We start from the raw sequence: 70,954 nt of genomic DNA, 5'->3' as shown, positions 1-70,954 counted from the left end.
CTCTCTGCACTGTTCTCCTCTTGTTCTCTCCAGGAAACCAACCTGTGTCCGTGCTACGTGGTCTTACGGAAAGACGTGGAAGAGGCCCGTTTGGCAGTTAAAAGGGCACTGGTTATCGCCGGCAGAAATGGGGTTGCCAGGTAAGATACAGCATGCTCCCTTAAATGTGCATTTCAGACAAACAACCACAACCACAACAAAAAAAAATTTTTTTAGTATAAGTATAGCCCAGGCAATATTTTGGGATATACTTACACTAAGAATGTGTTTTTTTTTTTTTTTTTCCATTGCATATCTGAAATTCATATTTGACTGAGTGTCCTGAATTCTCATTTGCTAAATCTGGCAACCCTACACAGGGAGGGTGAGCGTGAAGCAGACAGAGCACTCCTGGACAAAAGACTGTCACTTTGTCCTTTGTCTCAATCACCTTGTTGGAGGCCCCGAGGGCTCTGTGCATCGTGTTACACAGCCCCTTACTTTCTGATGATCTTTTCCCCACTACACGGTGAGTCTCCTGAGGGTAGAGAGCAGGCCTATTTCCCTTCAAATCCTCAGGCCCTGACATCCGTGACATCTGGAGGCGGCCAATACATATTTATTGAACGAACGGATGAACGGAGGCACGTTTGACTCCGACAATGGTGACGTTATCTCTCGAAGCATTCGGGGAACGCTTTTTAATGCAGTGGTGAACCCAGTTCGCGGAGTGAGCCCCTCATACTAGCTACGAGCCCTTCAGTTGCCAGATTACGGGAACATCTGGGGGGGGGGGTCTTGAGTGGCCCTCAGGGACACGAACAGCTGACTGCCGCCAGCTGGCGTGGAAACATTTCGATATTTTAGCTGTAAGCACGGCTGCGTCGTTGTAGATAGCAGCTGAGTGTCGTGGCATGCCTGTTCTGGAAACAGGTAGAGTTATCTTCACTCCCCTCTGACAGGTGAGCAAACAGAGAGGCTAAGGAGTTTGCCACGTGTGAGCCCAGGCAGCCTGGCTGCTGGCTCTGTGCCGTTATTTCCTTTCCCAGGGCTGGCTACCCTTTATTAAGTTCCTAGGGTTCCTCCGCGGCCAGGCGTTGTTCTAAGCACTTTCTTCTACGTGCACAGTCTGTCTGAGTCGCCCTGGGCTGCGGTAACAAAGTACCGCTGACTTAAAGCACAGAAATGTAGTTCTCACCCGTCTGAAGGCTGGAAGTCCAAGATTAAGGTGCCGGCTGATTTAGTTCCTGGGGAGAGCTCTCTTCCTCGCTTGCAGAATGACTTCTTGCTGTGTCCTCATGTGGCAGGGAGAGAGAGGGAGAGAGAGAGAGAGAAACAGAGAGGAGGGGAGAGAGACAGAGAGGGAGAGGAAAAGACAGAGAGACAAGTCTCTCCTTGTAAGACGGACACCCATCTCATCACGCGGTTCAGCCCTGTGATCGCATCTAAACCCGATTGTCCCCTAAGGGCTCTGCCTCCAGACACCCACGTTGGGGGTTAGGGCTTCAACCCAAGAACCTGGGAAGGACACACCCCCTCCATCCCCGATGCCGCTCCCACCAGGACCCTGTGAGGCCGGCTCTTGTTTCCACTTTGTAGATAAGAAAGGGAGGCAACCTGAGGTTAAGTTACTTGCCCAACTAGCGAGGAGAGGGGTTCGGATTGACCCCTGAAAAGTCTGTGCCATTGCCCACACTCCTGTGGGGCCTCCGAATGGGGGTCGGGACCCTCTGTCGCGGTTTTCCACAGGATTTCTATTTGAGGCTTGCAGGGCCCGGGCCCTTGTTCATTCCCCACTGGCAGGTGCTTCGAAAGCACTTGTGCCTTGCAAGGCACTGACCACAGTAGGCACCACGAAGGACACAGAGGGGCATGGACCGCCGTTCCCACCCGCGAGTAACCGAGCACAGGAAGTGCATCCACTGCCGTGCTCTGGCCTTCTTCTACTTCTGGGATGCTGTCTCCAGCTCTCCGGTGATGGCTTTCAAAGGTGCACAACTCCGTGTGCCCGGCCGGCCTCTGCCTACGGCACAGAGCACGGATCCAGAGGTCGCGATGGAACTCCAGGGTCACGGCCAGCGGCCTGCAGGTGCGAGGCGGCACCCCACAGCCTGGCGTCAAGGAAGGCCTTCCGTGGTTGGGTTTTAAACTGCGGGTTCCCTTGATTTAGCCGGCAAGGTCCTATGTCCCAGCCCGAACGAGCTGCTTCCTGCCCCCTGTACTAGCTGACGGTTTCTGACCCGGGGGCCTGGCCTTGTATTTCCCAAGAGCCTAGCTCTCCTACTGGACTCTCAGTGGGGCCTGGGTTCACTATGGCGGACCCTCCCAACTTCGGAGAGACAGAACGGAAGAGGCCTGCTGGGAGGCAAAGGTCCAGGGAGAAAGGGGGAAGCCAGGGACACGAGCAGTGGCTTTGGGGTGGCAGGAGGGGACACCGTCTCGGCAGAGAGACCGAAACGGGGACGTGAGGAATGGCGGAGGAAGTCCCAAGACAGGGCGGTAGGTGGGGTTGGTGGTGCTGTAAAATGAGCTAAAAACCCTCAAAATCCTCTAGAGGAGGGGCGATCTGAGTTATTGGCAAGAACTCAACTCACCCACCGGTGGCTGACATTGGGAATAAGAAGGATTCGCTTTCAGCCCCTCCCAGATCACTTTGGCCAACGCCCAGGGGATGTGCCTGGGTGTCTCTGTTGTCGGCAGACTGCGAGGGACCCTCAAGAAACATTCCCCGGCCAGGAATTCTTTCCGTCCCACTCGGCGGCTGGAGGTGGGGAGTGTGCAAGGAAGGGCCGACTGAGCAGGGACACTGGAGGGCTACCGGGAAGCGGGGGGTGGAGGGGTTGCCCAGGCCCCAAAGATGGACAGAACGCAGAGCAGGCCTGGGAGGGCAGCAGGGGAAGCATAAGGGCGCTCTGGGACTCACCCCAGCCCCTGGGCAGGAGGGAGGATTCTGGCCTTTCTGCTGCACCCACATGATTCACCCTTAGGCCTGAACCAGACTGGCCTTGCAGGGTGGGGCCCTGCGCCTGTCCCTGAGAGGAAGGCGGGCAGAGCAGGGGCGAGGACGGGCTGACCCTGCGGCGTGCCCGGCCCTGTGTGCACACGGGCACGGGGTCGCCCGGAATCCTCGCTCCAGCCTGCCAGGTGGGCATTATTGTCTAGATGGACGAAGCTGACCATCGATGAGCGAAGGGGCCCTTCAGGTCAGGAGAAGAACTCTGGGAGCCTGGTTTTGACTCCGGGCTCCCTGATTCTTCAGCTTCGGCTCTCCGTTTACCACCCCCTCCCCGCATCTGCCCACCGCGCTGTGCTCCCACCTTACAGGAGTGTTTTCAACCCCCCGACACCACGGCCTCCGTGGTGGTGAATTTTATGTGCCAAGTCGATGGGCTAAGGGGTGTGTCTGTGAAGGCGTCTCTGGAAGAGATTCGCAATCGAATCGGCCAACAGTCTCCTCGCTGGCCTCCTCCATGCGGTGGGTGATGGCCTCCTGGGTAGCATCCAACCCCCTGAGGGCCCCTGAAAATGGGGAGGGAGGGCAGATTTACTCTTAGGCCTTCGGACTTCCGCACTCGGACTAAATTCCGCCATTAGCTTTCCTGGTTTCCTTCCTATGTATCCATCCATCCATCCTGTTGGCTCTGTTTCTTTGGACAACCCTGACTGATACCCGCTCTCTGGCCTCCAAGCAGTTGCCCATTCACCTCTCTGGTCTTCTCCACTCAGACGTCAGTTCCAGGACCCAGACTGACAGCTAGCTGCCCCCTCCTCCCGTGCTCCTGCATGACTAGAACTGCTTGGTGACTTGTTGCTTCCCCGCCCCCCCCCCCCCCCCAACTGGATTTCAAGGTCTTCCCCCCTGCCGGGTCCCCAGATACCGTTCCTGGCACACAGTAGGTGTCCTGTCTGTGTCTCTCCAAGGGATGTGTCCAAAACGCAGGCCCCTCCTCTCTGTATGTTGAGGCCCCAGACAGCCTGGCAGACCAGTGAGGAGGAGCCTGCGGGCAGGGACGCAGGCCACCTCCGTGTAAAGTCTTTCCAGGGGAAGAATGGCTCTGTTATCTGTGACTTGGCCTGAGGCTAGGATGCCGGGAGGCCCAGGACCGTACATCTGGGCATGTGGAAACGTAAAAGAGTGCTTTATTGCTGTTTTAGGAGTCTTTGGACAATTCCTTCTGGAAATAATTTTGGACTGCCGCAAGAGCCCGGGGTTGTCCAGAACTCGGCAGGGGACCAAGCGGGCCGCAGGCGTGGCCTCTGTGACTAGGTGCTCCACCCAAGCGGCGGGCCAGAAGGGCGTTTACTGGGGCTTTGGCTCCCCATCCTGGAGACCCGCTCATAACTGTCCCTACCTTTGCGCCTCGGGCAGAGCCCTGTTCCTCCTGGGCAGGCCACGGAGGGAGGGACGAAGACGGCACATTCCTCCTAAACCTAGCCCGGGTGCGTGTGCTTGAAGGGATGGGGGGCCGCCGGCAGAGAGATCACTGACGTCCGCAAGCAGCCTGGGTTCGAGGCCCACATCCGCCACTTTCTCGTCCGGCACTTGTGAGCGAGCACGCGGCCACTCTTCCAGTCTTAGTTCTCTCATCTACGGAATGGGAGGCGTAGCACCAGAAGCCCACGGTGCAGATTGCTGAGAGAACCCCAATTTGGAAGTGCCCGGATACCTCAAACTTACTGCCAAGAGAGTTATTGGCACTCTGTTTGGGGAGGGGGGGGTCTCGGTAAACCCAGACTTCCTCAGCCGCTTCGCGTGAAGAGTATACAGGACTGTGGACTCCAGTCCCGCCTTGGGAGGGAGCGGCCCTAACACGGCTTCACCATCCCAGGAGCTTCCGGCGTGATGTGCGACGCTGAGTGTGCAGAGAGAGGAGGGGTGGGGGTGGGGCAGCTGGGACAGGGCAGGCCCAGGGCTCCCTGATGGAGGGGAGTGGGGACCCAGGGCATTGAGAGGCAGGGTGGGGGAAGCAGAGGGCTGAGGACTGAATCCGGGAGGGGGAACCGGGCAGTGGGGTTCTCTAGAATTTGGGTTTCCTAGAATTTGGCAGGGGGTGGGGGAGGGGGGCTGGAAGCCAAGCTGGGGCCCCCCAGGTCTCCACGGGCCCTGGGAGGCGAGCCGTGGGGTGGAAGCCTGTTCAGGCAGCCCCGAAGCCTGGTTCTCCACGTCTGTCAACCCCTGCCTCCGTGCCCAGAAATCTCCCTTTCTCTGGAGTGATCTCCACGAGCCCGCTCGGGGCCATCTTACGCGTCTCTGTCAACACCCCCCTGTTTTCCGTCCATGAGAACAAGTGAATGTTGGGGAGGGCAGCGCCCACCACTCCTCTCCAAGACCTTCTCGTCAGCTGGCTTAATGTCCACCAATACGTCCAGATCCAGATCCATTTACTTGTGTACTCTTCCCACGAGAGGGGAGGCCTGCCCGCTCTTTTGCTTTTGGAGTTGATGCTTCCATCCAGAAAAAGAAGGTAGAGTGGGCCTCTCTTGTCCCCACCCTCCACCTGTGCCAAAGGCCGCGTGGCTGCGTCCTGTGGGGACAGACGCGCCATGCCCGGGGCAGAGCCACGTGGCGGGTACCTTGTGCACGTGGCCACAAGCCCTGGGGCTGGATCCCTCCACTCCTGGGTTAGAGAGAGCGGACGCGTCCCAGAGATCGTGGGGCTTGTGTGCGGAGAGGGGCAGGGCGTGCCTTGGTCTCTCTCCTTCTCCCTCAATTCCTGCTCCTCGACTTCCCCCTCGCCTCCCCCAAGCCCCTCAGGGGGTGTCCACGGCAGCGGCGGCCGGCTTTGCCCCGTGTGCTGGCCGGTGAGAAGGCGCCAGGCGCCAGGTTCAAGGGGTCGCTGGCCGCGGGGCTGGCTGCCCTTTGAAATTCCTCAGCTGGAGAATGTCCCCCACGAAACCAGACTGGGATCGTAGCGCAGACCTTAAGTAACACTTAGCTCATGAGTGGAACCAGACAGAGCGTAACACTACGGGTTCCACGTGGGGAATCTGGTTTTTCAATCAATCTGAAGTTCCCTTTGGTGGATTTCTTCTGGGTGGGAATTTGGGCCCCACCCCTGAGACAGTGAGGTCAGGTTGGCCGGCAAGGGCTGCGGGGGCCGGTTATGACAGAGCTGGGGAGCTACCGTAAGGACGGAAAAAGCTCGCGGGAGCTCATCTCAAGGCGGGAAAATAAATCGATAATGGGATCCAGCTTGGGCGATGGTATTACAGGGCTGAGCCAAACCGACTTGGGCTCGAGTCCCAGCAGAAACACCGAAAGGCAAGTTACTTACTGCCTCTGCGCTCAGCTTCCCGAGGGAGGGCGAACGAGAAAAAAAAACAAACAAAATACCAACCATGCACCCTTCTCTGACATCACATGCTCTTTTTATTTTATTTTTTTAAGTTTATTTATTGATTTTCTGTGTGTGTGCGTGCGTGTGTGTGCGTGCGCGTGTGTGCATGAGCAGGGGAGGGGCAGAGAGAGAGAATCCCAGGCAGGCTCTGCACTGTCAGCGCAGAACCCGACGCAGGGCTCCAGCTCACGCACCGCGAGATGGTGACCTGAGCCGAAATCAAGGCTTGGACGCTCAACTGACTGAGCCACCCAGGTGCCCCCACGTGTTCTTTTTCAAGTTGCATCGTTAATTCCCGGCGGGGCGTGGAAATGTGTGTGTGTGTGTGAGTGTGCTGGGGTCTTCCACTGTTCACGTGTACCCCATCTACTTACGAAGCTTCGCGTTAGTTAAATAGCCATTATCTCGACACCCCAGCATGAGCCTCTTCGCCTGCTGGGCTTCTGGGTCACCATCTGTCAAACGCCGGTAATAAAAACGGTTGCTTTCCCTCCGGGGCTCCCATGGCGGGGAGGGAGGGGGCAGGGGTGTTGGAACCTTTAGCCACAGATCAAATCTAGTGCTGACTCAAACGAGCCGTGTGAGCTGTTAGCCCCCGTCGTTCAGCAAATCCTCGTCTTCCTTTCTGGGTCTCAGTGTTCTCACAGGTAGAATGGGTCGAAACTGGATGTCTACCCTGAGGCTGGGGGACTGCCTGGGCCGCTGTCAGTGAAGGTGCACAGAGCAGTGGCTTCCCTCGGGGGGCGGGGAGACAACCCCAGACGTGCTCAGAGCACTGCTAACGGGGGTCTGGGTGGAGTGCCTTTTCAGGAAGAAGAGAACCGGCTGTCTATCTCTCTCAAATATAAATAAACATTTAAAAAAAAAAAAAAAAAGAACGACGTCTAGAGCCCCACTCTGCCTCCGTGAGCACTCTGGGTAAGTCTCCAGATCGCTCCGGGCCTCAGTTTCCCCATCAGCAGGGTGGAACCGATGTTCAGAATGGGGCCAGGTGTGGAAGTCACTACCGTCCCTATTCGACCAGGCTGTGCCATCTCTCTGAATCACGTGTCACCAGAAATACGGAGTCTCAACATAAGAGGCTAAAAGCCTGGGTCTCCTGCTTACTTTTTATCTTGTCTCTCGGCACCGCTTAGAGAACACGGCAAAATTGTAAATGAAGTTTGGCTAAAGGCAGGGTGAGTAACTGCTCACGCAGGTCCTTCTTTCTTTCCTCCTCGAAAGCCACGCACATCTAGCCAAATAGATTAAATTATCATTATGTCGCATTGACATCCAACGCGGTGCCCATTAAATGCATTCATTAGCGAGTAAAAGTTCAATAAAGCCCCTTTGATAGCTACTCACTTCTCGCCCCCTGCCTTGAGTTCCCTATCAAAAGATGCCCCCAAGTTTCATCAAAGACCTCCCCAAGATCCCCCCCCAAACCATTACTTACGAGGCTGGAGCTTCTGCGGAGCGGGGAAAATGCCTTTAGAAGGATATAAATAGGGCCAATTTAGAGATCTTTATTGCCGTGTCTCCACCGAGGACCGAGGGACAAAATAAAGAGATTCCTGAGACTTTCTTTAAATGTGACTCCAACTCTTAGCTTCCTCCTCTGTGAGAGCAAATGGATTTCAATTATGCCAAGCCCGTGAGCAGCAAACATGGAATTTATGCCCGAAATTTCCCCCCATTCACCAGTGATTCGGGTTTGTTTGTGCTGCTAACGAATCTTTGTGCTGGCGATATCAACGTGCAGTGAGCCGTGGTTTGATTTCACATAGAAAAGCTCCCCTTTCAGCACGACTTTCCAGGTGTGCTAGAGTACAAAGGCCTTGATGTTCTGGTGATTTCTCATTGAAAGCTGGAGTCAATCACATGGCTTTTGAGGTCCTTCCCGCCTCGCCTGCGGTGTTCGGGCCCTACCCCACCTGAATGGCACATCGCTGCTGGGGAAGTGCGTGGAGGTCAACACCAGAACTCTTCTGGCCCTTGGCTAGGTGGGGTGGCCTTGGGTGAGGTGCCTCACCTGCCCGCAGGGTTGCTCTGGGCATGAAACGGAGGGCAGAATCGTCCTAGGAACTGTACAATTCCACACGAAGGGAAGGTGTCATCTGATGTCCCTGCTTTGTGCGTTCCTGTCCCCCTGCTTCTCTGATGTTTCAGTCTGGATCACAGCTAATGTTTGTGCCGGGCAAGAACTGAGGAGCTTCTAGAATGTTCTTTGTGTCCAAAGGATGGCGCATTCGTTTGTGTTACCTACGGGTTTTCCCAGAGGGTTTGCTTGTGCTTCCTTTGCTTCAGGGGAACCCCGGAGAGCTAAAGAAACTTCTGGCAAGGCTGGCAGCCGCTAGGGTCCCCGGCCGAAGCCCCTCCATCTTCTGGGAAATGTGGAGAGACTCCCAAGCTGGCTTGAAGGCTATTACCCCGACGAAGAATTGGGCTGGTCGTATCAAACCTTAGAATTCTGCTGGTCTTTAGGAAGGGGTAAGCCTATGTCTGGTTTCTGTCACTGGAGCACTGATACCATCTGGTGAGCCCCTGGTAATGAGAGCTCTGCATTTCCTGATGAGACTCGGACAGCGAGGGTGGAAAGCAAGCTTCACGTCCTTCTGGCATAAATGACCAGGACGTGGAGAAAACCCTGACCCTCTGAAGATGCGAAGCTGGCAGCCTCACGAGCCTGGTGAGCTGGTGTGTTGACAAGCTTTCGAGAACCTTTCTGGAGTGAGAATGAGGGTAGCGGGAGGAAAAAAGCCCCCTGATGTTCAACATAACAAATGCGAAGGCATCTCGAATACGCGCGTCTTTTAATTTTCATATACGCCCTGTGAAATAATCACATCTGCCCACACGGTGCCCGAGCGTGGAGGCCAGAGCAGTGAAATGATTTTCTCTGGGTCACGTCGACCAGGACAGAAAGGATCCAGACCCGGAGCCCTCGCCAGGATTCCACACTGGTCATCTGATCCCTCTGGTGCCTCTGTGGCCGGCACGGCTGCCTTTTGGGCATCAAGGGACGGCCGAGAAGGCGGGCTGTGGTGTGGGATGTCACGGGAAGCCAGGGGAGAACTTGGCAGGGCCCCCTCGGGCCCTCCCACCAGCAGGCCTTGTTGCACCAGTGCTCTCGGCCCACCTTGCCCAGGGACAGACACGGAGGGGTGCGTGGATCGGGCCAGTCTCCCAGAGGAAAAGGCCGGAGCCTCTGGGAATGCACGCTCTTTAATCAAGGGCTTGAGGAGGAGGGTCAGGCTGGGAGGCCAAGAAACAGTTAGCTCTCCTTGCGTGCCCCTGATGCTAAGGTGGTTCATGAATGCGCTAATCTGGGTTTGCTGCTACCCTGACGTGCACCAACGGTCCATCCTGGGCCCTAGGTCTGAGTCCCCTGGGAGGGAGACAGAAAGCGGGGGAAATGGGGTTGGCTCAGTAGGCCCGAGACCACACCGAGCATCTCAGGGGAACCGTAGGCTCACGCTTCCAGCGAGGTGGGGATGAGCAAATACCTCTTCCTCTCGAAAACCGTCAACCGTTTTCCGTCGTCGGAAGTCCGCACAGCTTAACAGCTTTTGAGGTGGACCCGATCCTCCCCTTATTCTACCTTTCTGTTCGCAGCTGTAGAAACTGGGGTCCGGAAAGCGAGGTACCAGGAGATTGGCAAAGGGGGCGCCGGGCTGGGTCTCCAGCCTCCCGCACAGAGGATTTATGCGTTGCGTTACTCCTTCCTGGGCAGTACACTTCCTCCTTCGGGGACAGGGATCGCGACTTGGAGTTCCCTAGCCCAAATGTGACAGCTCGGGCTCCATAAATGCTCCCGGGATGAGTCGGATTTGGGAGAGATTTCTCTTGCTTCGCGAGCCCGCCCCCCTTTAACACACAGTTCAGGTCCCCTCTCAGAAACGTGTCTGGGAGGCAGCTTCTGGGTGAGCTGGGGCTGACGGTCCCTGAGGACTTGTGCGGGGAGGGGTGGTTAACGGAGTGGCAGGACAGTGAAACATATTTGCAGGGCATCGACTCTATTTTCCGACTTAGATTAGAAGCTCTTTTTTTTTAAATTTTTTTTTTTAACGTTTATTTTTGAGACAGAGAGAGACAGAGCATGAGCAGGGGAGGGGCAGAGAGAGGGAGACACAGAATCAGAAGCAGGCTCCAGGCTCCGAGCTGTCAGCACAGAGCCCGAAGCGGGGCTCGAACTCGTGAACCACGAGAACATGACCTGAGCCGAAGTCGGACACTTAATCGACTGAGCCACCCAGGCGCCCCAGATTAGAAGCTCTTTGAGGGCAGGGCTGGGGCCTCCTCACGCGCTCCTCAGACACAGGTTCGAACCCTGGAGAAGCTTCACAGGACCTGGATGGGGAGCTGACTTCCAGAACACCCGTTTCCAGAGAGCCTGGGATCATTCCCCGGTGGTCGCGGAGGAAAGCAGTGGTGCTCCGTTTGAGTCAGATGGACCCAGATTTAAATCCCACTTGCGATGTTTTCTAGGTTTCTGGCCTGGGACACTCACTTGGCTTTCCGAGCTTCAGTTTCCCCATATGTCAGATGAGACTGCCACGGTCGCCCTGCAGGGCCCTGTGCATTTTCCAGCCCAGACCCTGGCGTGACCAGGTATCTTGTGTGAGCAGAGCCTGGGGCCCCTGTTTGTTGCCTCCAGCCCGGGCTCCATCGGGCCCTGGACTGGCCCCCCGCACTGTTGCCTTTACTGTGAACAAAACCCTTCACTGACCAGTGAAGGCTTTCCTGGGAATTGTCCCTTGCAGGAAGTGAAAGAGCAGTTCCCAAGTCCCTGATACTTGGGACCACGCTGTGGGCCTGAGGGAGTCCCCTAGGTCCCGCCCTCGGGGAACAAGAGATGGGCTCATTCACACACACACACATCCTGCGAAGGGTGACGAGTGTGACAGAGATTCTGGGTGGTGCTAGAGTTTTCTGGAATGCATCACGAGGCCCTGGAACGAAAATGGGAACTGGTGTCAATGTCCCGAAATTTGGGTTCAAGTCTCCTGCGTCTGTCCAGCTCTGTCACCTTTGAAGAAGTCACTTACAACTCCTCTGCACTCAGTTCTCCAGTCCGTAAATGGTGGGGTTCAATCAGAACGCTTGTTTTCGAAGGTGGGGTATGTTCAGTAAGCAGATGCTTTGGAAGCCATCAGGGGCAGAAGCGTCTACCAACTGATGCCACCGCTGTTCTGGCCGGAGCAGGGTCACAATGTTCTCCGAAAGGCTCCTCTTGGGGACCCTGCCTGCAAACCTGTAGGGTGGAGGCTCTTCGAGGGCCTGGCCAGCTCCCCAACATCCTGCGTTCCTGAATCTTCTAGTAGGGATGGTCCAAGCGGTAGTCCCAGAAGCGCTAACCAAGCTTGCACTGGGCGGTTATGTTTCCTTTGCCTTCGGTATTAGGTTAAGGATCTTCGGGTGTGATTAATGGAACTCACTCTTGGTGGCTTAAGACAAGAGGAGGAATTGGGGGGGGGGGGAGGACCCCGCGGCATCTACAGAATCGGAGGATGACGCAGGATCCCTGGGTCCCAGGAGGTCTGGAGACCGCAGAAGAGGGAGTTCGTGGAACATCTCTCTGGAGCACTGCCCCCAGCGTACCTTGACTCCAAACAGCCACCACCCCTGTGGCCCTCCTTTGGTTTCAGATTCACAGAAGAGAGAATGTGATTGGCCCAGCTCGGGTCAGGTGTCTATCCTCGGTCCAGTCAGCATTAGTCAGGGCTGCAGGACACCCCACTTGGGTATCTTGGGAGGCCACCAGAGAAGGGAAGCATCAGCATGGAGGCAGCCTAACTGGAGTCTAGGACATCTTGCCTCCCCAACCATATCATCCATTCCTGAGAGATTAAAGCAGCGGCTGGTATCTTATACTTCTATGTATTTATTTTGAAGGTTTATTTATTTTTTTGAGAAGAGAGCGAGCATGAGCAGGGGAGGGGCAGAGCGAGAGGGAGACACAGAATCCGAAGCAGGCTGCCAGCACAGAGCCCGACGCGGGGCTCGAACTCCCAAACTGCGAGATCATGAGAAGCAGGCTCCAGGCTCTGAGCTGTCAGCACAGAGCCCGAGGCGGGGCTCGAACTCCCAACCCGCGAGATCATGACCTGAGCCAAAGTCAGACGCTAAACCGACCGAGCCACCCAGGCGCCTCTTGACATCGTATACTTTTAAATGCTTCTTTTGGGGCAAAGCAAATTGCTCAACCCCCCAAATACAGGCTCAGGGGTTCGAGAGAGATGTGGTTAGGGGATACGAGGACATCGCTTTCTCTGTTGCTACAACGGCAAAAGCCCACAACTTTAAAGTACGATTTGGGCAAAGCGATTCCATCCATTTTACCGACAGGCCAGTCAAAACATCTCACTGGGCCGGGGAGTGTGAAAAATCCGAGTGCGCCTTTGACTGAGGAGTAAATGGTGTGCGTGTGACGTCTGCAGAACCCCAAAATCACACCAGACAGGCACCAACAAAGGGACTCACACTTACTGTTTGAAAGTATGCCACTTTAAATGTTTATTAATAATAATAATAAATAAATGGCTCCGAGAGTTCTAATTTAGCATATTTTTTCCCCTCTTCCTAAATTGCTACCTTTTTGGTAATGTGTATATAATTACCAAACGCTCCTTCATTCCACCCAAACTCACTCTTTGTTAGGCTGCCTGACTTCGCCTGCACGCTGTCAGATGCCGGTGAGATCTTCAAAAAAAAACACTGTTATGATTGATGTAATTAAGCCGAGACAAGCCTTGCAGTTTGCCTCTTCTCCTGTTTTCTTTTCTTCCTCCGTCCCCCATCGCAGCCGAGTCGAGAGAGACAGGGAGAGAGTATTAGTTATCTTTGATTTGCTGGAACTGCTTTACCAGGATGCACACAGTATCTGCGTTTTGCTCAAAGAACTTCATAAAACACCCAGAGCAAACTTCAGGCTGAATTGTTCTCGTCAATTACTGGTGCGGCCTCGGGTTTCTCCTCGTTAATTGCTGTGAGCAGGGAAGCTTTACTCAGTGCGTAGTGTACCCAGGCATGCATGGAGTTTAATGAATCATACTAACTCTGCACTCCAAGCAATTAGGTAAATCTAGCTGTTAGTTAGTGAGGCATAAAATAAATTTAATCTCTCTTCTAAAAAATCAATTATAGTGCTGTAATGTATAATTCAATTTGGGTCATGCTACATAAATTTTCTGTTTTTAGTATGTTTTTAAACTGGTTGTTATTAGATTTTGCAAGCTGCGTGCGTGTGTGTGTGTGTGTGTGTGTGGACTGGAGGATGAGAGAAAGGGACACTTAGAGACTGGACTTACTAAGGAAAGAGTGTCTCAGCGGGTCTCTGTCCGTTCGATCCCCATGCCTTCCTCGAGCGCCGACTGCGTGGCCTTGTCTCGTGGCAGACAGACAGAAGGTACAATGAATGCCTGCCCTCAAGGAGCTTGTGGTCTAATCGGTAGGGCAAGACGAAACCAAGTAGAAAATTAGAACATAGGAAGTGAGACTGTAGACACACCCGAGGAAGGGGTATTGGAGAAAAGAATTGGCTATTTCAAATCTGGGTATTTGGGCTCCCTTTTGAACTCTGCTGCTGACTAGCTGTGTAGGCTAAGGTAAGCGACAACCTATCCAAGCCTCGGTTTGCTCATCTGTAAAATGGGCACGGTAGCCCCTTTCTCCCAAGGTTTTTGAGACGGATCCCTGTAATACATGTTGTAGTATCTCGAGTCCGCTGCCGTGCCAGAGAGGAGCGGATGAAAGTGTCTGGTCTCCTCACCTCCCTGTAAGCACCTGGAGGGCAGGGGCCACGTCCTGATCTCTCTGGCACTGCCCTTGACACGCAGTCCTGGCCCCACATGCAAAGGATAGTCCAGGTGTAGGAACCGGTGCGTGAGAGGCGATGATACAGACCTGGGTGGGCGGGACGTGGACTCGTGACATCTGGGGAGTCACCAACACCGGGCCTTCATCCGGGGCCACTTTGCCTCAGGTGCCGTGTTCATCACCACTGCCCCTGAGAATAACACTGCATGGTTATTCCAGGCCACGGCCAAGGAAGCTGATGCTCAGAGCGGTGAAGCCACCAGCCTAAGGCCACACAGTGCCACAGTGGCAGGGCGGAGATTGGAACCCTGTCGCCCTGTTCTCCACGTGGATGACAGGAAGGGGTAGGGAAGATGGGAGAAGGCCCGAGAGAACTTTGAATTCACACCCCAGAGCTTTTGCTGAGTTCCTGAGCCTAGAAGCTCCCTCCCCAGGAAGCCCCCAGAAAGCTCTCCAACCCTTCCCCCCCCACCACTCCCACCTCCGTGTGCCCATTGGATTTTGTTAATGGAATTCTTAGGAAAAATTACACACCGTTACATTTCCCTGCTAATCTCCCAGCAACAGCCATGGTGCCAAACATTATTAAAATAGTTAAGACTCCATCCCAGCTGTCTCTTTCCAATTTTCTTGCTTCCAGGGGGTGCTCAGCAAAGCAGTGAGCGGGCTTACCTTGCGAGCCCTCCTTCATCGTGCAGCAAGCCCAGCGATCGAATCCAGAGCTCCCGAGACAGCCAGGGGCACGTGGGCATGTGCGGCGTGGGGGCGAAGGGAGAGCAGACGGAGCTTTGGGGACTGGCAAGAGATGGGGTTCCCGAACTGGGTTCTGCCAGTCGGCTGGGATGCCCCGGGCGGATCCCTCCCCTCGTCTCGGCCTCAGTTATCTCAAAAGGCTGCTGCGTTCCCCTTGGTTCTCTGTGGCCGTGTGTGTGTGTGTGTGTGTGTGCGTGTTTTTGCAACTCTGCGAACGCACTGACCACGGGCTGCATTCGCGAATGGGGGCTCTGGAGTGCACGCCGTGTTACTGTCTAATAAGCCGTGAGCTGCTCAGCGCCATCAGTTGACTCACTTTGCAGAGCCTATGGGTCATTAAAAAGAAATCTAAACTAGTGTGTGTGAAGTGGCTTCCACAAAATGTTTCCCATCACAAAATAAGCCTTTAATTAGCAGAACATCTCAGCCAGCTGAAGCACAACTTTTCACAGACGTATACCCAGGGATGTTAATTATGAGATGAATTTGCACATGCATGATTTATGGGTCTTTGACTTTAAAGAGAAAAAAAAAATCGGCGGCCTACTTTATTTATGCTTTCTGCCCTCTGAGAGAATTCACGGGAGAGGGATACCATGGAAGGTTCCAGTGTTTCTTGGAAGCTTAACGTCCCCTTCAGTGACTTTTATGCTTTGCTTACATCAATCAGCTAAATATGTATTGAATTCTCAATTGCCCAGCACAGAGCCGGAGGCTTGGAGGGGCAGGGGCGGGGCGGGGCGGGGGGGGGGGTGGGGGGGTGCGGATTCAGGATGTCACTGTTCTGGTGCTATGTTTAGCTGAATTACGTACCCTGGAGGGAACTTGCAGACACAGGGTGTACCTTCCTAATTTTGCAGACTAGGAAGCTGGCCAGAAAGGGGAGAAAGGGGACTAGTTCCCCCCGAATCGCACTGTGAGTCAGGATCGGCGCCCCAGCCCCGGCCTGGCCTCCAGCAGTCTGCTGGGCATTGGGGCGGTTAGGAAGTAGGGCACCCCCAGTTTAGAGGGGTAACTAAGATGTGTCTGCACGCATGCACGTGAGCACACACACGCACACACACATTCAGACCCCTCGGGGGACCATAAAATAACAAGGTAAATGGACCACAAAATGGCACCTGTTGGGGACCCCAGGATTCTAGGGGCTCTGAAGAGGGGTCCTCAGAGCCATCAGGAGGACCTGGGGGAGGCAGCCCTTGGTCTGGCCGCGGGGGAGCGGGACAGGCAGAGAGTGGCTAGACTTTGGCTCTCTATCACCGCCCCCCCCACCTTCACCAATCTTAAATCAACCCCCCGGGCAGGGGCAGTGGGGAGGGCCGGGAAAACCCTGGAATGATGGAGAAGACTCAGGCCCGGCCGGGAAATATTTCTGCCAAAGTAGATTCTAAATTGATTTAAGGATATTGATTTCAGGGAAATCAGGTTGAGATACAACGCACCGAAATCTATGGCCTAAAAGCTCCGTCCCCAGGTTGGCCAGGGGCGGGGTGCGGGGGGGAGTGAGCTGGAGAAATGGCAGGGAGCCGACCGCAGATGATCGCCCTGCTGCGGGGTCTCAAGAGGCCCCAGCTAGAAAGATACAGAGCCCCGGACACTCCAGCGGACCAAGCACCTGGCTTCTTGCACTCTGCCATGCACCGGCTGTGTGACCTTGGGCAAGTGGCTCAACTTCTCTGTGCCTTGTGTTCCCATTTTAAAATAAAGAGGGTGGCTTTATAATCTCTAAGCCATGGGTTCTCAAGCTTCAGAGTGCCTGATACTCATGGGGGAATTTGGCTAACATGTAGGTTCGGGGACAAACCCTCAGAGATTTAGCCACCAGGGTCTGGAGTTCCCTGGAGAACCGCTGTTCCCAGGACCTGTCATGATGCCCATTGCATCAAAGGCTCCGGTGGTCCCTGAGATCCTGCCCCCTGCACGCTGCTGCCCTACCCCTGCCGGATTTCCTCCATGCCCCCGAGTGTCTTCCCTTTTCTGTTCCACGCCTCTGCTGGGAATGTCTTCCAAATCGTAAAACTGTAAGCTTTGGGACATCCTTTCTGGTCCCGAATCTTCCTCCTTGGGGGGACCTTCCCCCGTCCCCTTCTGCCTCCTTCTGTGAAGCCAGCTCTCCTCCCCTCCTCTGTGAGCGCCCTGGAGAAGTTCCAAGGGGTCTGCCCTGGAGAAGTTCCAAGGGGTCTGCCCTGAGGGACTTGAGAGCCTCCGAGATGCCCGCACCGCCCGTCCCCTGCTGTATCTAAACTCGCCTGTCCCCGCAGCCTTCACCACGCTCTTCCTCCCCTAAGAGTCCTTTCTCCTGCTCTCTGGCTTCACAGATCCTACCCTCTTTTATTTTTTTAATTCTTGATGGATTCACTTATTAACCATATTTTCCTTCTGCTTACAAATCTAAAAGAGGGCAAGGTAAAAATTTGCAAACACAGGAAGCCGAGCACTCGTTATGCCAATGACCCTCCTCTAAAATAACAAACGTCGGTGACCCGCTGTGCTTAAGTTCGGATGTTTGAATTCAGCCTATCAATACATCTAAAAATGTAAAATTATTAAATTTAAAAATGAATATAAAATTGAAGAATTAAAATTATTTTGCTTTGAAACAAAATATAGTTGTTCCGTACATATTCTTTCGTGTCACCTCCCCACCCCACGTGCTGGGAACGGTTTTATGCCCTAGTGCATACGCCACTGTATGGAGATGTAACATATTCTTTTTCGTTACTATATGTTACTGCGTTGGATTCATTTGATGGACTGGCCATTGATCGGGACTCAGGTATTGTCTAGTTTTTCACAGTTACTCACATCATTGCAGTTATCATCTTTGCCTAGACATCTCCGTGCGTTTGAACGGTTGGGGGACACATCCTAAAAGCAGGGCTGCTCCATACAAGGGTGTGAGTATTTTGCATTTTGCCCGTATTGCCCATGTGACCCTCAAAATGGATCACACATGTACTCTGCCGCCAAGATCTTGTGAGTGGCTGTTTCTCTCTACACCCCCTCTCCTGCTTCCCCCCACCCCAAACCCTGGGTGTTACCTTTTAACTCTTTGCCAAACGGATGAAAGCATCCTTTATGGTATTTCCTTTTCCTTAACGATCAGTGAAATCGATCAGGTTGCGACTGTTCTTCGAAGCGCCGCATCGTGACCTTTGCCCGTTCTTCCTTTTTCCTGTATTAAGGACTTTTACAAACCCCACGGAAGCAAGGCATTAGCGTGGCTTGAAGATGTAGCAGTGCAGGAGGGTGTGATATGAGCACGAGAGCCCCTGCACCCCCAGGTTAGAACACACTCGCACCGCACCCAGACCCTGGTCTTGAGCCCTTGCAGACCGTGAGCAGAGAGCTTCCTCGGGGCCGGTCCCGCCCACCGCACAGAGAGCGGGGTCCTGGGACGCTGTCCTCCCGGTGGGCACACCGCTCCCAGGGTGCAACTGTGGCCAGAGCTGTGTTAAGGGGCGACAATGGTGGGGCCCGCCGGGACCCCACCCGTCCCTGTGGGGAACACACAGCCAGGGCCCACGGGCGGCCACTTAAGCCGCAGATAGGCAGCTGGGGGTCGAGTGGCCAAGTCCCAACGTCACAGCTAACTGTCCTTGAGACTCCGGGTAAGTAGCTGTGGCTCTTGCTTTGACACAGTTGTAAAAGGAAAGAATGACGTCAACTTCATGGGTCTCTTGTGAGGCTCAAACGAGACCGTGTACAAGTAAAACGAGCCTCCCATAAACGGTGAGCCCTGAATGTCGATGCCTGAAATTCCACCGATGGGTGATATCCCTCGTGACGTGTATGCAGCTCACGCAGACTCCCGCGTGCATGCGGGCCGTGTTCTTGTGAGTTGTTCCATATGCAGCATGGTGGTTAAGAGCATGGGCCCCGGGACTGAAAAGAGCCGGGTTCGCTGTGCTTACTGACTGTGTGACGACTCTAGGCAGGTACTATAAGCCCTCTGAGCCACGGTGCCCCTCTAGATAAGGTGGCCGTCGCTACTCCTCGGTTTATGGCGAGGCGTTAACGAGCTGTATTAAAAGGTTGATGCGGGGTTAGAGGTCAATCAGTGTCGACTGTGTTATCATCCTTAATAAATCATTAGCGGCACTGATCTTAACCACAATGGCATCCTCTGTCTCCTCCTTCCCACCCGGGGCCCGTTGATGGCCGGCTCACCCAGACCTGGTACCCACCAGCCCTCTCCTTCTCTTTCCCTTCCCTTTCCTCTCACCCTGTCTGGGTTGAACGGAGCCAGTGTCTCCTGCACCACCAGCCCCCTAGTCCTACAAGTGTCCATCCTGCGTCCTTTGCTCTCACCCCAGAACCTGTGAGAAGGATGACGTCCTTTCCCGGCACGATTTGGAGAGTTCTATTGTCTTTTCACCTGTGTCCGCGGTGGGGACAGGAATCCCACGTCCGTGGGAAGCCTTATGCTGGGGTTGACATTTGTTTTTGGCGTTAGGAACTGCTTCGGGACATTCGGCTAGGAAATACGGCACGTCGTGACCCCCTCTGCCTTCTCACCAGAAGACCTTGGGCCAAGTATCCAAGTGGCTCTGTGTCTCAGCATCCTTATCCAGGAAATGGGACATAATGGTACTGACCACACAGAGGTCAGGGTCAATGAGATAAAGGAGCTGGCACAGCCTGGCAACAGCGAGTACTCCCTCCGTGCCAGCGATGATGAGTTTTGCCTCCCGGGGGGGCAGTGTCTGCCTCTCCCGTAGATGCTCTTTCCATGGAAATTCTTCCATTTGACTTCTGATGCCTCAGAGCCACTCCGCACCCGACCTTTTGAGTGGATCAGGCAGCTTTAAAATTTTAGTGCAGGAGTGGGGGAAAGGAAGGTGGAGGGGGGTGCTCATGTTGGAGCCTCAGGAACCCCCTTGGAGGGAGAGGAGAAGAGAAGAGGCGAGGGGAGGGGAGGGAGGGGAGGGGAGAGGGGAGGGGAGGGGAGGGGAGGGGAGGGGAGGGGAGGGGAGGGGAGGAGAGGAGAGGAGAGGAGAGGAGAGGAGAGGGGAGGAGAGGAGAGGAGAGGCGGCTGGAAAATTGCGGTCACAGAATCACAGGATGGTTTTTCACCCGCTTTCCCAACAGAGAGCTACAGGCCATTGGGTGCCCTCAAATGAGGGCACTGGGACCCTCGTGCAGGATTGCGGCCGAAGAGCGAGACGCTCCTATGGGCAAGCAGGCTACTCCTTGCACACCAGCCCCACCGGCTCCTGGCTGCTCCTGGTATGAGCCAGGTGCCCTCCCGACTCAGGGGCTTTGCACTGGCTGTTCCCTCTACCTGGAACTCCCTTCTTCCAGACAGGTGCATTCATCGCCTCCTTGGGTCTTTGCTCGTATGTCATCCTCTCCGCGAGTGCTTCCCTGGGCACACGGACACTGCCTTACACATCCTCCATTCTCCGTAGCATTTTCCTCCACTGCGTATGTTTGCCGTCTGTCCGTCTGTCTTCCCCTGCTTCCCCTATTGCTAGAGGACACACTTTCTAGAAGTTTTAACAGTTTAATACAAGAAACCTTTCATTATTTTTTTGTGAGTGTGGGGCATTCAGGAGAGGCCTCTTGGTTCATTTACTGATAAATGAAAAGACCACTGCCCGGTGGTCTTCAGCTGGTGGGCAGGGATCGGACATCCAAGCTGGCGTGGTTTGCCTCTCTGTTGCCTTACCAAGGAAAGTGGGCAGGCTGGGCCCAGTTGGACTGGAGCTCCTTGAGGGTAGGTAGGGTCTTTAGAATGTTTTGCTCCCTGTTCTATTCCAAGTGCCTGGCACATAATAGGTGCTCAGTAAATATGTATTGACTGCACGAGCGAATGAATAGATGTAATCTTTATAGTCTGTGCCAAGCCCACCTCTGCCAGGAAGCCCTCTGCACCTACCCCAGGCTATGGAATCCTCTCCTACTTTGGCCTCCACCTGCCACCTGCCCTTCCCTCCCTCTGGGCTTTGGGCTCCTTCCTCCTCGGTAGATGACCCTAGAAACCAGGCCTGGAGCTCCCTGAGGGCAAGCGTGGGCTCTGTCAGGCAGGGAGGATTCAGTTAGGCTTTTCTAACCATACGCAGGATACAGTCACATTTTATATATGTATTGGCTGATGAATCAGAACCACTGCCGAGGTGAACGTTGCTACCCCATCTTACAGATGAGAACACCGAGGCCCAGAAAAGTTGAATCATTTTCCAGCCTGTCCAGCCTGAGTCTAGCTCGGTGTCTCCACGGAGGCAGGTGCTCAGTGTCTCCGAGGACCGATTATTCCAACTGTCTGCCCCGTACGTGGAAAAGGAGGCACCCAAGGCTTCCCCTTGATGTTCCAGGGCCCCCTAAAGGTGGCGTTCAAGGCCCCCGCTTTTCTCTCCCCTGGAGGCCACGGTTTGCCACGGCTGAGATGCACTGGCAAGGGAGCTGGGTTTAATATTCATGAACCAGCCAGGCATGAGTGATTAGCCCACTGTGTGTTGGAGGAGGAGGAGGAGGAGGAATAATTGAATAAGGTATTTACATAACAAGTTAATGCTGTGCCTGCGGGGCTCCTTTGCGGGACCTCCCCACCCCCAACTCTGTTCTCGCCCACTTCGTGCTTTCCCTTGCCTTGGCCGTCAGAGGGGCAATGCCGGGGCTCCGCCCCCCTCAGCAATCGGGGCTGACATCGAAATGACCAATAATGTTACTGAAAGAAGAGAATTAGAGGGTCTGGAAGGGGCCAGCCATAGGCTGGCTGGTGGCCGGCGCAGGGGCCTGGACCCCCAAGCGAGCAAGCGAGCAAGCGAGCGAGCAAACAGACCCTCTGCGGAATCTGAGAGCCCACGAGGTAGGGCTGAGAGGTCCACAGGTGGATGGCAGGGTTCCACCCAGTGCTGCCCGCCACCAACCCTCGGGAGACCCTGGGCGCCTCCCACCCCGTTTCAGGGCACGTCTCCTTTTCTGTAACATGCAAGTCCCCAGCATGACCCTCTGTGGTCCAGACCTGTGTTCCAGCCGCCCAGCGATGACAGCAGGCAAAGAGAGGAGCCAGGCCTTTCTGCCATTAAAAAGAGAATTCCTCTTTTGTGGCTGCAAGGGGTGAGGTAAGCCACCGCTCCCACGCCTACCTGAGAGCTGCCTTCGGGATTACCCCTGGTCAGTGCTCACTTGGGGTTCTGGAACCAAAGGTTATTAGCTCATAATCACCTTGTTCACGGCTGGCTGGGAGGCGCGCAGCGCGTCTGACCCCGGGCGAGAGGAACACAGCCAAGTACTCTGGCTGCAGTTAAAAGGGTTCACCACCCTCTCCCTGAAGGTGAACAGCAAAGACAGGCTGGGGAGTTTAAAGGGGAGTAGGAGGCATTAACCACTGGCCAACCCTGCCGCCCACTGCAAATGCAATTAACCAGCGTTATCCGAGTCTCTGGAACGGTGGATGGTGCCCCGCGAGGGCCAGAACAGTGCGGTTCTCCTTGCCCTGAGTGCGGAGGGCAGACCTGGGCAAGTTGCCCGTTCTGTTGGTCGTGTGAACGCGGGCAATTTACGTGACTTGTCTGAGGCTCAGGTCCCTCATCTGTGGAGCCGGGAGGATGACGGTGCTCCCGTCACAGGGCTCAGATGAGGACAGACTCGCTGCATGAACCATTCCTGGGTTTCTTCTAGAAAGATCATGGGGTACGATGCTAAGACTGAATTCTAGCCTCTTCTCGATGACGGAACGAGGTATTTTCACAGTTCTGAGTCTTTGTTTTCTCAGCCGCAAGGCTGAGAAAATTTCCTGAGCCCTGTATGATGAGCTGGCTGAGAAGATTAAGTGGCACACACACCGTGTAGAAGATGCCCGGACTCGCTGCCTGGTACACAGTAGGTGCTCAGTGAGCATCCAAGGAGGCAACACCAGGTCTGCCAGGACCTGCCTGGAGGCTGGCGCCACAGACCCCAGAGAGAAGACCCTGCGGGAGAGAGGGTGGGCTTTTGTGCAGTTCAGGAGGCAGAGCTGGGTCCATCAGCTGAACACTGCAACCAGAGTATTTTAACCCAAAGCCAAGAGGAGCCCAAATCGCCTGAAAATCAGGCAGCATCAGTGGGTGCGAGTGCCCATCACAGGGTGTATCCAAGCTAAGACTAGTTGGGATGTCATGGAGGGGCTCCGGGGACTAGGGGAAAGGAGGCTTGCTGGCTGATTTCTATGGTTCCATCTGTCATCCACGGTTGCGAGCTAGGAGGGAGCCCCCTCCTCGGAACCCTGTCTGGAGAGTGTGCAGTGGGGGCCTGGGATGCTGGGGGGCTGGTGGCAGCCAGGGGACATGTTGGCTCTGGGCAGGTTGGCCGCAAGGCAGACTTGCGGGAGCCTCCCCTCATCCGGATGCCGGACTCCGTGGACAGGAAAGGAAGCGGGAGTCCGAGACTGTGCTGGGGGACAGGGTGCCATTGATGAGGCAGTGAGGACTCCAGGTCAGAGGTGGGTGGGCAGTGCGGGTAGGGCCGAAACCGACAAGCAGCCCCTGCCCTGCCCTGCTCTGCTCCATTCACACTGCCTTCCGGACTGAACACCCGCCACCTCGGTTAGTCCTCCACAACTCGCCCGTCCCCATTGTGCATATGAGGAAACTGAGGCTCAGAGAGGAGCAGCCGCTGGGGCGCCTTTTCCGGGCGGTGTTCTTTCCAAGCTCACATGCTACCTGAGAACTCGGGCCCCTCCGCAGATCCAAAACTGTCACTTTCCCCCTTTTTCCCTCCCCTCTTCACTTTCCCGAAGTGAATATCATTATTAATATTATTTGCCTAATTAACACGTTGGCTGAATGACAGAAAACATGCAAACAGGTTTCGCCAAGGAAACTCTGTCTGATTAAAACTGCAGCCTGTCTAATTAGATGGAGATTTCTTCATTAGTTTCCCCATTTTAGATGAGCCGTCTCCCTCCCCTGGCCCCCTTCCCTTTGCTGTCACCTACCTTCTTCCAACGGCTCTGCCGCTCCCACCCCCACCTGCACCCCCCTTCCCTCTGCAGCCAGTCAGAGGACACTGTCTGTGGGACGGGCACTGGCTGGCCCACCACACAGCCTTGGAGCTGATGTTGAGAGCCCTCATGGGCTCTGTGGTCAGGGGTGCCTGAGGTCTGGGTTGGGACTGGGGCTTCCTGGGCCTTCTAAAGTGTCTTTATTAAAAAAAAAAAAAAAGCAGGGGGATGCCTGGGTGGCTCAGTCGGTTGAGTGTCTGACTTTTGACAATTTCAGCTCAGGTCATGACCCCAGGGGCGTGGGATCGAGCCCCGCATCGGGCGCCACGCTGAGCATGAAGCCCCCTTGAGATTCTTTCTCTGTCCCTCTCCCCTGCTTGCATGCACTCTCTCTCTCTCTCAAAATAAAAAATAATAAAATAAAATAAAAATAAAATAAAAATAAAATAAAATAAAATGCTGTAGTCTTATTTAAAAAAAAAACAACCCTCCTTTGTTTGTAAACAAAGCAAAGTAAAGCAAAACAAAGACCCCAGGTCCCCTCAGTTGTCGTGAGCAGCAAAAAGCTTGTGCAAAAATACAAGTGACGATAGATAGCGGAGGTTGACTATTCACTCGCTATGTATCAGACACTTGCACGCGTCATCGCATTTTATCTCCAGAGCAATCGTACATATAAAGAGATGGCCCCGCTTTCCAGATGAGAAAGCTGAGGCTCAGGGGCAGCTGGCAAGTGGCAGAGCAGGATTCAACCCCAGCCCAGTCCGGTCCACACCCTGGCTTCTCTCTCTTGGGGGCTCCCTGGACTTGATGTCCACAGAACCCACAATTTTCCTCATTTTCTCTTTCTTGCTTTATCCCCGTGATACCTCTCTAGGTGACCGGGAGGGCGGGGGGGTGTGGACCGGGCGGCCCGCGGCGGTCCAGCAGGTGTCCTGTGTCGTGGTCCGGCTGAGCCTGGGACTGGCCCAGGACGAGAGGGGCCGAGACATGGAGGGGCACCGGGCCCCATGACAAGTGATATCAATCGTCAATAGGGGTGTGTGGCCCGGGAGAAGACAAGCAGGCGTGGGATTATGGGTTACCTGAAGGGGGTAGGTTCGAGCCATCACGTTTTTAGCCTATCCCATGCCGGGAGGTTGTGAGTACCCGCGTCTGCTTCCTACAGCGAGGTGACATCATCGTCAACGTTTTATAGAGGAGGACACCGGGGCTCAGGGAGGTTTAGAAATGCCGGCAGGATCACACAGCGAGGAAGGGGCTGCATTGTCTCCTGTGAGTACGGTTGCTCTGGTGACTCTGAGAGCACAGGGGCACAGAGGGCGGAGGCGAGATGGGTGGGGTTCAGCTCAGGCTGGGAAGAGAGGTTGTCACCATTGTGGACGGGCTGCCGCAGGCTGGAGTGAGCTCTGGGTCACTGGAGGGCTACAAGTGGAAGTGGACTTGAACGTTGCTGGAGGGCGGGCGCTGGCGTCTGAGGCTGCTTTCCTCTCACGTGCCATTCATTCTGCCATATTGACTGAGTGCCCGTGGGCAGGCACGGTCCCTCTTGGAGCTGGCCGGCTAAGCCCGCGAGGCTCCTGTCTCCCTATCCGCTTTGGGTGGGTCTTTCCTCCCCTGTCTCAAGAGTGCCCGGCGGCCCAGCTGCCCCGTATCCAGCTCTTAGGCCCTTCCACTGGTCTCTTGGGACCCAGGACTCCTGACCCTGCCTGCAAGGGCCTGACCAAACCCCCCTCAACTTGTGATTCGTGTACTGAGGGCAGGAGAGGGAAGGTGCAGGTGAGATTAGCTGTCTCTTCTTACCTCCTCCCCAGATCCCATCAGCCCTCCAAGGATTAGCTGGAGCGCTTAAGCCCCTAGAAAACTCTGGAAAGCTACTTCCTGGCCATGTGGGAGAGCAGGTGGCCTGGTGGCCCCGGGGAGAGACACGTGGGCACAGCTGGTTAATTAGTAAAGAAGCCTGACTTGGTGACCCAGATCCCTGCGAATGAAGCTTGTTTGTGACTTGGGGTGTGAGCCCTGCGTCTGAGAACGTGTGAGGAGAACCCAGCCCCGCCATTCGGGAAACTCTAGCCCACCGGGGAAAATAGCTCTGCGCCTTTGGCCCCTGATTCCACCATCCTATGAGAAGGACCCTGGCCTTGGGTTTGAATCCCAGCTCTGCCACTTGTTAGCTCAGTGCCCTTGGGTGCATTTCTTCACCTCTGTGAACCTCTGTTTCTTTGTCAGTGGAGTGTGGAAACAATAATGCCCCACAAGATGGTTGCACAGATTAAATAACTTCATGGGAACAAGGGCACCTGGTATAACGCCCGGACACGTAGGACAGCTCCTTTCCAACACTCCTCCAGTGGGCGAGTCCAAGTTCACGGACACAGTAGTAACATTCTGGGCTCAAGGGCGAAGGGTTCATCACCGTGGGTGAGAGGACGCTGACTCTGGCCCAGGAGGGCTGAACCCCTTCCCAGAATCCCAGCTTCCAGCCGGTTCTGGCGCTCTCTGCGTCTCCCACCCATGGGTCTTCAGGCGCTCCGAGAGTCAGACTCTCCCAGGGGCCCGACAACCCTGATGGCTTCCCTGTGCCTCGATGGGCTCTTCCCACAAATGGGCACAGGCCCAGCCCTTCCTCCGGTGGTTTGAGGCCTGTGGGCCAATTGTAGGAGGAAGCCGGAGCCCCCGCAGGGAGCACGATCAGAGGCGGGGAGGACTCGCCTCATTAGACAGCTCCCGCGCCTCGGGGCCTGTCACCATGGCAGCCGGCCCTCCGCAGACCAGGTGGTTTTTATTACTGAACTTGGAAAACTTTACTGCGGCGCCAACAATGAATCTTTATTCTGTTGTTAATAGCGTGTCTCTTATTAGCATGTATCTTTTCCCCTTCTTAATAACCTTTGCATTTCCAAGCCGCATTTATAATTAAGTCATTAATCCCTTACTGGAATTTCTTGTTTTTCAGAAGCTGCAAACCCGAGGCCCCGTCTGGCTCTGGCGTGAATGGAAGGGCAAACGCTCCACCAAATTGCTCTGGGAATGTCATTCTAATTACTGGATCCTGACCCAGCAGCAGCGTGCTGATAAGCTCTGGGTTGGAGAAGCCCTATCTCTGAGGAGCTCAAAGCCTGCTCAAGGCCGCTTCGCTCCCCCTGTGGCATCCCTGCCAAGCAATTAGCCTCGTGGCTGCCTGAGCGCCCGCTCTGGGAGGAGCAGGTCCCCGCAAGGGCTGCGGTGGGGAGGGCCGAGGGGTCAGGGATGTCCTCTGACTCTGTTCCCACGAGAGGCAGCCCCGGCTCCTCTGGGTTTCCCTTCTCCGCCTCCCCTGCAATGCAAGCGCTGTGTTCTAGTCTGCACAGCGGGAGCCTGGGGGACTGCGCGTGGTGATCCCGGGCTCTGGGGACGGGCCGACTTGGATCCCCCACCCCCAGATTTCCATGTTCCAGTCCTAACCCCCAGGACCTCAGAATGTGACCATATTTGAAGATGGGGTCTTTAAAGAGGTAACTAAGCTAGGGGGCGCCTGGGTGGCTCAGTCGGTTGAGCGGCCGACTCTTGATTTGGGCTCAGGTCACCATCTCGCGGTTTGTGAGTTCGAGCCCCGCGTCGGGCTCTGTGCTGACAGCTCAGAGCCTGGAGCCTGCTTCAGGTTCTCTGTCTTCCTCTCTCTCCGCCCCTCCCCCACTCTTGCTCTGTCTGTCTCTCTCTCTCTCTCTCTTTCAAAAATGAACAAACATAAAAAATTTTTTTTAAAAAAGAGGAAGAGGTGATTAGGACACGGACACACACAGAGGGGAGGCCGCATGAAGACACAGGAGGAAGACGGCCACCTCCGGGCAAAAAGAGAGGCCTCAGAAGAAACCAGCCTGCCCGCATTTGGATCTCAGCTGGCTGTTCTCCAGAGCTGAGAGGAAATGAATTTCTGCTCTTTAAGCCACCCGGTCTGTACTTTGGTTGGCCCGCCGACTGTAGCATGTGCTGGCTCTCCCACTGACGGTCCCTCACCTCTTCCCAGGGTCTCAGTGAGAGAAAGCCAGGCCTCCCAGCACCTTGCTCTCATCCCGGCACAAGGGTGAAGGGCAGAGAGGTTTCTCTTCTGCAATTTCCACTAGCTCCTGGCCTCCAAGGAGGCTGGCTTCCAGAGGCAGGGACTTGGCCAGGGTGTCCACCCAAGACCTTGACAGTGAGTCTAGGTCAGGACCCTGTGGGCAGAGTTGGGAGAGAGCCCTGTCCCAGCTTCCCAGGGGTATTGGTACACGTGCAGGTCAGGGGCAGGGAGGTCCCCAGCCCTGGGGACCTGAAGTGATCCAGCATTTGTCACAGGCCGCCTGGCAGGGGGGTAAGTAGGCCAGCTGACTTGAAGGGCAAGAGGATGGACAGACGGATACCCAGAAACTTGTGGCCCATGTTTACTTTCTGCTGTTTCCTAGCTATCACCTCCTTTCTGCCCCAATCCTCAATGAGTCCCCTTAACCTCTTCTCTATGACCCTTTGGTGGCTCTGAATTGTTCTCTGTGTGACCAGCCACCATCCAATCTTGCTTCTATTTACCCCCCAGGGTCATTTCATATACTCTTCCTCCCTGTCACACTAATCTTCTCACTATCTCTGACATAACGTGTTCTTTTCCATCTCATTTATCTGCCAATCCACACATCCATCCACACATCCACACATCTATCCATCCACCCACCCATCCATGCATCCACCTACCCATCCATCCATCCACACATCCATCTATCCATCCATCTGTCCATCCGTCCATCCATCCATCCATCCAACCACCCATCCATCCATCCACCTATCCATTCATCCATCCATCCATCCATCCATCCATCCATCCATTCACACATCCATCCATCCATCCACACATCCATCCATCCATCCATCCATCTATCCATCTGTCCATCCATCCATCCATCCACCCATCCACCCATCCATCTATCCATCCATCCGTCCATCCATCCATCCATTCATCCATTCACACATCCATCCATCCATCCACCCATCCACCCATCCATCTATCCATCCATCCATCCATCCATCCATCCATCTATCCATCCAACCACCCATCCGTCCATCCACCTATCCATTCATCCATCCATCCATCCATCCATCCATCCATTCACACATCCATCCATCCATCCACACATCCATCATCCATCCGTCCATCCATCCATCCATCCATCCATCCATCCATCCATCCATTCACACATCCATCCATCCATCCATCCATCCATCCATCTATCCACACATCCATCTACCCATCCGTCCATCCATCCATCCATCCATCCATCCATCCATCCATCCACACATCCATCTATCCATCCATCCATCCATCCATCTATCCATCCATCCATCCATCCATCCATCCATCCATCCATCTATTCATCCACCCACCCATCCATCCATCCACACATCCATCTATCCATTCATCCATCCATCCATCCATCCACCCGTCTGTCCGTCTGTCTGTCCATCCATCCATCCAACCATCCATCCATCCATCCACACATCCATCTACCCATCCATCCATCCATCCATCCACCCATCTATCCACCCATCCAACAAATATTTGCTCAATGCCTTCCAAGTAAGTACTGTGCTGAGCCCATATTCACAGCCCCACCCCTCACAGAGCTCACAGTCCAACAGGGGAGCTGGACATCAATCCCATAAAATGACATACACTTAAGATTATAAGCTGAAAAGTGCCACGAAGGGAAAAATCAGGGAGCAATGAGCATGTAGGACAAGGAGACTGAGGGGTTGGTGTTGATGTGAGCCCACGAGGAGGGAATATGTGAGCTGAGACCTGGACTGAGAATAACAGTCAGCCAGAAGGAAGACAGGGACTAGTGTTCTCATTCAAAGGAATAACACATGCAAAGTCCCTGAGGTGGCAGGGAGCTAGAAGAAAGGGAGGGGAGCACAGAGCAGCGGGGGGCAGGGCTGAGCCTGGAGAGACAGGCAGGGGTTTGCTGCTGGACTGGAAGGTCAGGATTGGGCCGATACCCCTTTTCATTCCTAGGACAGCATCTGGTTTGGGCTACGAGCTCAGTATCTGAGGGGTGCCTGAGGCTGTCACCAGTCATCCTTCATGTTGGTGGGGGGGAAGGTTAGTTCAAGGGCTTTGTAGCACATGACCAGACCCTATGCACTATCTCTAAGGGGTGCCATGAAGGTCATCTGTCTACTCTGGGCTCCTTTTGTTCCCCTGTGCTACTGTTAGTGTTTTGATAGGTTTTCTTCCAGATGTGTAGGTAGGGGTTGCTTAGATTTCAGCAGGCCAGCCCAGCCCCAGTAGCCTTGTTGTTCCTCTGGCTCTGTCCTGCCTGTCAATTCCCTCTCTCTCTCTCTCTCTCTCACACACACACACACCACACTCCCTGCAGTCACATGGGTATGCCCAGTATGTGCTCACACCTAATACTAGAGTGCTGCTCTTGTGTTCTCAGGCTGCCCTTGGTGATGCCCACATCTGACACCTCCACGGGGTGACAGGGCCTGGCCACCACTGCCTCTGCCACTGCAAGGTGCCAAAGGGGTGCTGCAGCCAACCAGCAAGGAGGCTGCCCCGTGGATTTCTGCCCTGAAGACATTCTACACGACAGTGGGTCACCTGCACACCTTGTCAAAACAGCACCTGCTATCCCCCTGCTGCCCTCTGTCCCGCGGACTTGGCCCATGGGAGGGTGTCTGGGAACCATACACCTAGGGCAGGCAGTGCTGGCTCCCCAGTCCCCGGGGCCCGCCCCTCTGGGTGCCTCCCTCAAACCTTCGTGCAAGCCAGCACATACACACGTGCCCCGGGAAGCCCACCCCACACGATGACCAAGCACGCTTAGAAATATCTGGATCCCCACGCAGACATGACTCAGGCTCTGACTTCCCTCTAGTACATGGGATTGTTAATTTTTTTTTTATAGATTATAATCAGCGTGCATTCAGTTTTGAGTGCTGTTTCTTCACTCTACGCTGCAAGCACGTCCGTTCAGCACACTCTTCATCAACATAATTCCCGGCAGCTCCCTGATGGTCCCTTAAGTGGATGCACCACTTCCCCCGAGCACCCCCCATTGTCGGACGTCGCGCGTGTTTTCAGATTGCCGCTGTTATAGATGGCATGCTTGCCGTCTATTGGGTGACTGGTATACAGTTTCAGAAGAAGAATGACCACCTTAGGAAGTATGAGAGGCTTAGATTCACGGGGTTCAATTGCCATCCAAGTGGTTTGTAACAATTCCCTCATCCACCAACATTTCACATGGGTAAAGGCACCAGATCATTAACCATAATTGCCGGAGGGGGCTCCGGGCTGGACTCCCCCTCCTTAACAACACCACGAATGACTCTTGAAGCTCAAGGTTGTATAAAAAGCAAGGGGCACTGGCTAAGTACCGAATGCAGACCACAGGGATCAACTGTGTTGAGTTTCAAACCAAACATTTAAGCATAAATATGTACCTAGGATAACATGATCCGCCTACACCACTGTGGCTGTCGTGGGAATCTTGTTTATAACAGTGATCTCACCTCGCAGGTTGCACGAGTGAGGAGCCATGTGGGGTAAGACCCTCACCACTGCCCTGGATTGCCTTCTGTTGTCTGGCGCAGAGATCACCCCGGCTTCTCCATACCCGCCCGGCCCCAGTTCTGACTGTCCGAGCCCGGACGGGAGCTCATTCACCCGCCAAGAGGGCTGGAGGGTGTTTATTCTAGAAGTACGCAATACCCCCAAGGCGAGGGCGGGGTCTTCCTGAGAGGCTCCTCCAAAGCTTTGCCTAGTCGAGCTCCTATTTGCTACTGTCCCAACCTGCTGCAAAAGCAGGGCATGTGGCTGTCCTCCGATTTGGCAAGTGTCTCCTCTAGGCGCCTGGGACGCAATGGCCATCTTTTGCGCTTTGCATTTTGGCGGCAGGAGGGGCTTAAGAACCTTCCGAGCTTGTCGCAGGAAGAGAAATCCACTCCATGTATGTGATCCCTGAATCTATGCACAAGCCGTTTTCCTAGGTTGTGTAAGCGAATACACTGCCCTCTCCCACCCTGGGCAGAAGCTGGGGTGAACTGCACTTGGGCCCGGTGTACCGGGGAGGAGGGATGTTTCCCTCTTTCATGCTTTCCTGCAACACCTTTACTAGCGATTAACTAAGATGATTATACTCATACAGAGTTAACAAGGGGACCCTCGCCAGGGGGCTATTTGTCCTTTCGAATGGGACAATCCTGACCTTTAACAACAAGATGCAAAGCTGCAATGGAAGAATGGCAGGCAGGGATGAGTCTACATCATTCTACATCCTCAAAGGCGACCGAAAAGTACAATTTCCTGTTTGGTTGATGATATCAGAGACCGCAGCTGCGTGTCAGAGACTCAGGAACAGGTGGGCAGTTTCTTACAGTGACCAAGTCAGACCGGACTCAGTCCCGGCTCCTCTGAGAATAGCTGTGTGACTTTGGGAGAATCACTCAACCTTTCTGGGCTTCTGTTGCCTCATGTGTAGATCTGAGATAATAGCATTTCTTACACGGTAAGAGTTAAATGAGAAAATTCACGTAAAGTGCTTAATGCAGTGCCCGGCCTGTAGCAGGGGCTTAATAATTGCTGGCTATTATTATAATTATGAGCCTGTCATTTTGAAAATCCCTTTCTTGGGGCTCCAGCAATAATCACCTACCGGGTCGAGTGTCTTACAGCTCACGGGTGACGTTCATCCCATTAACCCTCTGAAGTCTCACAGTAAGCGGGGAGGAAAGTTAATCTTACTTTCCTGCTCTCGGGATAGCCTCCTCATCCCTAAAACGTGAGGTTGTACCTCCCACCCTCGTTACAGGGCTGCAGCCAGAACCCGACAAGAAGTTCTATTTCCAAGTACATCGTACACACCATGAAACGGCGACCATGGAAGCCGCGTGACCATCTCAGCAGCCGTTTGAGCCTGCACCCTTGCAAAGCTAAATCCAGCCACAGAAGTCTCACGGACAGCCTGCAGCCCTGCCCTCGTCCACGGTCTTGCACTTAAAGGCCGCAGGGCAGACCGGAACGAGAAGCACCGTCGTCAGACAGACTTGAACTGAGTCCTCTGGCTTCGGACAAGTTATTTAATCTCTGAGACCCAGTTTCCTCTGCTTTAAAAGCAGGCGGTCCCTTGGGGCGCCTGGGTGGCTCAGTCGGTTGAGCGTCCGACTTCAGCTCAGGTCATGATCTCGCGGTCCGTGAGTTCGAGCCCCGCGTCGGGCTCTGGGCTGACGGCTCAGAGCCTGGAGCCTGCTTCCGATTCTGTGTCTCCCTCTCTCTCTGCCCCTCCCCTGCTCATGCTCTGTCTCTCTCTGTCTCAAAAATAAATAAACGTTAACAAAAATTAAAAAAAAAAAATAAAATCAGGCGGTCCCATCTGTCTCCCAGGGCTGTTCTAAAAATTCAATGAAATAATTTAGGTAAAATGCCCATTTATTCCACAAACACCGAGCGTCTACTCTGTGATGGGCTTGACTATAAGGCATGGGAAGAAATTGCTGAGCGGAGGCGAGGTGCCTGCCCTCCGGGACCGGAGGAAACAGACCACACACAGTCAGAGTGCTTTCTGCTGCCAGCCCACAACATCTGACAAAATGTGACTGCAGACAGCTTCAACAAACCGGAGATCTAATATGTTACGTATAGTAGACCCAAAGACAGGACCATCCCCGGGTCTCCTAATTCGCAGCTTCTCCGTGCCATCAAGGGCAACTTTTTCCATCTTTCTGCTCTGCCACCCTCAGCGTACAGATGTTTGCCTCCAGGCTGGTGCCCTCCTGGGCACGAGCTGGCTGCTGAAGTTCCAGGCTAGCATCCTCACATGGCATTAAGAGAAGGCCAGCAAGGCGAGGGACACTTCTTGCTGTCCATTTTTTCTCCCTTGAGATGAAAGTCACACAACATGAAATTGATCGTTTCATTTATTTATGTATTTATTTTTTTAAAAAATTTGATTTTGAGAGAGACAGAGAGAGGGAGCATGAATGGGGAAGGGGCAGAGAGAGAGAGGGGGAGAGAGAATCCCAGGGCAGAGCCTGACGTGGGGCTCAGTCCTGCCATCTTGAGATCACGACCTGAGTCCAAGTCGAGAGTTGAACACTCAACCGAAACATTTTCACCACCCTTAAAGAAAAACCCTTATGTCCATTTTTAAATTTTTTTTTTTTTTAACGTTTATTTATTTTTGAGACAGAGAGAGACAGAGCATGAACGGGGAGGGTCAGAGAGAGAGGGAGACACAGAATGTGAAACAGGCTCCAGGCTCTGAGCCGTCAGCACAGAGCCCGACGCGGGGCTCGAACTCACAGACTGCGAGATCATGACCTGAGCTGAAGTCAGACGCTTAGCCGACTGAGCCACCCAGGCGCCCCCCTTATGTCCATTTTTAAGAAACCGTTTCCAGCAGCTCAAGAGACGTGTCCTCAAGGCTCATCAACTCAAATTGGGTCACGTGATCATTACTAAACCCATCATGGATAGGATGAGTGGAATTATTATGCTTGGTCTTTCAGAAGTCCCTCCAGTTCAGCAACCCCCGAAGCACAGGAACATGACCATGACCGTGAGGTTCCTGAACAAATGAATGACCGAAGGAATGAGGGAATAAAATTGTTGAGCAGAGGGAGCACCTAGTAGATGCCCAATGTATGCTTCTTTCCCATAGCAATGAACGTTGGATGAGAGGGCAGACACACTCCAGCTTTCCCAATTTGCCAAAATGAGAAAGAAAAAAAAACAACCAAAATAAATACAATCACAACAGCCCCTCCAAGGAAATGCCCAATTAATTTTCGGTGCCTGGAGAAGGCGTCTTTGCAGTCAAAGAACAGCACACAGCGTTTCAGAGACGGCGAAGGGATCGGCATCTGGAGCCTGGATGGTTTGCCAGCCGCTCGTGAATTACCCAATTACACCATTTTTCTGATCTTTTTCACTACCCCAAACCGACTGCTCTTCTACTCTTTTTAAAAAATGTTACTCAGAAACAGTAGGCCATATTATGCATTTTTGAGACACCTGTTTGCAATCACATTGCCTTTTATGGAACTATTTTGAAGCTGGTTTTCAGGAACGACCTAGAAAGCCAAATTGCTACAGCTTAGCACCTGTACAAAATGTTCTTCCTGCTTCCTGCTGGAGGGTGCACATCCCCTTCCTCTTTGCCTGATGGTGACTGAGAAGAGAGGCGTGTCCCTCCTACCTGTACGATAGCACCTTCGATGCAGGGAACATTCCAGATCATCCCTGCAGCTCCCACCAGGAGTAGTGGCTGATTAAACTGACACCTTCCCAGAGTCCCTCGTTCCAGGTGACAGGGTAGGCCGGACATTCCCATCACGGGCAAGTGAGGCAATACCTCGGTGAAGCAGGGGTCGATGACTCATCTCCTGTCTCAGAGATTCAGGGCTTCGTTGATTTAACAAATACTGACGGGGGTCATGGATGACCCAACACTGTGCAAGGCATCAAACTTACACACTGCTGTGTGGACCTTGCCTCCTTGGGGCATAAAGTCCACATTAATCAAATGGTCTTCCCCAAACATAATTAAGCACTGTGGGAGCTCTTTGCACCATCCGGGCCGGACAGGTCCGTTACCAGGAAAAAAACAACAGCGGCGATAACAGTCTTACTGTCAGAAGATTCCAAATGCTCACGGCCCACACCAACCATCTACTCTTCTCTTCCGGCACTTTTCCCATCCCTTCTGGGTCCCTTCAAAGGAAGTCCGGACTCGCTCCTTCTCAAGGTCTTTTGGCTATTCATCTTTTGCTAATATCTGAGTCGCAAATCTCTCTTTTCATAGCTGGCTGGGTATGCGATAAAGCACGTGCCGTAAATATTAATTATAGAATCTAAGTCAGAGGTCAACACATTTTTTCTTTTTAAAGTTTAATTATTTATTTGAGAGAGAGACAGAGAGACAGCGTGAGCAGGGGAGGGGCAGAGAGAGAAGGAGACACAGAATCCGAAGCAGGCTCCAAGTTCTGAGCTGTCAGCCCAGAGCCCGACGCGGGGCTCGAACTCACGAACTGTGAGGTGATGACCTGAGCTGACGTCAGATGCTTAACCGACTAAGCCACCCAGGCTCCCCAAGATACGGTGTTTATTTTTTTTTTAATCAGTGCAAATAAAGTAGTGAAATAGTTGTGACTCAGCTAAATCTGTTGGCCTTGTCCCTCGTGGTGTATGATTTTGGTGAAGAACCTTTCCTTCCCTGACATCAGGTAGCTATTCTCTGGGGTTTTCTGTGTTCTGGGGGGACTTCCCCGTGTGTGTGATGACAGCTCAGAACAGAGCTGTATTTCCACGAACACGCTCAGTCACCCACGCCCTTGACATGTTGGTCCCTCCTTCGTGCTGACTGGGAGGCCTTCTCAGTCACCTGCTGAGCTCCCCTTGCGGCCGATCTGTTTCCAGCTGTTTCCACGGTCCCTTTTCCATCCTGGGGACACTCCTTTCTTCTTGCTTCCCCTCCCCTGTCCCCTCCCCCAGCCTCTCCCAGCCTTTCCAGGGGGTCCCTGAGAGGTGACAAGTCCTTCTTGGCTCTGGGCAGTGATCCCCATTATCCACTCGGAGAGAGGCTCAGGTCCCCAGGCCTCACGTTCAGTTCAGGGAAGGCCCTGGCTACCCGCACCCGCTGTGACATCACTTCATGCTTCATGAAGCTGATACAGTCTCTGTCTTCACTCTGTCTTACCCAAGTCCCCTCCCCACCAGGAACAAGGAAGAGAAAACAGAAGGGGGGTGGAGGTGGGAAAAGAAAGTTCTAGTCACTCCTTAGAAGGAAGCAAGCAGGGAGGCCCCACAACCTCCTGTGGGGCCTCACGAAGCCCTGGAGAAGACCCAGCTTCCAGCCCCGTGTCTGCCTCTCACTGACCTCACTCCATGGCCTCCCTCCTCATGAGGGCACAAAGCCAAGCCTGAGAGGCATCTCCCATGACGACGACGGCCTTGTCTCTCCTTTCCTGGCATCTCTGCCACACCTCTGCCCCCCCACCCCCCCGAGTTCAGAGCCCCCTCCCGGAATCCTCTCCTCGCTCCTGGGATTCTCCGGCAGCATTCGCCGATTAGAGACCCTCAGGGGACCCTGGCATTAAAGGGCCCTGTGGCCTCGGGCAGGACCCTTTCCCTCTGGGGGCCCCGTGTGTCTGTGCCTCCTCTGGTAAGATTTCCAGGCAAATGGTGCAAAATTCCAGGCCTCAAAAGGCCCTCATTGCAAACCGGAGTTTGTAAGCGGTCTACACTGCACGGAGCTCTTTTACCCCTAGACAAGCTGACTCCCTACAGTCATCAGATATCGGGGCGGGGCCCGGGCGTTGCCATCGACCCCTGAGGTAAGTCTCACTCAGCCTCCTTGTGCCACTGCTGACTTCCTTTTGGCTTCATCTCTAAATTAAAACAGATGTCTTAGCCTCCCGCGAACATTCTGGCAGAGTCTAGCTGCAGCACAGTGAAGGATGGCATCCACCTCCATGGCCAGGGGGACACAGCTCATTATCCTGCTCCCTGGGTTCTTCCATTTAATTAGGGGGCAGGGTCGCTGCCACCAACCCAGCCCCTCCGAGCTACCAGACTCACGGGAACCCTGCTTTGCACCTGCAGAGAGGATATAGAAGGGAGGCCCGGTCACTGCTTCCTGACTCCCCAGTTTAGCTCCGGGTCCCGGTGTCCCCTGTTCTCGCCCCCTGTGGCTCCCTTGGGGGCAACCCCCCCTCCGCTTTTGCAAGTGGGAGGTGGGGGGGCTGGCATCCTCCGCTGGTTTCCAGGGGAGACTGGAAGCCTTTACTGGCCCTCTTTCTCAGAGGCAGGAGCGGGGTTATGCAGCTGGATGAGACAGGAAATGTTTCACGCAGGCCCCATACAGACTCCAGGAGGCAGCACTGGTGGAAGGCCTGGCCTGAACGGGGAAGAGGGAGGCCTGCCCCTGGGGTTTCGTTTTCAGTGTTAGACTCAATATGTTTTAAAAGACAGACTCTTTTAAACATAGCTCTTGAGGCATGATGAAGACAGACCCGGGTTCCACTCCCCGCTCTGCACTGAACAGGCTGTGGGACGCTGGGATAAGCCAGCTGATGGTCCTAAGCCTCAGTTTCCTCATCTGTGAGATGCGGCTAAGAATACCCGCCCACGGAGGGCTTCTGTGAGGATTAAGAATGAGATGCTGTGTGTGTAACATTATTTATCACCACGTTGGCCTTGGTCTGTTGTCTCGCGGTTTGTTGGTCTAAAATTTTGTAGGTGCTACGTCAGGGACAAAGAAAAGGGAACACTTTTGAGGTCAACAAGAGGAAAAAGAATGGCGTTGCGCGATGCAGGGATGGGATTGCAGTGGGCAGGCCCCCAGGCGGGGAGCATTCTCGCCCAGGCAAGACGCCAGAAGGGTGGGTGGCCCTGGCCAGCCACAAGGAGGCCAGGCCCCCAGCTCAGGGTTACCTGCCTGGCAAAGACCTTTGCCCTTCACGCAGCCGAGGAGTGGACAGTGTTTGGGAGCTGGGGGCTGCAGGAGCTTACCTCATGCAGGACGAGGGGGTGCCGACCACCGCCTGGCCTCTGGGGGCCCTGCTTCAGTTCTGGGCTCCATGAAAACTCCAGCAACCCGAAGTTCCTGGGGCGGGGGGCGGCGCAGAGAGAGTGGGGGGGTCAGATCATAAGAGTAACTGCCACAGAATTCCCCGCCACCCTGGAACGAGGGTACCTCAGGCGCAGATTTGGGATGACGGAGGTAAAGAAGCTGGGCATTTCTCACTCGTCGGTGATTCTGGCCTCAGACCACCGTGTGGAGCGCGGCCTGAGGTCGACGGCCGGGAAATGGGAGCTGTCCTCAGTTTCCCCTCTGTAAACCGGGGATCACCAGCTGGAGGGTTGGAGGGTTAAGCCTGACGCATAAGTAAGCACCGGGGGAGGGGTGGCCATACTGTTTCATTCTGGTTGGCTTCTTCCTGCACGGGAGGGGGCGGGTAGTCCAAGGGTGCAGGATGTACTCCAGTGAAACAAAGGCATTGCGGCCAGCCCCGCCGCGGCCCCCTCGCCGCCACACTGGCGGTGCCATTTTCCAGGTTGACCTGGGGGGTGGCGCCAGTGAAGGTCAACAAACATCTTTGGGCGGCTGCCCCCCTACCCAAGGGACAGAAAGAACTAAGCACAACTGGGGCGCCTGGGTGGCTCCGTCGGTTAAGCGTCCGACTTTGGCTCAGGTCACGATCTCGCGGTCCGTGAGTTCAAGCCCCGCGTCGGGCTCTGTGTTGACGGCTCAGAGCCCGGAACCTGCTTCGGATTCTGTGTCTCCCTCTCTCTCTGCCCCTCCTCTGCTCACGTTCTGTCTCTCTCGGTCTCAAAAATAAATAAAACATTAAAAAAAAAAAAGCCAGAATTAAGCACAACTAAGGGTGATTTTAAACAGGATCGTTTTGTCTTCCAAGGTGGTCTTGGCTGGACCTCTTGCAGGGTAGAGGGGAAGGGGTTCCGAGCAGCTGCTTGTTGTTGAGGGTTTCAGACGCCTTTGCCACTTGGTCCCATCGGCCAGTGCTGCCATGAGTCGGCCTCAGTAAGGAAGAGACCTGGGGTGATCGGGAGCCCCAGCGTGAGCGGCAGACCACCTCCTGTGTGTGCGAGGATGCCGAGAAGCCCAGGAGGGCATTTGGGCAGGCGTGGAGACACAGAACCCCCGGAGGGTTTGCACCGCAAAGAGCTGGGAGTGTAGAGGGGAACAGGTGTGACAATGGGGTCAGGGCTGTCGGAGATACTAGGCAGGGGTCAGGAGCCATGAGGACGGGCCCACAGAGGTAGGTGGGGCCAGTCCTGGGAAACAGTCCTTAGTCTCTCCTGGTGCTGTGCTCTCGGCCCCTGGCACGGGTAAGTCTGCACCTTTCCTTACAGCCAAGTCTTCCCCAGCCCCTTCTGTCCAAGGGCATGACTCCAGGACTCGCTCCCTGGCAGTCCCCCTCAACAGCTTTGCCCAGCTCGGACTTGAGATTTCACAGACCAGTGGCGTTCAAAATATACACATAATAGCAAGTCAACAGAAGGGGCCAGCTGTTTCCTTTGCCACATAAGGTCATTCTTAAAACCTAATTGTTCCCATTATTGCATAAAATAGGGGGGAAATTTACTACCCAAACATTGGAAAGACATAACCTTAGAGTCATCCCTGACCATCTTTCTGGTGTCCCCACATCCAACCTGCCAGACTGGACCCAGGTCTGGTTAGGTGTTCGTTAAAGAAAAAGAACGTCGAGTCCAAAATTAAGTATGAGAGTGCGTGTTATTGAAAAAAAATTTTTTTTAATATTTATTTCTTTTTGAGAGAGAGAGAGAGAGAGTGAGCAGGGGAGGAACGGAGAGAGGGAGACGCAGACTCTGAAGCAGGCTCCAGGCTCTGAGCTGTCGGCACAGAGCCCCACGCAGGGCTGGAACCCACAAACCGCGAGATCATCACCCGAGCTGACGTCGGACGCTTAACCGACTGAGCCACCCAGCGCCCTGAGTGTTATTTAGGATGAGAAATCACAACAAATCCCATCTTAAAAAGCTGACAAATACCACACACACGACAAAATCCAGGAACCAACAACAATATTTAGCAGTTAGCTGCCTGACATGCCCATAAGATAGCTTTCCCCTCTATTCTGGACTATATTCTCTTTGATCCTTTTCCCCCACGTCAACGGCTTCGTGCTAGCATTTTCTGGAGGCAAAACAGCAGGCCGATTCTATCTTCCCTTTAGCACCGTCGACTGAATTTTGCTGTTATTGAGCATTCGGAGGCGTTTCTTTCAGCTTTGGAGATCGCTGCTGTCAGGTCATTGGGATTGTAAGGCTGTGGCCACCTCTACCAAATTTCCTTCAGGGGCGAGCGGTCAACATGTTCCATGTTCCTAATTGTATACGGGAGAGTGTTGAGTATGTTCCTTACAGGAAGGAACCTCCCCGACTGGGCCAGGCACGGTGACAGCCAGAGTCCCCGCTCAGAAGTGTGCAGGCTGATGACGGGAAGAGAGTCCCTTGGACTAGCTTCTGGCTCCGTACGGCTTCTTTCTTCTCCACAGTCCGCGGACAGAATCCGGTTTGCCCAAGAACGTTCAGCATTTCTCTTTTCTGTCTCCAGGCCGCGGGCTGCGGCCGAAACATCTCCATTGACCAGCTGGGGGGCTGGGGTACAGGGTGGCTTCCCCGACAGCCTGTTGACTCACCAGTGCACATTGTACCACCTCTCTGGGACGACTCCCTTTCAATAAGGGAGGGGGAAAAAAATCTTCTCTGTGGGATTCTCAGCCCAGGAAAAACTGGTCTAGGGGAGGGTTCTCGGCCGGAGGGATCTTGCCAGGCCCTGCCCACTGGCTCTGCTCCCGCTGAAAACGGTCACAGGGATGGTCCCGAAAACAGAGATCCCTAATGAGGTGGCAGGGACCCACAGCCTGGTGCACCCTCCGCCTCCCCCTCTCCCTCCACACCGATTTTTGGAGCTTGATTTCTGGGCCTGTTCTTTTCTCTGAAAAAGTAATAATAAGGCATTCTGGCTTGGGGAAAAGATGATTAAATTTCAAATTACCCTTCCTGCCAGATAAGATTGAAATCTCTGGATCCAGGCAGGCCGGAGACCTGTTCTGCACACAGGAAGCCGTAACAGGGGTTTATTTGCACGTGGCGGTGGGAGGGGGGAGGGGGACTGAAATGGAGCAGTGTGTTTAAAACGACATTAAGGGGAGGCAAGCACGGTAATTGGGGCATTTGTTATACTGTAAGGAGCTTTCCCGAACATGGAAATTAGGAACATTGCGATTATGATTTGGAACTTGGCGAGGGAAATCAGATCCATCCGCCCGTCGCAGCACCCCTCCCCCCACGTCCCCCTCCCGCTCCTCCTGCCATTAAAAGGCAGAGGGTGAAGGAAGGAGGCGCAAGAGGGCTTTCAGGGTCTTTGGGAGGGAGGAGCCGTGGACAGTTATTAAACGCTTTAATAATGCGGAGAGTTGCGGCTTCGGCTTGGGTTTGGGGAGGCTTTGATCAAACCCAGCCTCGTTGGCAGGGCCTGCTTACCCAGGGGAGGCCGAGAGGAAAACGGCAGGCGGGAAAGGGCAAGGAAGGGCCGGGAGCCCAGCCTCGGATTTCAAAGCTGCACCGAGGGTGCCCTGCAACAGGCTAGAGGTTCTCATTTTCTTCCCAATGCCTTGAAGGCAGGACCCAGGCGTCTCTTCGGCATTCAGGCTTGTCACAGAACTCAGACTGGAAGCAGGTGTTCGAGGGTGTGTGTGTGTGTGTGTGTGTGTGTGTGTGTGTGCGCGTGTGCGCGCGCGCGTACAGGCTAGGCCACAATCTAACGATGAGTGTGAACTGTGAGTTACGTGAAGACAGGCTGGCGTGTGATGTCCTTGCACACTCAAAAATGAAAACTAGGCTGGGGCGCCTGGGTGGCTCAGTCGGTTGACCGTCCGACTTCAGCTCGGGTCACAATCTCACAGTCTGTGAGTTCGAGCCCCGCGTAGGGCTCTGTGCTGACAGCTCGGAGCCTGGAGCCTGTTTCAGATTCTGTGTCTCCCTCTCTCTGACCCTCCCCGTTCATGCTCTGTCTCTCTCTGTCTCAAAAATAAATAAACATTAAAAAAATTTTAAAAAAAACCACCCACTAAATGGAGAATAAATTCACATAAATGTGAATGTGAGACCAGCCTGGCTCCCAGGGCTCCTGACCTGCTGTCCCATGGTGTCTCTTCTTCTACACAGGGCTTATGTGCCCAACCAGTTGAGTGTCCACAAGTGAGGGACCCTCGGTCACAACCCAGCTTCCTGCTATAAAGATAAAAAGGCTATCTAAATTTTCCTGTAAATTGCAGTTTGGCTCTGGATGGAAGGACCCTGCTGGGACCACAGTTCTAAACCTCAGTCCTCTTAGCAGGGTGCTTCCCAGGCCAGAATGCTCAGTCTTGACAGAAGCCTCAGAGCCTCCCCCGGCAGCCTTGGCCGCACCTCCAGAGGCTGGCACTGAACTTGGCACGCGGTAGGAACTCAAAAATATGTGTTGCTGGACTGTGTAGCTGACCGGTGACGGCCTTGCACACCCTGCTCAGATCCCGGGGACTCCTACTTTGCACACACTTCTAAGGGGCTGGTCGAGGGCTTCCCCATCCCTTGGACCGTTCGGATCAGGAGGGGACGGTTTCTAAAGGCCAGCACGCTGATGGCAGGGAGAGAAGGCACCAGGACAGAGGGCAGCAAGGGAGAACACAGCAACGTTGGCTCAGGAGCATTGGTTACAACCCACCGATGAACTCTGGAACGCTCGGAGCGATGGGGCCCTTGTCAGCTCACAGAAGGAAGCTCACAGAAGGGGACCCAGTGTGGGAAATAGAGTGAGTGTTTCCTGGTCTCCAGGCTGTAGGGACCATGGGCAGGGATGCTCTTAGACCTTCCTTTACCTTCTCACTCTGACGTCAGCAGCAGACCCCCTGGACTGGGGGTGGGGGAGGGGTGTGTGGCCTGGCTCAGCGTGTGGCCTGGGCCTGCTCTTAGCTGGGTGAGTGAGAGCCTCTCTTGAGAGCCCTTCCGAGCCGGCCCCCAGAGGGAGACCCTGGGGCTCATCAGGCAAGGGGAGGGTTTGCTGGGCAGCGAGGAAATCAACATGGGCAGCACTGGGGAAGGGACTCCCACTGGAGGCTCTGGGCCCCTCAACTGGCTGCAAACTGGATAAAAAGCAGGAACAGCTCACCTGCCCATCATCTGATGGGCAAATGATGTGTGATTTCACCAACTGTCCCCACTGTCCTTTTAGGGACAGCGTGATTTCCATATGAAATGATACAAACTTATTTTTAACTTGTTATTTATTTAACTTTTTAAAAAAGTCTTCTAATGTTTATTTATTTATTTATTTATTTATTTAATTTTTGTTTATTTATTTTTGAGAGAGAGAGAGAGACAGAGCATGAGCTGGTGAGGGGCAGAGGGAGAGGGAGACACAGAATCCGAAGCAGGCTCCAGGCTCGGAGCTGTCAGCACAGAGCCCGACGCGGGGCTTGAACCCACGAATCATAAGATCGTGACCTGGGCCGAAGTGGGATGCTTAACCGACTGAGCCACCCAGGCGCCCCTATTTAACTTATTTTTTTAAATATGGTGCTTAAATTGAGAACCTTCACTTAGCTGGAGATTGACTTTTGAGAACCCTTCCCATATTTCCAGGCCAACCTTCACTTAGCTGGAGATTGACTTTTGAGAACCCTTCCCATATTTCCAGGCCAACGGGCATTCCCCTTTCCTCTTGCCCACTGAGACCCTAACCTGGGCTCTGGCGAAAAGGACACGGGCCCTACCTTGATCTTTGCATCAGACCAAGAGCTGTCAGCAAAGGAGCACTGGACAGGGAGTCGAGCGGATGTGGACATCAGCGTCAGCCCTGCCCCTAAGAGCTGTGTCATCTGAGCCTCCTGTTGTCACACCGGCAAACGGGGTTGAACAGACCCTGGCCAGCCCGAGAGAGGGGTGGTGGGCAGGGCTCACAGCAAGCAGCGAGCAGCGAGCTCTGGGCTGCTCCGAGAATTAAATGAGATATCGTGCGTGAAGCACCTCCCGGAAGGCCCGCCGTGGAGAAGGGAGCGCGGAGGTTAATTGAATGGAAAGGCGAGGGGAGAAAAAAGGGAGGACTGACTGCGTCCCCTGCGCAGAGCGTCCCAGATCCTGCTGGACTTGCCAGCTGCTGCCTGGAATTTTGCAGTAAAGCATTCTCCTTTTCGCCTAAAGCATTGATCCCAATTAAAATGCTAATTATCTCCAAGGGTTCTCCTTTTTCATTTTTTTTTTCACTAGTCTGCCACTGACCCCAGAGTGTGGATGAGGGGATCTGTGAGCCACAGTTCATGGACGGGGATGGAAAAGGTGGCTTATCCCCGCAAGGCACCCAGGGCCCTCACCTTCACGCCGTCATTTCCCCATGTGATGTGAGCGTGAGTCAGATGCTCAGATGCCCTTCTCACTGCCCCCTGTGTCCACCACCCTCATTCCAGCCACCATGCCTTTGGTCCTGTTCTCTCCGTGCCTGGAATGTCCCCCCTGCTCCTCTCTGCTCCGCCCCCCCGCTCCCCAGGGCCCGGTTCAAATCCTACCTCCTCCAACTCGCACCATTTTCTCTTTCCTCTCTTCCTGTGGGATGTCTCCTCAGTGCCACATACTTTGCCCTTAACGAAGGACAAAGTGCGTGGTAGGATGACCATCCTAGGAAAGGCTTACAGGTGGTTAGCCCTCCCTGGTTCCACAGGCAGCACATGTCATGGAGACAGTATCGCGTGGACGAGAGAATGTGGCCCTTGGTGGGGCCGACTTGCGATCACATCCGGGTTCACCCTGGGCATTCGTCGGCGTCTCTGAGCCTGCTGCCTCCTCCGTGGAAGGGACGACTCAGCACGAATAATAGGGCAGCAATGTATGTAAACAGCCTGGCGTGTAATAGGGTTCCAGAAATATTAGCAGCATCCTCTGGCTTGGTCTTCCCCTCCTCCACCGATTTTCTAATGATTCCATGAGATAGCCCGAGCATCACATTCCCACTGGACAGATGGATAAACTGAGGCCCAGGCAGGTAAGGAGACTTGTCCAAGGTCACGTGGAAGCCTGATTCCCAGGTGGATGCCCCAGGCAGCCCCCCCCGGCTCCTGCCTTAGAGTCTCCTGCTCCTGTTCTCGCTCAGGAGGCTCTGTCTGGGGGCAGATCAGCCATGCTGGGGGCATTGAGGGGACAAGAAGCAGCAGCGAGAAGGGTACAAACCAACAGCCCCGAAGAGAAGGCTCTGCTGTGGGAAGTAGACTGGGACTTTCTCTGCTGCGTAGTAGATATTTTCTAACAAGGTCCTCGGTCTCCTGCTCTTTTTCTGCAGTGGAGTTAACCTCGGTCTCTTCCTGTGCTTCAGCTGCTGATGCCGAGGCGGTTTACGGAGCGGGCAGCTGTCACCTCGGAGGGGTGGGAGCTCAGAGCAGAGTGAGGTCAGCACTGTACGGGTCTGTGCTCCTTCTTTTACCGGGGGGGGGGGGCAGGAGGGGAAATGAGGCTAGAAGGGACCAGCTGGAGGCTTCTTGGTCCAGAATTGGAACCAGCCAGGAACTCACTCAAACAGAAGAGGCAGGACTGGAAAGGAGCAGTGCCTCATCATTCCTAGGGTCCTTCGTCAGAGTCCCCTGGCCCAACTCTCTGCTGGCCTGGGAACCCGGCGGCGGGCTCCTAGCACAGCCAGGAGAAGTCAAGGGGGCTTTCTTGAGTAAAGCGCTACCCCTTGCTGAGTTTTGGAAGGCAGGTCGCTGCAACCCGGGCACTATCGACATTTGGGCTGCACCCTTCTTTGCCGTGACTCCGTGCGGTGCACTGCAGGCATTCAGCGACGTTGACCTCTTCTGGCTACACGCCGACAGCTCCCTCCCAAAGCTGTGACTGCCAAAAATGTCTCCAGGCATCACCAAATGTCCCCGGGGAGTGAAACTGTCTCCCGTTGAGAGCCACTAGAGGAAGAAAAGAGAGGGTCCAGGCAAAGGGCATGGCTTTGACATGTTTGGGGAGCCCTGAAGTTTGCCACAACACCGGTGAGCAACCCCCCGACCCCCCCCCCCCCCCCGCCCCCAGAGGGCCTCCTGCGGGGATAGATGAGGCTGCACACATACTCAGAGCCTTAATGAAAGGCTTCGTATGATCTGCTCAGCCTTTTAAAAACTGTTCTGGAAGTTACTGTCCCGCTCCTCTGAGCCCTTCGCTTGGCAGTGGGTTTCTTGTCTTATCCACCTCTGCAGAAGCCTCTGCAAATGCCCTGGGGGCAGTGCTTTTGCAGGACCTCTGGGAACACGCAGTCTCTGCGGGGCTGCCCTAGCAGGTGGATACGGTAGAGAGCCACCCCCCTTCCAATCCAAGCATCCATTAGATGGTCACCTGTACTAAATAGATAAAGGAGACAGACGTTGCTAAACCTTAACAGAAGATTAGCCAACGGAGCCCTTTAACTGACGCCTGCCTGAGCGCGTGTAAAATATCATCCACTTTATGAGGGACAAGTTTGCCCACGGTGTTTCCAGACAGTCACTGCAGAAAGCAAGTTACCTCATGTTTATCTGTACCTAATTCCCAGCCCAAACACACTTGACTATTTCGGTCTAGACCACACTTGATCATTGCAAACAGCCACCAAATCCCTCTCCTCTCCTGTTTACGGATGGAAACAGCTGCTGTATTTGCATGCCGGGCTCCTTAGGATAAACACGACTCTGATTTCCTAACTTTCTTTGGAGAATTCCTCCTCGGTGCCCATGTTTATTAATGAAGCTGGCTTGGAGATACAGCAGGCATCCCTGTAATCTCTGGGGCTTCCGCTGAGGTCAGCTGGGGAGAGTGGACATCACCTGGGGAAAGCGGGGGGCGGTGAGCCCCCTCCCGGTGGGCCGTATCTGAGGCATCAAGCCCGGCCCCACCTCCAGGAAAGGATCGAGGTTTCTCTTCACGAGAATCCCCAAGTTCCCCATCACCTTTCTCTGGCTACTTCATTTTGCCTTGGCTGCCAGGAGGCTCGGGGGGGCAAATCAGATCTTATTATTCGAGGCTCCTGAAGCGTTCTTCCTCCCAGTTTGCTACGTGGCTCAGGAAACCTCTTTTTTGGTTTTCGTTTGGGTTGTTCTCTGTGTGTTTTCATATTAGAAACTGCCTCAAGTACTCTCAGGAAGTGGGCGGGGTGTCAGGAGCAAACAAACATCAAAACGCACCAAACCTTTTCTCCCGCCTCCGTCAAAATGCAGCTACGATGTGTCTCTTTTGCTGAAGGAGTCCCTCTGTATGGGAGAGGTGATTAAGATAACCCACAGTGATGCTGGGACGGGGAGGTATGAGCTGGAATGGGCCTGCGGGTCTCAGAGAAAGGAAGGAAATAACATCGTTAACTACGCCCAGGCCTTGGCCAGTATTTACAACCCAGGGATGAGAACACCAACATCCGGGAAAAAGGAAAAGGCTTTTTCAGGCCGAGACTAGAACCCGCATCTGCCGGCCCCTCCCAGCCTGGAGCTGTAGGCATGACTCCCCTGCCGTGTCCTTGAAGCTGAGGAGACTGGGCCAGCCAGTTAACAGAGGCCTTCTCTCAAGCCGGCCTCTTGTTCCAAAGGGGAGGCCCTACCGGGGGCATGTCATTGGGAAATGAGGTGTGAGTGGCCAGTCGCCGTCTGGGTTCTGAGTTCAGGCAGGGGAGGGCCTCCAGACGGCTTTGGTTTGTGATGGGCAGGGCAGGGCGGGCTGGGAGAGGAGAGGCCGGGGCATGTAACCAGCAGGAGAGAGCAGCAGCTTCTGAAGGACGAGTAAGGTCAAGTGTTAAGCCTAGAGGACAATCATGGCTCCTTGGAGCATAGATTTGACCCAGAAGCAACTCGACCAAGTGTCGTCCAGCCTCACCTTAAACATCCCCGGGGGTGGAAAGATTCATGACCCGTCCTGAGCCAGACGGGACAGGCAGGCGCTGAATGTCCTGACTCACGGGCTCCTGGGTCCCAGAGGTGAAAGAAATGTGGAGTGGCAGGCGAACGGTCCCTCTGCTGAAGGCAGCTGTGGGTACTCGGGCCACCTCTCAGGGGACCGCTGTGCAGTGCCTGGCCTGCTTCTGGCGATGCCTCAAGTGCGATGCGGAGGACTGCAGCCGCGATGATCCAGAAGGGCCGGAAAATAAAGCTGCTTTCCAGCCTTAGACGTCCCTGCGAGAGACGGAAGATGAATCTGGAATTGGGCTCGGGGGAGGGGCGGGGGAGGTGCAATGCCCTGATTTGTAGTGTTTGCCGGCTCCCACGGGTGCCAGGCTCCCACCATGGTCAAGCTCAAGCCGCCAATGTCCAGGTCGCGGAACACACGTTGCGAGAGTTGCTAACAGTCCTGCCGCCGGCTGGTCTCACGTCACATCGTGGCCTGGTCTCCGTTACCGCTCTGACTCTCACTCGCCAGGTACCTTTAGGCCCCGGCTTCCTCATCTATAAAATGGGATGTCCCCATTTTATATTTCCAGGCCTTTTTGGAATACAAGAATACAAGAGCTTGAAACGAGCTTGGGACTATCACCAATTTTGATGGGAGGCAAAACAGGACAATGTGCCCTGGCAGAAGACTAACGTGACAGAGCAGGGAGGCCCGGGGTTTGAATCCAAAACCCCAAGCCCGAGTCCACGTTTGCGGCCCTCGTAAGCCACGGGTCTCGGTCTCCCCGCCTGTGAAATGTGGGTCCCCCCTCACCGCCCCGGCCACCTCCTGGGGTGTGGTGAAACTGGAGGGATAAAAAAAAAAAAAAAAATCCTGTATTTTTCAAGAGCCCCACGCACGGGAGAGGGAGGTGGCAGATGGCTGTGACAGAAACGACAAAAAAGAGGGCCAGCCCAACCATCAAAGGGACAATTTACGCTCCAGAAAACTAATCCCTAATTATTCCTTTCTGTTCCGAAGAGACAGGGGCCCAGAAGAGAAGCCAGTGTGGTTCAACCTTCACGTGACCATTTAAGCCTGAACCAGGAAGAGGAACAGCTATACATGTACACAGGCTAGAATTTGAATACCTAATTCGAGGAGGCATAGAAATTGGCAGTTATTCAAATGAGTGCATTTGCATATATAGGGTTTAAGGCTACATGATAATTCCTTAATATTTTTCCCATAGTGCAGAGTAAGGACTTTAGATCTTTCTCCTTCCTTAGATCTTTCTCCTTCTTTTAGGAGGAGATTGCTAAGACAGCTGGGGGGAGCCCGGGCTCTGGGTGTGCCAGGATTTGGGGGTGTGGGGCGAGCACCCAAGGGGCTGCCGAGAAGCCGTTTTCTACAGTTGAGGAGGTGGTACTGACCTGTGGGCATTTGACCGTGACCTCCTGACTCAGCAGTGCCAGCCGGGGGCACGTCCTCTGCCTCTTAGGGGTTGCAGAGGCTCCAGGACGGCTTGTCTAGGTCCTAGTAGAGTGGGGTGCTCCAAGTGTGACCCCCCGACCGGCGACAGCAGCCCGCGGAAGCATGTGAGGCATGCAGGTTCTCAGGCCCACCCCAGATCTATTAGGTGGGAGATGCTCCGAAGGTGGAACCCGAGCCACAGTCTGTTTTAACGGGATCCCGGTGCGCGCTCCAGTGGGAGAACCCTTACCCCGAAGCGTCTCTTCCTTCGGGAATCTGTTTCACACACATGGGGCTCAAGGTCGCATGGTCATTTTGGATTTATTTCCCAAGGCCACGCCAAATTCTCATCCGACCGCTTCCGGGGACGGTTTTGACTTCCTGGGTTCTCTTCAGGAGCGGGGATGAGGAGGAAACCACTCCTCCGCTGTGGTGGCCTGGCTGTCGGCAGGCAGTGGGGGACCTGCCACCCGCTGACCTCATGCCCTCCTTCCTCACCAGTAGGGGTCGGCTGTGCTCAGGCTGGGCTGCTATTGTGGGCAGGTGCAAGGAGCCCCACGTCATGGCTGAGGCACCCAGAAATTGCTGGAATTTCTTGGGCCCAGGCCCTGGCCTACGCTGTCTGCCTGAGCAGGGCCTCTACCTGCCATTACTTAACAGGGGACAGACAGGGGGTCTTGGGACCAAGAAGATTCCCCGGTCCGGAGGTCAAGGAAGTCTTCCTGAGGATGGCTGACGAGAAAAGCTGCCAGGGCGGACAGAGCTTCACTCTTACCTGGGAGACGGGGCCCAAGAATAAAGTGAACTTCTAGAGGCCACAGCGAGTCTTTGAAAGTTGCTAAGTAGAGGAGGTACGTGACCAGATTTATGTTGTGCAAAGCAGTACTGGCTGCAGAAAGGAGCCTGGCTTGGAGGCTAAGGTTAGGATCCAGGTTGGGATCCCAGATTTGTGCCCCAGGATCGGGGTCCTGCCTTCACAGACTTGACAACGGGATTTGTGGTTGTGGTCCCGACTCTCAGGGCAGGCCACTGGGTGGCACCACCCCCAGCCTTAGGTGGAAATGCCAAGCAGGAAGGATGGGCTGCCACGAAGACCAGGGATAGGGACCTGGGTCAATTCGGAATGGAAGAGGCCATCAGGAGAGCTGGTTCGATAGGAGGAAAAGGCAAGAGTTTGGGGTCATGCAGGTGGATCTCGGAGAGAAAAAGATGGCACCTGGATTCAGATCAATATGAAGGATCTGGGACTGAGGTTGCCCAGGCTACTCCTGAGGTCGAGTTGAGAGACCCAGATGGGCCATAGCCATCCAATGCTGAGGGTGGTCCATCAGGCACCCAGGCTCCTTCCAGCTCTCTGCTCTGCCAGCCCCAGAATGTGACCACATCTTCTTATTCACAAGACACCTGCTGGGGCTCCAATTATCATGCCCACGTTCCAGGTGGGAGGAAGGAAGGGGAGAAGGAAGGAAAGAAGGAAAGAAAGTCATGCGCCAGTTGAACGCCCTTTAAAAGGCTTTTCTGGAGGCCCCACCGAATGACTTCTACCTTTAGCTCCATTAGCCACAGATAGCTAGCTATAAGATGGCTTGGGATATGTAGCTTTTTAGTTGGGCCCATTGCTACCCCCCCCCCAAATCTAGGGATTCTGTTATAAAAAATTGGAGAATGGACATTGGGTAGGCAACTAGAAATCTCTATTGCAGAAAGAATAAATAGGAGAAATTAGCATCTTTTTTTCCCATTAGATTCTTCTTTTTAAAAATTAAAAAAAAATTATACACATTAGTAAATGAGGTCAAGTTATTAACAAAACCGTGAGTGTCTGAGGCAGAAACCCTGGTGTGGGCAGGTACAACCAGGGTGGGCCACTGGGGGTGGATCATCCAGGAGCTCACGTGGGCAGGCAGACATTTGGGCCATATGTCCCTGCAAATACCCAAGGACGGCACTGTTCTCTTCCCACTGTCCTTAATGCAACCCTAGCTTTCCTTCCAGGCGTGTGGAGAAAGCTTCTTTTTAACTCCCTCTAGCCTCTGTATGAGCTGGCCCCTTTTCAGAAAGGCTCTGAGGTTCCAGGATAGGCAACATATAAACTATTCTTGACACTCGTTCCTACATTTATTTTCCTCTCCCAAGTCAAAGACAAGTAAAACTGACCTTGGCCCTATTGGGTCAGAGTCTGGGGGAGGAGGATGGACCCATGACTCACAGTCAAAGCAGACGGTGGGTTTGCACCCTGCACTGTGTGCCCCAGTGGGATAGGAGCGTGTGAAGCACTTGGGGGAAATAACCAGAATTGCCTTGACAGATTCTGGATGCACAAGATAGAAGCAAGAGTGAAAAATGCTGACTCCAGCCAGTGAGAGCCAACCAGAGCCAATAAAATTGAGAAAACTGACCGAGTCTAGCAATTGACGTGGCAGAATTAATGTAAAAAGTAGCACTTCGACTTTAATTTCCCAACATGTTGGAGTGAATAAATCATGATAGCACCAAAACCAAGAAAAGGCCCAAGGCCCCTGTAGATGACCAGGTTAACCAAGTCAAGCTTAGAAAGTAAATTTCATCTCTGTGAAGTGCCACTGTATGCTCTTTGCTCTTAGAAGGATTTCTTAACATTGAATTTGAATAACATGTAATATTATGTGTTAACCTTGCAAAAGGAATGGCATCCCCTTCCACACATATCAAAATAGTGATACACACACAGTGCTGGTGAAGTTGTGGTAAAACATACATCTTTATCCACCTGGTTAGCCTCGGCATAAACTCCTTTGGGGAGAAACTTAGCTATGCATTCCTGGAGCCATAAGAATGCTTCTTCCCTTCTATCCTAGGAATTTATCCTAAGGAAAGGATACCCCATTACCACCAAAAGGAAAAAGCTAAAAAGGATCTGTTATAAATAACCACACTTATTCATTTTTTAAGTTTATTTATTTATTTTGACAGAGTGCGTGTGCATGTGTGTTTGTGTGTGTGTGTGTGTGTGTGTGTGAGAGAGAGAGAGAGAGAGAGAGAGAGAGAGAGAGCAGGAGGGGCAGAGAAAGAGGGAGAGAGAGAATCCCAAGCAGGCTCTGCACTGTCAGTGCAGAGGCCAGTGCAGGCTCGAACTCGCGAAACTGTGAGCTCATGACCTTAACCAAACCCAAAAGTTGGATGCTGAACCCACTGAGCCATCCAAGCACTATTAAACAACAATATTTATTAAAGTAGAAGATGCAAGCATGTGTTTTCTTACTTTTCAATGCAGGCTAAGCAGGAGGCATTCATTATCTCCCCTTTCGCCAAGTAAAACAGTTGGGATCTGGGGTGTAAAATGTCACAGGATGGGAGTGAACAGCTGTGAGCCCAGTGCTTCACCTTCCGGAGCTCAGTGACATGCCTGCCCCCCCCCCCAAACACACACACATCTGTTAGGCGAGTAGCATCATCCCCTTATGGACGAAGGCTCAACTCTCCCAGTTACTGGGAATGGCAGGATTGATTTCCAGCCCAGCGTTTTTCAAAGAACTGCAACGTGGTCCATTATTCTTGGAAACTCTGCCCTTGGCATTGAGGCATCCCATCTGGGGTTCCGTTCAGGTTTGAAAGGAGAGAATATAATATCATCTGATACCTTACCAACGTGTACTCGACAAAGGAAAAAAATCTCGAGTTCAAACACATACACATGGAGTTTTTTCCCCCCCATTTCTTTCCCCCTCCTTTCATTACACACTTTACATTCTCTAAGAAGTTTGGACTCATTAATTACAGTGGTGGTAATTATAACCCACTTGTACTTCTGCAGAGCTCTTCTGAGGAGCTGAGAGTCCTTTATAAACACGAGCTCATTAATCGTCCCAGCAGCAACACAGGTAGAGGGCAGCTACTGTCCTCAGAGCTGGGGCTCCGGGGCTGCCTGGGCTGGGGCTGCAAGTGGTGTTGGGGCTGGGCTGCCTGGAGCCCCCTGCCGGAACGCCATTTGCCTGAGGGACTTACCTGGTTACTGGCTTCAAGGGCATCAAACTGCCTTGGCGTTGCAAAATCAACTTCCAAGTTCCACTCACAAGACAGGCCAGACACCTGAGCTGGCACACCACAACCGGGCACAGTGCCATCTAATGCTCTCTGACCTCTGCACTCTGGCTCTCATCCCTTGTTGGTCACGCCTGCCTCCTCTTTCCCAAGCCAGCCCCCTCCTCAGCTGAGGATCTGCCCGTTCTGCAGCCCCTCCCCTTCCCTGCCCTCAACCAAAATGTGCAGCCTGAACCACTCCTTTCACAGGCAACTTGGAGCAGTACGGCCTCTCCTGGGTTGCCGTCTTGCGTTGTGAGTGATGTTCCGAATCGTGGTTTGGCATTCCCTGAAAGGATAGTCTGGTCTTCCTCCCAGCCAAGAAGAGCCTCTCGCGGGAGGGGAGCGTCTTCCCCACACTTCTGGGAACTTCAGGGACTAGCACAGGGATTGGTATGCAGTAGGGGGTAAGAAATACTGACTGATGGGCAGATGGGGTCCTAAGCAGCTGTCTTTCACGGAACACCAACAGGAAATGGATACTGCTGTTACCTCCCTGCCTCCGCTGGGCTAGAATCCTGAGCCACTTGGGTACCATCTGAGTGCCTGATCTCACATCTCCATGCCTTACCTCGGTGGCCCCTTCCCTCTCCCGCCAGGCCTGCCTGGAATACCAAACTGTGCTCATCCTTCTCACCTATATTCGAATGCCATGTATTAGTGAATCTCCCTGAGCCGGTCCTTCCTCCTTGAAAGGTCATTGCCCTCTGCTCTGAGCCCCCACAACGTAATGCACATGAAATGGTCCAGGTTGTGGCTGTGCCCCTTCCTAACTGCAGGGCGTTGGATAGGTCCCCACCCTCCCCAAGCCTCTGTGTCCTTGTCATTCCATGGTACTGACATGCCAACTGGGTGATGTCACGAGCACGCAAAGGGAGAGCTCAGTGCCCAGTGTTTGGTATGCCCTCACTGTTAGCTGTTCTGTTCTGCTGCATGGAGGGGTGTGGGGTGGAGGCTGGGGCCTCATTCATTGTTGGAATGAGTGACTGTCAAACCTCTTGGTTTTGAAAAGCTTATCAAGTGACCCCTGATGTACAATTACATTTGTCCAGTCTCAAGACTCTCCCATGAGAGGGAAAACCAGGTTCCAGAAAGTGGGGCCAGGGTTGGGGAGGGTGTATCCAAGGTCAACACCTTAAATAAAAGTTGGAGCAAAGATGAGACACATAGAGCCCAGCTCTGGATGGGACCTTCCATGTCACCCAACCAACAACATATCTGATGCTCAAATAGCACCAAATATTGGGTACGCCTCACCACTCTTTTCATCATTCTTTCTTTTCATTCTATTCGCTCATATAAGATAGGGTCATATTCTCATTATCAAACAATCATCGCAGAGAAAGCAGAATTTGCCGGGATGCCCATCTCTTGCCTCTCCCCACTGGCATTGGGTTTTCTATGTATCCTTACAGAACCTTTTCTGTATGCCCGATTATTTTTTATTTTATTTTGAGGGCACATGGAAAACTTCATAAAGATTATGCTACACAATTGGTATTATTCTCAACATAATATTAAACTTGGCTTCTCTGTCTCATATATATATATATATATATATATATATATATATATATATATGGTGGGCAAAGTCCTGGGGGCAGATCCTCTTCAGTCATGGCCACAGCTGTTGCCCACATTGACGCTCCATTTGGGAAATGTTGCTGAGCATCTACTGAGGGCCAAGCATTAGGCATCAAGCAAAGTCCTCTGAGTTACACTGAACTCAGTTTCCTATATTCCTGCCTGCATTTCTCCATCTCATCCGTTAGGAGGTACTGGGAGTCCGTACCAATTACTTTACAGAAATTTAAGTCTATTACATTTATTGTGTTTTTCTGATCACCCTTCCAGTAACCTTGTCCACGAGTGCTTGTTTTGACATAGGCTTATTTTGATTCAGCTAATCGTTGTAAAGCCTTCTTGAGCCCTGATGGTCACCATCTCATTTCCCAGTGGCTGATACGTCCTTGCTTTAATCACTTGTACTGCAATCCCTCCCTGGATCAATATCAGGCTCATGAGAACACAATATTTCTCTCTTTTTTTAAGATTGCGTATTTTGAGAGAGACAGAGAGAGAGAGAGAGAGGGGCAGTGTGAGTGGGGGAGGGGCAGAGAGAGGGAGAGAGAGAATCCCACACAGGCTCCACACTTTCAGCATAGAGCCCAATGCAGGGTTTGAACCCCAGAACCCATGAGATCACGACCAAAATCAGGAGTTGGACGCTTAACTGACTGAGCCACCCAGGTACCCAGAGAACACAATATTTCTATTACTACTCGACTTGTCTCATCTCCACAGTCCTCCCGAGATCACCACCAGCTGTTTGGTGGTCTTTTTTGCAAGAAGCTCTCAAGACCCTGGGGTATATAGCTCATTGGCCTTAGGAGACTGGACTAGGTTCAGAGTAGTCTGAGCTCTCTAACCTCCTCCCTCCTTTATAGATATGCCTCCAGCCCATACCATTCTTTCTTCTCTGGCCTGAAGCTCACTTTCCTGGCCTGAGAAGAAATCAGCAGGAGAAAATATCTATTTCCTCTTCACCCCCTGACATCACTGGAAGGCACAGTGGGAAGGCCGTGGGGCCTCAGGAATCAGACAGACCCTTGTTCAAATCCAAGCTCCGCTACCAGCCAGTTCTATGACTGGGGGCAAATTGTTGAACCTTTCTAATGCTTGCTTTTCATTTCTGTAAAATGGGCAGAATTGGTTTAAAATTGGGAATAATGTCTTTGCTCAATAATTGGTAGTTACAATTACCACTATCTCCCCAGGTGGCTTGACCAACCATCCCTTGGAGACAAGAAGGGAAACTTTTTTTCCCAAGGTAAGCCCCTCGGCAAAGCAATCAGCCATTGCCTTCCTAGGACCTCACTCACCGTGGGTCCTCTGCTGATGTGACTGCTGGGGAAAAGATAAGAAGTTCTGAGCTTCTATAAGAAGCACCAAGAGGAGAATGAAGTAATTCAGGGCACTTTGGGCTGGAGGGCAATTCTCCGAAATCTTTTTGCGGCACAGCTGCTCTCCCGGTCCCTGGATGGGGAGAGGTTATGATTGGTCCAGTGTGCCTTGCTTAACCCCATCCTCTTTCTGTCCATCATGGAGAAGACCCTAGCCACAGCTCACCCCCAATGCTGATCTCACTCATGGATTTCATAAGGTTTTTGCTATTACTACTTAGACTCCTTTACAAATGAGGAAACTGAGGCTCAGAGAGGCTCGAGGATCAACCTTGGCTCAAGGTTCTCCAAAAATTTGGCTGTGGAGCTGGGGTTCCTACCAGGAATTCTGGAAGACCATCTCTTCCCCTGAGCTTCCTCCCTTCTGATTCAGTTCTGCATAGTTGACAGGGAGCCTTCCTTAAGCCCAAAAGCTCAGTACAAACCAATTTCCATCACTCACCCCTGTTCCTCCTCCTTCATGCCCTGTCCCTACGCCGGGAGGCTCGCCTATGCACCAAGAATCATATCTCTGCCGTATGACCTTGGGCAAGTCACTGTCCCTCTCTGGGCCTCCGTCCAATGAGGAGGTAGGAATCTCTGATCTCCAAACTCACCTCCACTCTGACAACCTCAGATTCTGCGCGGGCAAGATCCACATCATCACTCCCCCCGCTCAGGCTTCTATGATCCCCAGGCTCCTTCTAGTCCATAATGACAGGTGACCATTCTCTTCCAGTCTTACTTGCAGGCTTCGTGTCTCAAGTGCTGGGCTCGCGGGGTATGGGGCAGGCATGGTGCCCCCTTAATGCAACGATGTGTGCACCGTGAGCTTATATAGCAGTCAACTAACAACAGCCTCTCCACTGCAGAGTTTCTTTGGAAAGATCCCAGTCTTGCGGAAGGCACCTGAATGCACCCCACCCCCGCCCCGCACCCCCCGATTCCCCACCAAAGCTACCTGGGCTCCTGCTGAGGACTCTCAGGAAAACTATTCTAGAACTGGGGCTCCCTTGGCGCGGTCAGCATCAGGTCGTCAGCTGTTAAGAGCCAACTCTGGAGGCAGCCCCAACCCACATGCGCACACACACACACACACACACACACACACACACACCTCCCACCCCACCTGAATCAGCGTTTGGAGAGGAGCTGAAGCAACTCCTACTGGGGCCCAAGTGGCTCCCTGCGCACGCAGCCACATCCTGCCAGCACCTCCCACTCTCTCCCGGGGCCACACCTGCAGAAGGATGATAAGGGAATCGGATTCTCCAGCGACACCGGCGGTGCAGTCCAAAGATCCAGCATATTTAGCTGTGTTTACCCGCAATAATCAGCTTCTCAAAGACATGTCGCCGGGCAGCTCTTGATACATTGATTATGCCGCCTCCTATTTTTGGCCCCCAGGGGCAAACAGCTCTGATTAATATTTCACAACACAGTTTCCCGCCCCCCCCCCCATATTTCTTTCTTCATGTTGTTGCTTTTCTCCTTTTTATTTTTTTTTTAATTTTTTCCTCCTCCCGAGCCCCTGAGAGCCTGATAGAGAGACGAGGAATATTTTACCGTCTCTTGTGTCTGCCTGCTCCAGTAATCAGCGGACTCAATCACGCTTACAGTGTTTTTATGAATTAATAACAGGCACTTTGGAGGGCTAGCGGGGGAGGCAGGAAACTCCATCTATGGAAGCTTAATGAACGCCGTGGGGAACAGCTACCTCTCCGCCTCCAACCCCGCCGCACTGTGCTCTAAATCATCGTCGCTGAGACTACCCACTCACAGACCAGCCCTGACCGCTTGTGTGGGGCTCCTGAGGGCCCCTCTGTCCCTGCCGGGTCCTCCCAGGAGCAGGGATGTGGGAGAGGCGGCCTCCAGACATCTCTGCTTTCATTGCAAGAAAGAGAGACGGAGGGGCTCTGGGTTGGCCAGGGGAAATTGTGAAAGCCGATGTTGTGAAACACCACCTTCTGGATAAGATATCCAGTCCGTCGTGGTCTGACACGTGGTCCTACTGTGGCTGACCAACCCCAGTTCACACCATATGACATTCGCTCCTGGAGCATGACTACCATCCCAAACGCCATTTGAGAAGACCCATCCACCCACCATGTGTTTGGATATTAGGGCAGTGACAAATGGCCACAAAAGTTTCTAAACATTTATCGTCGGTTACCCTGCGTTCTGGTAACAAACTCACAGATGGGCCCCTACCCTCACATGATACTTTGAACGGTGCTGACCCAGGCCTGAGTGCCACATTCTTTGTTGTTTTCATTTTTTTCTTTTCTTAATGTTAATTTGTTTTTGAGAGACAGGGGGAGACAGAGCATGAGCAGGGGAGGGGCGGAGAGAGGGGGAGACACAGAATCCGAAGCAGGCTCCAGGCTCCGAGCTGTCAGCACAGAGCCCGACACAGGGCTCGAACTCACGAACCATTGAGATCATGACCTGAGCCGAAGTCAGACACTTAACTGACTGAGCCACCCGGGGTGCTCCCGACATTCTTTATTTGCAGAGGGAAATGTAACCACCCAGTAAACCAGGACGATGTGGCCGGGATCAGAGCAGCAGGACAGCAGGGCAGGACAGGTTCTAATCGGAAAGTTCTATTAGAAGTAAGACATGTGTAGCTCACTCTTTCGCTCTCCCTCCCTCCCTCCCTCTCTCCCTCCCTTCCCCCCACTTCCTTCCTTTCACTTTTTATTTTGGCAGATGTCATATCTACACAGAAATAAACAGAATAGTATCATAAGCGCTCATGCACATCACTGAGCTTTGGTTATTAAGCTGAATATTTATCACCTCACCTTCCCTGCAAGGACAGGGTTCTCGGCCACCGCATGCCACGGGCCCAGGATGCTGGGGGACCAATGTGCTCACCCAGCCTTCCTCTTCAGAGGTGTTGTGCAGCCCAACCCCCCTCCAGTGGCCAGGGCTACTCTCTGGCATGAGACCCTCCCCAGTCTTCCCTGGGGGACGCCCCCCCCCCAACCCCAGGCGGGATAGGTCCTTAGATTACACGTTCAGATACTCAGCTGCGTTCCGTGCAATAGGTGACCGGTCTCATTCTTCATATTTTGAGTCTTTCTCATTCCTTCTCACATCGTAATCTTCCAGGACCCAGGGAAACAAGGAAGCGAGAGCTTGGAGGGGTGCTGGGGCTTACCTGGGGCTTAGGGGGGCTCCTGCCATGAGACCGGCACGTCCACACCCAGGAATACCAGCAGTGGGAAAACTGGCAAAGCTCTGCACCCGAGCCCGGTGCCAGGCCCAGTGCTGGGCAGTGGGGCTCCAAAGAGAAGAGCACCTGTGTCTCCCTCAGGGGGCTCATCGGCCCACGTTCAAGTGCCCGGGCTTGCGGGACAGTAAACACTGGTCACCTGGTGAGAGAGCTGGTAAACCACCCACGCTTCTGTGAACCAGCTGCTGGAGAGGGAACCTGGAGACGAAGCCAGCAGGGAGGATGGTGATGATAGACGGAGGGGGGAGGGGGCGGAGGTAGGTGGATAGACAGAAATAGACAGAGAAACAACACACACACACACACACACACACACACACACACACAGAGGGCCTCTGCGAAAACCTGAACTGGGGGTAGATGGCGAAGCAAGGGAAGGGGAAAATGAGGCAGAGAGAAGCCGCACTGGGCTCTGTCCAGGGGGCCCGACAAGCTCTCAAGGCCCCATCACGCACGCCTGCCTTCCAGTTGCTAAGGGCACAGCTCACTAACCAGGCTTCCAGGAAACCACCATCCAGATCAGCAGACCAACCTCCTGTGGATTAGTCCCTGCGCTCGCGCCAGGGAGAACCGCTTGTTGGCCGCGATTCCTCCCAAACCATCAAATTCTGCCGTGCTTAGGCCTTTGACCAGGTCTCCCTGGGATAGTCCGGCTTGCGGGTGTTTATCACTGTGCTCCCCAGATGTGGACCTCAGACCAGCAGCCTGCGCCTCCGCCTCCCCCGGGAGCTCGTGAGAAACACAGGTTCTCAGGCCCCTCCCAGGCCCCTGAAGAGGAATCCACATTTTAACTCCCCCTCAAGGTCATTCATGGGCACGTTCAAGGGTGAGAGGCTCTGGTCTATCACACACCTGGGGACCCCTTCCTAGAACATCAGCTTTTCTACCACGTCCCTGCTGGCTCCCCTGCCCCCCAGACCCCGTGCCCAGTCGGTGTCCTGGCTTGTTGCCAGTGGTCCAGCTCTCCGGCCGGCCTCTCGGGGCCCGGAGATAATGGCATCATATTGATGTCTCCCAAATGCATTTTAGTGAAAATGTCTTAAAGATCTAAAAGCCTTTAACATCCCAGGGAATGCGCTTCTAATAATACGATTTCAGGCCCTTGACAAGCCTTGACAAAAAAAAAAAAAAAAAAAATATATATATATATATATATATATATGTATGTATACATACATACATATACATATATATATATATGTATGTATATATATTTCTAGATAGGGAAAGAGGCCCTCCTAATATTGCTTAAATTCGGTCATGGAATAATAACTGGTACTTGTATAGCCTCTTAATTTTATAACATGTGTTTATTCCTTCTCTCCTCCAACGCTCCTGTCACCTGCGAGATACACAAGACAGCTTTCGGGGTCCCTATTATACGATGAGGAAACTGGAGCTCAGAGTGGTTAAGAGACTTATCGGTGGTCACCCAGATGCCGTGGAGCAGAGGCCGGCACGGATCCCCAGGTCACCTTCCCCACTCACAACCCCGGGCTCCATCTGGACACGGTCACAACCTGTCCTTCCAGAAAGAACTGTGTGCATGCTGAGCTTTGCTTATTGATTTATTTATTCAATAGTAGCCCATCTTACACAGGAGTCAAATGTCCGGTCAGCACAACAAATATATCCCTTAGGCTCCCAGCTCTAAACCAGAAGGGGGGGTGGTGCGGGGAGCAGGGGGTGGGTGGGGGTGGGGAGACAGGATAAATGACATCCAGCCCTTACTTTTGGGAGCTGGCACGTTACGGCTTCATTTTTAAAAAACCCTTTGCTGGAGCAGAAATGCGTTCTCACATCCCAGCATCACCAAAAAAATACATGGATTTGTTTTTCCTGTAAGAAAGCAGAAATTTCTTTTATCTTCAAAACAAGGTAACACACACACACACACACACACACACAGACAAAAATCTCGGCTGCCGAACCCCTCTCCCACGCCCCAGCCAACAGGTGTTTCCCATAATGCCTCTGGTTCCAACCGGAAGTGGGGGGCCGGGAGGGATGGGTTAGCACCTTTCAGAGCTCCTGGGGCAAAATCAAACGTCTACAAAACACTACAAAACGCAAAACCTCTTTTGTTGTTTTTTTTTTTTTTTTCCAGCAACACGTTTAAAGAAGCTCTTCTCAAATTGAATTTAAGGTGGTTTCACTTCCCTCTGCTCTTCTATCAAAACCTACCTTTTCTGTGTCCCATTTCCTCAGAGGCTCTCAGGTAATTTAAAGCTAATCTGTTAAGCCACTTTGCATTTAGGAGGATTTAACCAATATTAGTATAATATTTTAACCCGCCTCCCCTCCCCCCCTCCCCCCAAATATGCTTTTCTAAACTCATCACTGCCCTAATCCAGCATTTCAGAAAATGTGTGTCCGCAGAGCCCTAGCGAGGGCTTGGTGAAAATACTTCCCTGGTCAATGGGGTTGGGAAATCTTGGATGCTACAACCCCGCTTTTGGTCATTAACATGGTAAAGACTCTGAGAAGTCCTGCAGGGTGGAAAACCCCACACTGAATTCAGCACTGCTCAAACTTGTTCCCGCGCAGAGCCCTTCCACACCTGGTCCCAGTAATCTAGTGCTCCTGTCAATGCTCTTGGGAAATTCTGTCAAAACCCAGTGGTTGACTCCCCCCATGGGGATTTTAGGTTCTGCAAGTGAGCCAAGCAGGACTTCCTCTGTCCCTCAAGTCGCCCTGCACCCATGGCATTCCCCTTGGCCTCTCCTCTGGGTCTGTGGCAAAAGCAGCAGGAAAGCTCCCAAGCTCATGCCTGTCTTTGGCTGTGTGACTGTGGTCCAGTCCCTCAGCCTCTCTGACACTCACCTGTGAAATGGCAGGACAGTCCCTGCCCGCTGTGTCTCATGGCGGGGGGGGGGGGGGGGGGGGAGGGGGGAGGCCCAGCCACAAGCTGCACTTCTAGGGCACCCCAACACGGGTTGCCCTGGATTCCACGGCGATGCCAGAGCAGCTGGCTTCTTACCCACTGGACAGTGGAGGGTAGAAACGGCTTTTCCCCGGAGCGGCGACTCCAGCTCCCCAAATCGGGCTGATATTTATGTCGTCTCTCCTCTCCCACACAGGCCAGTGTTGGAGCTGTAGCATTGCCCGGAATCTTACGTTTCGGCCACGGCACCAGTGATCATGCCTCCTACTTGGTCTAGGAGGGGGGCCAGCCAGGTTGTGGGAGAGGGAGGCGGCGTGCCCCGCCCCCTCCGCCGTGTGGCTGACCACCGGCTTCCTCCCAGTCATCCTGCCTGTCTTTTGCCCTGTCCTCCCCCCCCCCGAGCCGCACCTGTTGGCAATCTGCACTGACATGTGTCGAGCACAAAAGCCTGGCAGTTAGAAATCCCGGAGGATTTATTTTCGTCACATACATGCATACCTTGCGTGCAGTCAGACGGGGGTGGTATTTATGTCTCAGCTCTCTGTTGCAAAGGGTAAAAAAAAAAAAAAAAAAATACAGCGGAGCTATAAATGTGTACATTTTGAACAGTTGCCCTCATGTACTGTGTATATAACTCAGCTGCAAGAAATTTAAACATAAACGAGAGGTTTTTTTTTTTTTCTTTTCTCCCTGAGATTGGATGGAGGAAAATTTGGCCATTGGCATCTCAATTATTTTTCTGCACCAAGTGCCAAAATCAGGCATTAGAATGCAACACCTCCACCCCCAGAAAAAAGAAAAAAAAAAAAAAGAAAGAAAAAGAAAAGAAAAAAAAGCCACATGCACATGCCATACAGCCCAATTTTCTCTGGGGAAAAGGTTGCCGTTGTTGATATGACAGGTTTTGGTAGCACAAATGTTGGCTTCTCAACCTATTTTGCTCTTTTATATACTCTCAAAATGGGAAACATTTGAGAGAACACACACCAAAAGTTCAGAGCACTTCCCCCCTGGCCGCCCCCTGGCTGTGAGATTTCCTTGCAGGAAAATCTGCTCCAGACTCCAGGGCAAACTGTCCCGGAGTTGAGGCTGCACAGTGGGGTTTTATTGATGGGCACAGGAGGAGAAGGGTCTCACATCCCCTGCAGGGTCGAAGAGTGGGCAACTGGGAATACTAGGAGGCAATGAAGATATGGACCAGGCAGGGAAAGGGGCGGTGACAGGGGGCGGCCACTGGAGAAATCCCCAAGGCCGAGGCAAAGCGGATGGGGATCGGGAGCTAACTTGTGCGAGCTGGAAACGGACATAGGAAGGATGAGACCTGCAGGCTTTGCACACAGAGGGACCTGAGTTTGAATCCTGACCTAGGCAAGGTCTTCCTAGATGGGGGGCTGCCTCCTCCTGGGAAGCACAGGCTTTCTCCTTTTGCCCAGAAAGCAGCTTCCCAGCCCCGAGTCCACATGATCCCTAATGGTGGCCCCATGGCTCGTCCTTGGTGCCCTCGGCTGCCATTTTGGATTTTACCCTCCCTCGCTAATGGCTCAAAGGCCCTGGCGCTCCTCGCCCCCAGTCCCTCCATTGGCACTTGACCTTTGGAAAGGCTGTCTTCTTCCCTACCTTCCTGACTGCACAGCTGTAATGAACCCTGCGAGGGCCGGGCCAGGAACAAGGCGCAGTGGGGAGACAGGGCAGGATCTGCCACGTCCCCAACCCCAAAGAGGTACTCCGGGGAAGGCAGGTGTGCAGACCGCCCACTAAGACACAGCCCAGTGGCCTGTGTGCCCTGTGTCTGCGAGTTAACACGGGCTTGCGTCCGTAATGACGGAGGTTGCCGGCTCTCGTGCCCCCTCCGCGAAGCAGCATCGTCCCTTGGGGGAAGTCAGCCCTGCCGAGTATTTCCAATAGTTCCACAGCTGTTTTCACAGGCAGCTACGGCCCAGCCTGGCTGGGCCCGGTGACAGGTCCCGGCATCACCCCAGCTAGCAGGTGGAGAGCTTTTCTTCCGACGGGAGAGTTCTCCACCAACACCCCCCCCCCAACTCACACCCCTACAGCGTCGCCCCCACCAAGCATCAGGAGGACCTGCTGTGTGGCCTTAGTGGGTGCCCAGTGGTCACACGGTTCTCAAGAATTGCGTCTTAAGTGGGCATCAGAGCATCACTGTCAGATCTCAAGAGGGGGGCTAAACATGTTGAGAATAGTGACTTTCTTAGAGTCTTGTCAATTTTTCCAATACACATTTCTTAAAGTTCAGAAACTAGCCAAAAAGGTGGGGGGAGAAATGTAAAATGTAAAACCCACACTTACAATCCCGTTGCCCAGTCCCCTACTGTTAAGTGTTTTTCTGTATTTCCCCTAACGGGCTTTTCTGGAAGGGCCTTCTGCAGGGGCAGCAGGAGTTATACTCTGAGCCACACAGATGCCCAAGAGGGAGAGGAGAAGGAAAAGTCTCAACAACAATCCAACAGGCTTTGGGATGGGCAGAAAGAAAGGGCTGAGTCCTGCCCCGCCCACTCCGGTCCTCAAAGACTAAATTGAGGGCGGCGGGGGAGCCTTCTGGAAGAAGAGAGGACCAGAGTGGGAGACAGGATGCTATGCAGTGTCAGACCAAGAGACGGATTCAGGTTATGCAAGTGCAGGGGTGGGTGGGGTCCCGGGGAGGGGGGAATCGGGGAAGGGGTGGGGGGCCAGATGTCAGACAGGACCTTCACGTCCCTGCCCTGTATGAGCTTGGACAGCTGGCCGGGAGCATGGGAAGCTGCTAATTGACAGTCTGAAACCCGATGGCAGGTGAGCCCTTGCTAAGTATTTGCTCACCCCTTTCCCTTCTCATTCCCACTCACACGACACCGTCCTCGGTCTCCAGCTCCCTCTCTCTGAGCAGACCCAGTCGTTCAGACAGGCGTCCTGAGGTATTCCACGCTACCTCTGTGATGGCCCGGAGTGGCATTATCCCATGGGGAATTGTCAGGCCAGGTCCCTGACCGTTTTGTGATCCCAAAGAAGAAACTCATCGAAGCTAGGCCAGTGTGGTTTGGTCTAAGGAATCTCAAGGATCCCCACCCCTGCCTGAGGCCATCACGTTTTGGGGTGCTACCCTTCCAGCCCTTTAAGAGACAGTGTCCTGGGGGGGCGCCTGGGGAGCTCAGTCGGTTGGGCGTCCGACTTCAGCTCAGGTCATGATCTCACAGCTCGTGAGTTCAAGCCCCACTTTGGGCTCTGTGCTGACAGCTCGGAGCCTGGAGCCTGCTTCGGATTCTGTTTCCCTCTCTCTCTCTACCCCTCCTCTGCTCATGCTCTGTCTCTGTCTCAAAAATAAATAAACATTACAAAAAAATTAGAAAGAAATAAAAAAGAGAACGTGTCCTGGTCTGAGCGCTGAGAGAGGAGCGAGGACACCCGGGTCCTGGTCCAGGACCTGTTTCGGACCCTCTGGGTTACGACTTGGAAAAGTCATTTCATACTCTTGAGTATTTTTCATTGGGCGAAAAAAGAAGACAGTTGTCAGAAAAGAAAATCCAAGATGTGGTCCGGTCAAAGGCAAGATGATTCTATAAGATACCAAGGGGCCGAGGCCCCTTTGGGAAAACCAGTGTTTCTCCCCTCTCCCACCCTCACACTTCCTCTCTGGATTTGTTGAGCCACTGAGGAACCCAGGAGGCTGGAGGAAGGAAGAAGGGTGCTCCTGAACTCAGGAATGGAAAAAGGAGTTGGGGAAAGTGGGGGTGGGGATGCCTCAGCCCCAGGGAAGGAACTGACCCAGGCCCAGGGCTTTGGGTGGGACAGACTGCTTCAATGTCCTATTTGAGCCTCAAAGCGACCCTGCAAAGTATTGTTATCACCATGTGAAGCCCTTTCAAGGCTGAGAGACGGGAAGGGACTTACCCGAGGCCACACAGCGGGAGGAGCCAAGTTTTCCAGTCGGTTTTACCTGACTCCAAATTCCAGGTCCTTCTAGAAGGACTACGGAAGCCCTCTGGAAGCCCTGCGCAGAGGTTAGGGCTCCTGGGTTTGTGCACAGCCCCCACGCTCTCCTGCCCCCTCTTATGTCAGCAGCATGGTGACCGCAAAAGTCCCCGCCAGGAGCTAATGTTGATCTGAAATTGCCATCCGTGGAAAGCCTTTGAGGAAAGCTCCGGGCAGAGACATTTTCCCTTATGCAGGGGCAAGGGCAGGACTTAAGGGCTGCCTTCTGTGGGGCAAAAAAACAGATTGCTGGTTGATGACAGCCAGAGGCAGGGGCCCCAGGAAATAGGTGGGGTGGTCTGGGCCCCCATCCACAGGGGAAGACTGAGGCTCAGAACTCCTTGCCCGGACTTGGTGCTGGGACTCCAGAGGCCGCCCCTTATCGCCCATTCCTTCCCACCTCCCCCTGGAGCCCCCACAACATTCTTCAACACCCCTTTAAAAATTAAGGGTGCGGCAGAGGTGGGGGCAGCTCCTGAAACAGATAAGAGGTAATTGCCTGCCTTTGACTCCTCTTGATGTGAAAATGGGATTGGAATGACTCACTCTGGTTGAAAGGTTAGTTGAAGGTTATTACAGGAAAATTGTTATTCATACATTTTTTCTGCGAGGGGCCGGATAGCCTGAAAGATTAAATTCACAGAGTGCATAATGACCCATCAGGGCGGACAATGGTAGGGGCGTCCCCGGGGAGGGGAGATAACGGAACAGAGACTTCTCTGAATAATTCATGCTCCAGCAGAGGCGGCACTAACAGAGATTACGGGAGGCCTTTCATTAGAAAGGAGAGGCGCTCTGAAAGCAGTGGGTGTGTTTCTCAGCAGCCAGGGCAGCGCCAGCCCCGTTTGCTGTGACTTCAGTCGGTGTGTGTCCCCACACCTTGGGGGCCGCGAGAAGGGGGGCAGGTAGGATAATGAGCGTCGTCGCCGTCGTTGTGCGGTCTGGGCTTCCTGGCTTCATCCTGAGTCTTGTGCCTCCCAAGCAGCAGAGGCCAGATTCATCCGTGGGGTTCTGCATTTTTTAGATGACGATACGGTGATGGGAAATAGCCATTTCCTGAGAGCGCGGGGACAGATGTCTTGCTCCTGTGCCATCCGAACCTCTGAGCACAACCTCGCGTGGGCATGGAGCTGGAAGTGGAACTGGAGGCCGTTTGGGAATGAGCGGGCAGGACGAGAACGTTGTCCCTCCGGGAACACCCCAAATCACGGCTGTGACCCTAAGTGCGGGGGTAACCTTGGGCAAGTCGAGACCGTCGCTTTTTAGAGCAGGTGAATCCCATTCTGTCTCCCAGGCCAAGGCCGATGTGCAGGGACCTCTGTTGGGCAGCCGGCAGGAGGCCTGATGCAGGGAGAGAAGGGAGGGGCCCGGGAGCCGTCGCGCAGCCTCCATGGAGCCTGCTTTGCACATCCAGCGGCCCTCTTGGGCCTCCTCTGCTCTGCCGTCTGGAGCCCGGGGCCCGCTCCAGGTAGCTGTCCCCTCGGAGGAGGCCTGGGGCGCAGCATTCTGAAGCCTGTCTCGCCGGGACCTCTTGTCTCCCAAACCCCAGTGGCAGGGCAGAAAGGATCAGGCCACGGTCTCCTGGGATCCGACCAGACACGGTGTCTGTGACTGCTTACCCGAGGCCACACCCCCTTTGCTTCCGGGGGTCCAGTGTCCTCACTGTCCCCACACAGGGGAACCCACAGCCACACCGACTTTACCAGAAGCCTCACGGCCTTGCTTCCCCACACTGAGGCCCAAGGGTGGCACCTGTGCCCGAGTCAGTGAGGTACATCAGGAAGGACCTCCGGGCCAAGTACCCATCTCGCTGTGGCCCGAGAGGAAAAGGAGAGAGAAATCCACGCCACTCAGTGTAGTGGAAACGCCAGAACACCAAAGACAAAGGGGGGATCTCCTTGGGAGGGTGGCTCCAGGCTCTAGAACCCGGATTCTAGATCCTGGGTTCTAGAATCAGCTCTAACCCTCGTAAACTATGGCGCTGAGCTGTCATTTCGCCCCCGTCTGTAAAAAAATGCCAGATGGCAGCTGCCATGGGTAACCTCGCGGCGGTGAACGTAAGAGCCAACGACACCGAGCCCTGCACCTGCTGCTTTGTTTATCACCAGCTGCATGTCAAGCCCTGCGTTAAACACTTCCCACGGCTGATCTCTAATCCCCACAGCAGCCCCAAGAGGGAGACAGCATAATTCCCCATTTTACGCAGGAGGAAACAGAGACCCAGAGCGGTTAAGCGACTTGGCCGAGATCACACAGCTGGTAGGTGGGAGCGCCGGATTCGAGACCGCGTTGTATCTCGTTCTAAAAAAGGTAGATCTCCTTCTTCTCTAAGGGTAACCCCTCAACCATTTCTGCTCGGTGGCTGTCGGTACGGAAAGGCGTTCTCAGGGCAGAGGGGCAGGAAGGAAGCTGCTGATGCAAACGCGGGGCATTCGTGCATCCATCCACCCGTCTGCCCCCTCTCTGGAGAGGCCTACTCCCTGCCCGCCCTCGGCCGGGCGCCGGTCACCGAGGACTCCATCCCATGTAGGCCCATGGTCACGACCTTCCGTGCAGGTGGCGGACACAGGTACTGGCGCTCTCCCTCCCTGACCCGTAAACTCCAGAGTGGCGGAAGAGAGACCAGAGAGGGTAAAGAGAACGCACCCAAAGACCGCGCTGGGGACTCAGACGAAAGGAATTCTGACCGCCTTCGTTCTTTGAGTCTCAGGCGGAAGCCTGGAAGCCCAAGTGTGCTCGTGGGTCGGCACAGCTTTCCGGCTGGCAGGGATCTAGGCGGCTGGAAGGGACCCTCACCTCCTGGACGAGGCCGCGGAGACCCTGGTAGGGGACTCGCGCAAGGTCACATGGTTAATAAACCACCACGGCTCAATCCCAGCTCTCCTGACGGCCAGTCCTCGCGAGTGGGCTTCTGCTGTGTCGGCCGTCGCCAGCCTCGTCCGCAGGTACGAGCTATCGGCCGACTTTTCCTTAAGGGCTTGACGAGGTTTCTCCTGCCTTCTAAATGCGGTCCGTTGTTGCCTTCAGTTTATGGAAGCTTATCTTAAGTGCATACGGTCTCCGGCAGGTAACTGGACCGCGGGCCGTCATCTGCAGTTGGTGTTCGAGATAAAACAGCTGTTGTTTTAAATCCTAATTAAATCCTAACTCAGGCAATTAATTTAGCCCCCGAATGCTCATGATTTGAGTTCTAGGGATTCAGACTACTTGTTTCTCCCGCACTCCCCTCCCTTCTTTCCACCCCTACATAATGAGCAGCTCCTTTACGTCGGCCACTGAGCGGGCACGTCTAGAGAGCCAAAGGCAATCACAGTTCTGCGGCCATATCTACCTCGGAAGAGAAAATAAGCGGGCCAGGGGGCTTCTCCCCCCCGCTACGACAGGAGCAGACTTGGGAGATGTCCTTGGCCACGGCCAGCTGCGTGTCCTTGGCCACACCGCAGCTCTTCTGAGCCCCCCCTCCAATTCGGCACCTTAGCAAGTGCAAGGGGACTTGGAGGGTCATACGATGCCTCACCTGACTTTACGCACGATTCCCTGCAAAATCCTCCCAGGTAGTTGCAGAGAGGTAACATTTTGAAAAATTCATAAAGCGGAAACGAAAACCTTGGCAGGTCGATTCTTGCCAACCCAACCCTACCTTCCTGTCATATGCAGCCGAGCCCAGGGAGAAGATCGCCCATGCTTTTAAGGGAAAATTCTACTCAGATGTCCTGTTTCTCAAAATGAAGGAATCAAAAATAAAGCCCGTCCACATGCCATATGGGATCCTGGAGTGTGTCCTAGAACAAATAGAGGTCATTAGTGGATATGCACACACACGCGGACACACACACACACACACACACACACAATCACAACCAAGTGCGAAGGTCTGCCCACTGTCTGATTCTTTTGCAGTTCCCCAGCGTGTCCCCTTTTCTTGACGTCCACAGCTTTGCCTCAGTCCTTTGCTATATCTCATCTCAACTATCACTTTTGCTTTCTAAATAGCTCCCTTCCTCCAGCCCATTCCCTTCCAAGCCCCCCTCCACCCTGCCGAAAAGCGCAAAGTACTGCCCATGTATTGCCAATGCCTGTTGGGTACATCCCAAGTTCCTCCATCGGGAATCCAAAACTTTCTGTAATTTACAGAAATAAACAGCCTATTTATATTCCGTCGTGGAGATTGTCTCCACTCTTCCTCC

General features: G+C 53.7%; 1 long non-coding RNA gene across 1 annotated transcript; it reads left to right on the top strand.

The window, feature by feature from the left end:
• Positions 1–36,807: 36,807 nt before the first annotated feature.
• Positions 36,808–49,005, top strand: LOC132668936 (uncharacterized). The gene is made up of 3 exons (XR_009605868.3): positions 36,808–37,143; positions 45,672–45,777; positions 48,813–49,005. It is a non-coding gene; the product is annotated as an uncharacterized LOC132668936 (long non-coding RNA).
• Positions 49,006–70,954: the final 21,949 nt, after the last annotated feature.

Source organism: Panthera onca, chromosome B3, assembly GCF_046562875.1.
Source record: "Panthera onca isolate mPanOnc1 chromosome B3, mPanOnc1 haplotype 2, whole genome shotgun sequence".
Taxonomy (NCBI): Eukaryota; Metazoa; Chordata; class Mammalia; order Carnivora; family Felidae; genus Panthera; species Panthera onca.
The sequence above is the reverse complement of the archived record's forward strand: the minus strand, read 5'-3'. Positions and strand labels throughout refer to the sequence as shown.